This window comes from Rutidosis leptorrhynchoides, chromosome 3 (assembly GCF_046630445.1).
Source record: "Rutidosis leptorrhynchoides isolate AG116_Rl617_1_P2 chromosome 3, CSIRO_AGI_Rlap_v1, whole genome shotgun sequence".
NCBI lineage: Eukaryota > Viridiplantae > Streptophyta > Magnoliopsida > Asterales > Asteraceae > Rutidosis > Rutidosis leptorrhynchoides.
The window spans coordinates 621,341,329-621,413,417 of record NC_092335.1 but is presented as its reverse complement, the minus strand read 5'-3'; the positions used below and the strand labels follow the sequence as shown (position 1 = coordinate 621,413,417).

The following is a 72,089-nucleotide window of genomic DNA, read 5'->3' as shown; positions in this document are numbered from 1 at the left end:
CTTTTCTTTTAATGTCAGCGTAGCTCTTTTGTCAACTTTGGGCAGTTTTCAACCGTTGTTGAATTTGGATGATCTTCTCGGTAGTTTCTTGTATAATCTCCGGACCCGTAATCTGTCTATCCCCCACTTCACTCCAACAAATCGGAAACCTGCACTTTCTACCATAAAGTGCTTCAAATGGTGCCATCTCAATGCTTGAATGGTAGCTGTTGTTGTAGGAAAATTCTGCTAACGGTAGATGTCGATCCCAACTGTTTCTGAAATCAATAACACATGCTCGTAGCATGTCTTCAAGCGTTTGTATCGTCTTTTCGCTCTGCCCATCAGTTTGTGGATGATAGGCAGTACTCATGTCTAGACGAGTTCCTAATGCTTGCTGTAATGTCTGCCAGAATCTTGAAATAAATCTGCCATCCCTATCAGAGATAATAGAGATTGGTATTCCATGTCTGGAGATGACTTCCTTCAAATACAGTCGTGCTAACTTCTCCATCTTGTCATCTTCTCTTATTGGCAGGAAGTGTGCTGATTTGGTGAGACGATCAACTATTACCCAAATAGTATCAAAACCACTTGCAGTCCTTGGCAATTTAGTGATGAAATCCATGGTAATGTTTTCCCATTTCCATTCCGGGATTTCGGGTTGTTGAAGTAGACCTGATGGTTTCTGATGCTCAGCTTTGACCTTAGAACACGTCAAACATTCTCCTACGTATTTAGCAACATCGGCTTTCATACCCGGCCACCAAAAATATTTCCTGAGATCCTTGTACATCTTCCCCGTTCCAGGATGTATTGAGTATCTGGTTTTATGAGCTTCTCTAAGTACCATTTCTCTCATATCTCCAAATTTTGGTACCCAAATCCTTTCAGCCCTATACCGGATTCCGTCTTCCCGAATATTAAGATGCTTCTCCGATCCTTTGGGTATTTCATCCTTTAAATTTCCCTCTTTTAAAACTCCTTGTTGCGCCTCCTTTATTTGAGTAGTAAGGTTATTATGAATCATTATATTCATAGATTTTACTCGAATGGGTTCTCTGTCCTTCCTGCTCAAGGCATCGGCTACCACATTTGCCTTCCCCGGGTGGTAACGAATCTCAAAGTCGTAATCATTCAACAATTCAATCCACCTACGCTGCCTCATATTCAGTTGTTTTTGATTAAATATGTGTTGAAGACTTTTGTGGTCGGTATATATAATACTTTTGACCCCATATAAGTAGTGCCTCCAAGTCTTTAATGCAAAAACAACCGCGCCTAATTCCAAATCATGCGTCGTATAATTTTGTTCGTGAATCTTCAATTGTCTAGACGCATAAGCAATCACCTTCGTTCGTTGCATTAATACACAACCGAGACCTTGCTTTGATGCGTCACAATAAATCACAAAATCATCATTCCCTTCAGGCAATGACAATATAGGTGCCGTAGTTAGCTTTTTCTTCAATAACTGAAACGCTTTCTCTTGTTCATCATTCCATTCAAATTTCTTCCCTTTATGCGTTAATGCAGTTAAGGGTTTTGCTATTCTGGAAAAGTCTTGGATGAACCTTCTGTAGTAACCAGCTAGTCCTAAAAACTGGCGTATGTGTTTCGGAGTTTTCGGGGTTTCCCACTTTTTAACAGTTTCTATCTTTGCCGGATCCACCTTAATACCTTCTTTGTTCACTATGTGACCGAGGAATTGAACTTCTTCCAACCAAAATGCACACTTTGAAAACTTAGCGTACAATTCTTCCTTCCTCAATACTTCTAACACCTTTCTCAAATGTTCACCGTGTTCTTGGTCATTCTTTGAGTAAATAAGTATGTCATCAATGAAAACAATGACAAACTTGTCAAGGTATGGTCCACACACTCAGTTCATAAGGTCCATGAACACAGCTGGTGCATTAGTTAAACCAAACGGCATGACCATAAACTCGTAATGACCGTAACGTGTTCTGAAAGCAGTCTTTGGAATATCATCTTCTTTCACCCGCATTTGATGATACCCGGAACGTAAGTCAATCTTTGAATAAACAGACGAGCCTTGTAGTTGATCAAATAAGTCATCGATTCTCGGTAGTGGGTAGCGGTTCTTGATGGTAAGTTTGTTCAACTCTCGGTAGTCGATACACAACCTGAATGTACCATCTTTCTTCTTGACAAACAAAACAGGAGCTCCCCACGGTGATGTGCTTGGTCGAATGAAACCACGCTCTAAAAGTTCTTGTAATTGGCTTTGTAGTTCTTTCATCTCGCTGGGTGTGAGTCTGTAAGGAGCACGAGCTATTGGTGCAGCTCCTGGTACAAGATCTATTTGAAATTCAACGGATCGATGTGGGGGTAATCCCGGTAATTCTTTCAGAAATACATCAGGAAATTCTTTTGCGACGGGAACATCATTGATGCTCTTTTCTTCAGTTTGTACTTTCTCGACGTGTGCTAGAACAGCATAGCAACCTTTTCTTATTAGTTTTTGTGCCTTCAAATTACTAATAAGATGTAGCTTCGTGTTGCCCTTTTCTCCGTACACCATTAATGGTTTTCCTTTTTCTCGTATAATGCGAATTGCATTTTTGTAACAAACGATCTCCGCTTTCACTTCTTTCAACCAGTCCATACCGATTATCACATCAAAACTCCCTAACTCTACTGGTATCAAATCAATCTTAAATGTTTCGCTAACCAGTTTAATTTCTCGATTCCGACATATATTATCTGCTGAAATTAATTTACCATTTGCTAATTCGAGTAAAAATTTACTATCCAAAGGCGTCAATGGACAATTTAATTTAGCACAGAAATCTCTACTCATATAGCTTCTATCCGCACCCGAATCAAATAAAACGTAAGCAGATTTATTGTCAATAAGAAACGTACCCGTAACAAGCTCCGGGTCTTCCTGTGCCTCTGCCGCATTAATATTGAAAACTCTTCCACGGCCTTGTCCATTCGTGTTCTCCTGGTTCGGGCAATTTCTAATAATGTGGCCCGGTTTTCCACATTTATAACAAACTACATTGGCATAACTTGCTCCGACACTACTTGCTCCGCCATTACTCGTTCCGACACCATTTGTTCCTTTCGTTCTATTAACCCCTTGTCCGTAGACCTCACACTTCGCCGCGCTATGACCATTTCTTTTACACTTGTTGCAAAATTTGGTGCAGAATCCCGAGTGATTCTTTTCACACCTTTGGCATAGCTGCTTCTGATTGTTGTTGTTATTGCGGTTATTATTGTTGTTGGGATGATTATTGTAGTTGCTGTTGTTGTTGTTGTTGTTGGGCCGTTTGTTGTAGTTGCGATTGATGTTGTGATTGTTGGGATAATTGTTGCGATTATTGTTGTAATTGTTGTTGTTGTTGTATTGGTGATTCTTATCACCGTTTTCCTCCCACTTTCTTTTGACTTGCTTCACATTGGCCTCTTCAGCAGTCTGTTCTTTAATTCTTTCTTCAATTTGGTTCACGAGTTTGTGAGCCATTCTACATGCCTGTTGTATGGAGGCGGGCTAGTGTGAACTTATATCTTCTTGGATTCTTTCCGGTAATCCTTTCACAAACGCGTCGATCTTCTCTTCCTCATCTTCGAATGCTCCCGGACACAATAGGCATAATTCTGTGAATCGTCTTTCGTACGTGGTAATATCAAATCCTTGGGTTCGTAACCCTCTAAGTTCTGTCTTGAGCTTATTGACCTCGGTTCTGGGACGGTACTTCTCGTTCATCAAGTGCTTGAATGCTGACCACGGTAGTGCGTACGCATCGTCTTGTCCCACTTGCTCTAGATAGGTATTCCACCATGTTAACGCAGAACCTGTGAAGGTATGCGTAGCGTACTTTACTTTGTCCTCCTCAGTACACTTACTTATGGCAAACACTGATTCGACCTTCTCGATCCACCGTTTCAATCCGATCGGTCCTTCGGTTCCATCAAATTCCAAAGGTTTGCAGGCAGTGAATTCTTTGTAGGTGCATCCTACACGATTTCCTGTACTGCTAGATCCAAGGTTATTGTTGGTATGTAGCGCAGCCTGTACTGCGGCTATGTTTGAAGCTAGAAAAGTACGGAATTCCTCTTCATTCATATTCACGGTGTGTCGAGTAGTCGGTGCCATTTCCTTCAAAATAGTTAAATGGAACAAGTTAATCATACAGAATATTAAGAGTAGTTAATAGTATTTCGTAGCATAATATGAACTCATTTATAAAAGCTTTTTCTTCATATTAGCGTTTTATAAGTTTAAATTCGGGTAGTACCTACCCGTTAAGTTCATACTTAGTAGCTAATATACAATTCAACTACTACAATTCTATATGAAAAACTGATTATAATAATATTTCGCGTTCAAACTTTTATACAATATTTTACAAACTTACAATACCGCTTATTTTACATAAAGCATGAAATATAGCACACAATAACTTTGATACAAGATAGTTGTGAAGATAATTCTAGCTAGTACACAAGTCGTTCAGCAAAGGCAATAAAGACACGTAATTCATACGTCCAGAAACAAGTCATGCATTCTGGTTTTACTAGGACTACTTCCCATCCTTGGTCTTGTGCAACATAACCGTTATGGCCGTTGATAAGACATCGTGTTGTAACGTCGTCAAAGGGACGAGGGTTACGTAATGTCCAACAGTCCCGTAATAATCTAAAAACCTCATTTCTTACCCCAATTACCGACTCCGTCACTCGTGGAAACGTTTTGTTTAATAGTTGTAGCCCGATGTTCTTGTTCTCACTTTGGTGAGAAGCGAACATTACTAATCCGTAAGCATAACATGCTTCTTTATGTTGCATGTTAGCCGCTTTTTCTAAATCACGAAGTCCAATATTCGGATATATTGAGTCAAAATAATTTCTTAACCCGTTGCGTAAAATAGCATTTGGGTTCCCCGCAATATATGCGTCAAAGTAAACAAATCGTAACTTATGGGTTTCCCAATGTGATATCCCCCATCTTTCAAACGAAAGTCTCTTATAAACCAAGACATTCTTGGAACGTTCTTCGAATGTCTTACAAACTGATCTCGCCTTAAATAGTTGTGCCGAGGAATTCTGGCCGACTCTAGACAAGATTTCATCAATCATGTCTCCGGGTAGGTCTCTTAAAATATTGGGTTGTCTATCCATTTTGTGTTTTTAAACTGTAAAATAGACAAGAGTTAGATTCATAAAAAAATACTTATTAATACAAGCAATTTTTACATATATCATAAAGCATAAGAACACTATATTACATATATTACACCACACGAATACAACTATCTTATTCCGACTCGCTCGTTTCTTCTTCTTCGGTTTTGGTTCGTTTTGCCAAGTTTCTAGGGATATATGATGTTCCCCTAATACGAGCCGTCGTTGTCCACATTGGTTTAGAAAAACCTGGTGGTTTAGAGGTTCCTGGGTCATTGTTACAACTTAAGGACTTCGGGGGTTGACGATACATATAAAGTTCATCGGGGTTGGAATTAGATTTCTCTATTTTTATGCCCTTTCCCTTATTATTTTCTTTTTCCTTTTTAAATTCAGTTGGGGTAATTTCTATAACATCATCGGAATTCTCGTCGGAATCCGATTCATCGGAGAATTGGTAATCCTCCCAATATTTTGCTTCCTTGGCGGAAACACCATTGACCATAATTAACCTTGGTCGGTTGGTTGAGGATTTTCTTTTACTTAACCGTTTTATTATTTCCCCCACCGGTTCTACTTCTTCATCCGGTTCCGATTCTTCTTCCGGTTCCGATTCTTCTTCCGGTTCCGACTCTTCTTCCGGTTCCTCTTCGGGAACTTGTGAATCAGTCCACGAATCATTCCAATTTACATTTGACTCTTCATTATTATTAGGTGAGTCAATGGGACTTGTTCTAGAGGTAGACATCTATCACATAATATCAAACGCGTTAAGAGATTAATATATCACATAATATTCACATGTTAAAAATATATAGTTTCCAACAAAATTTGTTAAGCAATCATTTTTCAAGTAAACACGGTCGAAGTCCAGACTCACTAATGCATCCTAAAAAACTCGATAAGACACACTAATGCAAAATTCTGGTTCTCTAAGACCAACGCTCGGATACCAACTGAAATGTCCCGTTCTTATTGATTAAAAACGTTCCATATTAATTGATTTCGTTGCGAGGTTTTGACCTCTATATGAGACGTTTTTCAAAGACTGCATTCATTTTTAAAACAAACCATAACCTTTATTTCATAAATAAAGGTTTAAAAAGCTTTAAGTAGATTATCAAATAATGATAATCTAAAATATCCTGTTTACACACGACCATTACATAATGGTTTACAATACAAATATGTTACATCGAAATCAGTTTCTTGAATGCAGTTTTTACACAATATCATACAAACATGGACTCCAAATCTTGTCCTTATTTTAGTATGCAACAGCGGAAGCTCTTAATATTCACCTGAGAATAAACATGCTTAAAACGTCAACAAAAATGTTGGTGAGTTATAGGTTTAACCTATATATATCAAATCATAATAATAGACCACAAGATTTCATATTTCAATACACATCCCATACATAGAGATAAAAATCATTCATATGGTGAACACCTGGTAACCGACATTAACAAGATGCATATATAAGAATATCCCCATCATTCCGGGACACCCTTCGGATATGATATAAATTTCGAAGTACTAAAGCATCCGGTACTTTGGATGGGGCTTGTTGGGCCCGATAGATCTATCTTTAGGATTCACGTCAATTAGGGCGTCTGTTCCCTAATTCTTAGATTACCAGACTTAATATAAAGGGGCATATTCGATTTCGATAATTCAACCATAGAATGTAGTTTCACGTACTTGTGTCTATTTTGTAAATCATTTATAAAACCTGCATGTATTCTCATCCCAAAAATATTAGATTTTAAAAGTGGGACTATAACTCACTTTCACAGATTTTTACTTCGTCGGGAAGTAAGACTTGGCCACTGGTTGATTCACGAACCTATAACAATATATACATATATATCAAAGTATGTTCAAAATATATTTACAACACTTTTAATATATTTTGATGTTTTAAGTTTATTAAGTCAGCTGTCCTCGTTAGTAACCTACAACTAGTTGTCCACAGTTAGATGTACAGAAATAAATCGATAAATATTATCTTGAATCAATCCACGACCCAGTGTATACGTATCTCAGTATTGATCACAACTCAAACTATATATATTTTGGAATCAACCTCAACCCTGTATAGCTAACTCCAACATTCACATATAGAGTGTCTATGGTTGTTCCGAAATATATATAGATGTGTCGACATGATAGGTCGAAACATTGTATACGTGTCTATGGTATCTCAAGATTACATAATATACAATACAAGTTGATTAAGTTATGGTTGGAATAGATTTGTTACCAATTTTCACGTAGCTAAAATGAGAAAAATTATCCAATCTTGTTTTACCCATAACTTCTTCATTTTAAATCCGTTTTGAGTGAATCAAATTGCTATGGTTTCATATTGAACTCTATTTTATGAATCTAAACAGAAAAGTATAGGTTTATAGTCGGAAAAATAAGTTACAAGTCGTTTTTGTAAAGGTAGTCATTTCAGTCGAAAGAACGACGTCTAGATGACCATTTTAGAAAACATACTTCCACTTTGAGTTTAATCATAATTTTTGGATATAGTTTCATGTTCATAATAAAAATCATTTTCTCAGAATAACAACTTTAAAATCAAAGTTTATCATAGTTTTTAAATTAACTAACCCAAAACAGCCCGCGGTGTAACTACGACGGCGTAAATCCGGTTTTACGGTGTTTTTCGTGTTTCCAGGTTTTAAATCATTAAGTTAGCATATCATATAGATATAGAACATGTGTTTAGTTAATTTTAAAAGTCAAGTTAGAAGGATTAACTTTTGTTTGCGAACAAGTTTAGAATTAACTAAACTATGTTCTAGTGATTACAAGTTTAAACCTTCGAATAAGATAGCTTTATATGTATGAATCGAATGATGTTATGAACATCATTACTACCTTAAGTTCCTTGGATAAACCTACTGGAAAAGAGAAAAATGGATCTAGCTTCAACGGATCCTTGGATGGCTCGAAGTTCTTGAAGCAGAATCATGACGCGAAAACAAGTTCAAGTAAGATCATCACTTGAAATAAGATTGTTATAGTTATAGAAATTGAACCAAAGTTTGAATATGATTATTACCTTGTATTAGAATGATAACCTACTGTAAGAAACAAAGATTTCTTGAGGTTAGATGATCACCTTACAAGATTGGAAGTGAGCTAGCAAACTTGAAAGTATTCTTGATTTTATGAAACTAGAACTTTTGGAATTTATGAAGAACACTTAGAACTTGAAGATAGAACTTGAGAGAGATCAATTAGATGAAGAAAATTGAAGAATGAAAGTGTTTGTAGGTGTTTTTGGTCGTTGGTGTATGGATTAGATATAAAGGATATGTAATTTTGTTTTCATGTAAATAAGTCATGAATGATTACTCATATTTTTGTAATTTTATGAGATATTTCATGCTAGTTGCCAAATGATGGTTCCCACATGTGTTAGGTGACTCACATGGGCTGCTAAGAGCTGATCATTGGAGTGTATATACCAATAGTACATACATCTAAAAGCTGTGTATTGTACGAGTACGAATACGGGTGCATACGAGTAGAATTGTTGATGAAACTGAACGAGGATGTAATTGTAAGCATTTTTGTTAAGTATAAGTATTTTGATAAGTGTATTGAAGTCTTTCAAAAGTGTATAAATACATATTAAAACACTACATGTATATACATTTTAACTGAGTCGTTAAGTCATCGTTAGTCGTTACATGTAAGTGTTGTTTTGAAACCTTTAGGTTAACGATCTTGTTAAATGTTGTTAACCCAATGTTTATAATATCAAATGAGATTTTAAATTATTATATTATCATGATATTATCATGTATGAATATCTCTTAATATGATATATATACATTAAATGTCTTTACAACGATAATCGTTACATATATGTCTCGTTTAAAAATCATTAAGTTAGTAGTCTTGTTTTTACATATGTAGTTCATTGTTAATATACTTAATGATATGTTTACTTATCATAGTATCATGTTAACTATATATATATCCATATATATGTCATCATATAGTTTTTTACAAGTTTTAACGTTCGTGAATCACCGGTCAACTTGGGTGGTCAATTGTCTATATGAAACATATTTCAATTAATCAAGTCTTAACAAGTTTGATTGCTTAACATGTTGGAAACATTTAATCATGTAAATATCAATCTCAATTAATATATATAAACATGGAAAAGTTCGGGTCACTACATTGTCCCCATATAGCTAGTTTTTTTCCCAACCTACCCTCGCTTATCTTCTCCTTCGTTATTAAAAAACCCAGATGCCAAACTCATAATAAAATCAAACATAGGTTATCCATACTCTGATACATCTCAAAATCAAGCTCCTTTATATCACATTCATTCAATCATTCCCTCAGATCTGCATCGCCACCCATTTATTTTCCTTTTATTCTCAAAAATCTTTGAAATTTTGATCTCGCACAACTCTCTTTCATCAATAAGTGGTGGTTTTAAGTGAGTATAAAAAATTGATTCTTTTTCTCACGTCTTCATAAAATTTTCTCATTTAATTAGTTGTGGGTATTTAGGTTTATTTTGACATCTGTAGAAAAAGGGTTTATTTTGACATCTGGAACATATTGAGTTCTAAATGGTTTACGTTTTTCTAAAGAGACATTTTGAGTTAAATTAGAAAAATCCATTTTGACATAATTTTGATTTTATAAACTGTTCATATTATTTTGATGATAGGAGATAAGATTTGATTAATTATATTTATATCGTTGATTTATACTCCGTAATAGTTTTGATTTGTATTTTGATGGTGGAAAATAATTTTGTCTAAGGATAAAATTGTCATTTTCTTCATTCAGACTATTTATTCAGCACAACAAGTAAACAATATTTTTCACTCACTTATTACTCCATATAGTCATTCTATATCCATACTGCCATCTTTATCCATATGGAACTTAATAAGAAAAAAAATAAACAGGCCCTAACTGTATTTTCAAATATTTCCTCGGTATTATGGTGGCTTTTATTGGAAAATGAAGGGTCTACATTAAATTCGGGTTGGTTAACATTTACCTTGGAAAAATTGTTGTCGCCTAGGTCTGCTGACGTGGCAACATACCTGGACCCTTCATCTACTCCGACGTGAGGAGGCTGATTGGTTTCCGGGGTACTTCATCGTCGTCTTCTGAGGAGTTGTCGGAATGATCTGATTCATAATTATCGTCGTAGTTATTGTTGGATTCAGAATTATCTTCACTGGAATCTAATTCTTCCATTTCAATTTCCACGAGACTTTGAACATCTTCGATTATTTGAACATAGAAAATACCATCTTTAGTTTTCACTTGTACGATGGTGTTAATCAATTCGTTTCCTATAAGTTTTACTAACATTTTTCCGGCGACGAGGTTCTGGTTTCCGTTGAAGATAAACCAAAATATTATTTGGACATTTTGAAAGAAGAGGAAGTATTTAATAAGACATTATCTTTACCTTTTAGATAGTTTTTTATTAGTCGTGGTCTAATAAGATATTATCTTCACCTTTTAGATAGTTTTTTATTAGTTGTGGTTTAAAAAATCATATGAGTATTTGTTTTAGTACAATTAATTGATATGCATGTACGTGTGCAAAAAAAGGATATTATACTACTCATTGCTATGGAATGGTCATCTACGTGGTACAATTGACACTCTTGATCAAATGAGACTTTTACACGCTGGAAACATATGTTGGATGTAGACCAAAGATCACGATATTTCAACAGAAATTAATACTCGTATGAGTGTCTATTAATAATATATGTTATGTTATGTTATGTGGAAAAAAAAAAGTGACATGACATCTTTAATATACGACAAACCAAATAAAATATTTCTCACAGTTTGACTAGGCCTTCACTGAAAACATATAAAGTTCGGATATATCAATTTTAATGGTATTGTTATCTTCATACACTGTGTAATACTAAATTCGTAACATAACTATGGCCAGTGTCGTAAAAAAATTCGATTACTCGCCGATTAGTCTCCAATCAATCATTTTTAAGAGCAATCCATTCCAATTTTCAAAAATTCGTTTAATTAAACGGTCAACGTCAATTGATGAGTCAAAATTGAATTTGGTAACCAAAGTCCGCCAAAGTAAAAAATGATTCTAGAACTTTATAGTTTTGAAGCAAAATGAACAATTTTAGACAATTATGTTAAAACTTATTTTTATATTTATGATTTTTTTCTATGTTTACACATATAATTTTAAAAATTTAATATTTCAATGTATACAGTAGAATCCGATTAATCCGCGATTAATCCCCGAATTACCGATTAATCTTTCCAAAGTCCTGACTGATTAATCCCCGAAGAGCGAATTTTACAACCTTGACTATGGCCTTGACTTGGATAAATCTAGTAAGGGTGAGCATGCGACGGTTTGAAACAGTTATGTACGAAATCAACTCATAATCAATTGCTTTGTTAATGAAAAATTATAACCGTTCAGTTCGGTTAATAACGATTTGGTTAATTCGATTAAACTAGTTAACTACTAGATATAAAACTTTTAGTTTGATTAACCGTTTACAAGTAAAAAAAAAAGAAAAAAAGAAATTGTGTATAATAATATAGAAACATTTACAATATTTAAATAGAATTAATTTCAATGGTGACAATGGCGGAACGACCCCGTCGATAATCATTTCATAAAACAAAGTTTTAATTTATATAAGAATCAATAAATACACTAATACACATTATACAATATTGAATGAACAATGAATCATAAAATCATTCATACACTTTAAACATACACTTCATATGCAAAATACCATAAACACTAATTTATGAAACACAACTAAAACAAATTGACTCGGTTCATATTTTTCTACTAAAAGATAGGACTATGCCCTATTTATAAATACAAATTATTTAATAAACAAGTTATCTTGTATAAGATTAAATAAGTTAGCAATCAAATTACAATTCTAACGTAAGTGCATAAGTGTAATATATAATGGGTTATTTCATTATTTTTTATGTGATTAAAATGCGGCGGGTGCGGTCAGTGACGGAACTTGACTCCGACCCGAGATGAGGCGAAACTAATCGAAGGGGGTGAACACTAAAAAAAGCCTTATTTTTTCAAAAAAAAAATTTTACTGTAAAATCCCCCCCCCCCCCCCACCCCCTCGAAATCGAGTCTCGGTGGATACACCCTTTTGTCCTATATATGTTCCGCCTCTGGGTGCGGTTAAATTGGGGCGGACATTAATTATTTTCATAACCGACCAACAAATTCTTTAATCAAAAATCATTAACCAAAACCGCGGTTATGAGTTCGGTTTGATTTTATCGGCTAATACGATTACGATTTTGTTAATTTGATTTTTTTTCTCATCCCTAAAATCTAAAATCTAGTCTGTAGTATTTTTAAGTTTATCTACCTTGTTTGTTGGGTACTATAATAAAGAATGCAATTAAGCCCACAAAGAAACAATTAAGTGTGGTTAGTCTTTGACTAGTAACATAATGGGCTGATCTCCAATTTAAGGGTTTACAATTCACATAGACTAATGAGCTGCTTTTGAAAGCTCGACTACATCTCATGACATGTTTTTGTTAGGTATTAACATGACACGTTTTTATGATGGTAGTGATATTTTATCATTATTATTGACAAATTTATTATAATCACATTTTATATAGTTTGTATACTACAATTTTTTGATGCACATTTTTGTTGACTTTTATCAAAAGGAAAAAAAAAAACCTTATAGTTTATCATTCCCTTCTCGATAACTATGAAATGTAGTAGATTTATTTTAATTAAAGAATGATGAATTAAAATTGAGAGTCAATTATCATGTGTTAATCACATATCACATTGGTGGAAGGGTACCAAGCTATAATATGTGATGGTTAAGCAATATAAATATAACCATTCCATTCCATAGCAAGATAATAATATCACGTCATTACTTTACTAATATAACTAATAGACAAAATTTGTCTTATTAGTTATGAATAGTACTATTTAGTATTTCATTTTTTACACACCCAATCTCCTAACTTTCATTAAAATATAAATGGTACCCCCCATTTTATAGTACTATTTAATATTTCATTTTTCACACACCCAAACCCCTAACTTTCATTAAAATACAAATCGAACCCCCCATTTTATACCTATATTCTAAAATATTATTTATCCCATCACTAACACTAAAAATATTGAATAATAACACTCACCACGCTACTACTGGCTACTTTTTTTTTTGTCTCAAACGATAAAAAAACAATTTTCATAAAAGGAACAACCCTTCAATACTACCAAAAGATGTAGAAAAATATTTTTTTTTACAAAATAGATCAACTAACTTTAAAAAAAAAAACCCCGAACGCTAAAAGAAGCAACTTTCACAAAGGAACAACCCTTCAATGTTAGATGTCGAATTTTTTTTTTTTTACAAAATAGATCAACACTTTTTTTTAACTCGCATTCAAAACGGAGCCCCCGACGCGAAGCGAGGGCTCCACAACTAGTTATTTGTCTATTCATAAACAAACTAAGACTTAAACTTACTATATCATATCATATTGCTAATTAAACTCGGACTATAAACTACAAAGCGTCATGTCATTTCTTAAAACCAAGTCCTTGGTAAATTATATCACAATTCACAAGTTGTTAGCCATGGATCCAAAATACTTGCACTTCTAAACTAATTAAAGCAATTCAAGAATAGTTTTCAAAATCAGTTTTTCCAGATGAAATGATTTTGATGAAATTTGTTCTAAAATAGACAAATATTAGAAATAAATTGACAACGAGTATGCGCACTCGATTCCTTGCATATCACAAATTATCAAAAATGATAAATTTAACAAAACTATGAATTAATATGTTAATATGTTTTTGCATTTTACTGTGAACTTGTAAAAATATTACCATCCATTTGGTAATTGTGTTTACATTATAGTACGTCCTTGTTATCACAGTTTTTCCATTGCAAATACATCTTGTCACATAATTGACAAAAAAGAGATGCTTTTAAGTCCAAGTCATGCAAAGATGAAACAAATCACACCTAAAAGATAAGAATTAGTACTAAAATTAAATACCAAGCAAACATTTTAATTAATATGTGCTTATAAGTAATTATACTTTTAAGACTTGTTTGCTTTCATATAAATCTTTTGACTTAATTGTAGCATTCACCCTGAAGCAAGTAATCCAATCTTAAACTGGATTTATTGTTTTGATAGTATCTAACCTTTTTTTTTTTTTTTAATGTCAAATACAAACTATCAAAAAAAAATTTTAGTTCGTAAAGAAAACCTCCCTATCGACAACCACATTGAATCCCCGCTAGCGAATAAAAACACGGGGTGACGAGCCCCCGAGCCTCATGTAAAATAATACGGCAATCACTTGATATACCGCATGTAAAATGCATGTAAATGGATAAAAACGATTAAATCACATAGATATGTACATAACGATTCATCAAGAGTATCAAGTACAATTTCTTCATAAGTTCATAGATATGTACATAACATAAAAACCAAATAAGAAACACTATGACAATGAATAAAAACCTTTCACCATTTATTAGAAAATTCATGGCTTCTTTATACGACAAAATTATACTTAATTAACATTGAGTAAAGTTTTTCACACCTTTACAAAACCTAATCACCTAACTTACATTCCACAACAGAGCCTCTTTTGATGACTTAAACTTCATTGCAATGTTACATAAGGTGACCAAGATCAAAATAAAATTAAAAATAAAAAAAATTACAAAACGGGCAACCCATTCGTTTTTCTTGTCACATATCGTCGGGTTTTTGTTGCCTTGAGTATTCACACACACGACCTCCATATCCTTCCTTCGAGTGAAATAACAATAATCGAAACATCATCATGATAACGCCTTCGATCCCCTTGTGGTATTTCAAGCAACTCATGAAAATCTATGCCTACAAGTACAATTAATTTAAAATATCAAAATCATTTTGTAGAAACTACTGATTAATAATACAAAAGTCAAATGGGTGGGTCACACAAATTGGATTACCGGGCAAAAGAAACTATTTGGTATAAGTTGAATAGGTCAGGTCTGGTTGACCACTTGACCCAAAACACCTTTTGTCAATTGAATATACAATTCACACATATGGTAATAAAAATTAGGATTTTGCTTATGACAGCCATAAGGGCTGTAGTTAAAAAATTGGTATTTTGCTTACGACAGCCCTAAGGGCCGTCATTAAAACATTAGAATTTATTATATATGTTCACTTTAAAGTGACGGTTATTGAATTGTAGAACACCTTTATGCACGTTAATGACAGAAGGGCTGTCGTTAGCAAAATCCTATAAACTATAACATTTTTGAGATAATTTTAACTTCTTCTGAATTGTACAACACCTTTATGCGCGTTACCCGTTTGACCCGTTAAAAGATAAAAATGTTAATGTTAATTACCAGCTTTTTTGGCTGCACGAAACAAAACTTCTTCGATTAGATGCTGAGCGGGGTCGCCATCTGGTGACCATTGAAGAAAGAGCTCGACTTCAGAAACGGCCTCCTCGTTTGTGAAGTACTGATAAAGCCCGTCTGAAGATAATATCAAGAACCGATCTCTCGGCCCTAATCTGTGATGATAAAGACTCGGAAGACAGTTTATGTATGGCGAATTTCCCACATAATCGATCCTAAACATCTCTAACAGTGCATCGTTCCATTTAGGCTGAAGTAATTCAAGAAACAAATCATAATCAATTGCTATCAAAGAATAAAATTCAAAACAAAATTCGACTCATCTTTATTATCCTTCCTTATTGATAAGCGTACTTTTTAATCATTATGATGTTAACAACAAACATTAAAAAAAAAATTATTCAAGAGTTAACTTTGTTGGAATATTCAAACACCCAATTTTGGTTTCTTGAACCAAAAACAAAAATGACTTTATTTGGCACTCATAGGCCATAACGAATTGATATACATTACTTTATACTAAATACATATCAATATGTGAGACTGATTCAGATAGGTTACGTACAGAGTTAAAAATATTCGCCCACCCGGGTAGGCGCGGACATATGAAGGATCAACCCGGTCGGCCGACCCGACGACCCAATTTTTTATCAGTGTATTTATACGTTAAAGTTTGACATTTAGTGGATTTATATGTTAAAAGTCAACGTTCTGCCCCCGTTATTTTGTTTTTTCCAAAATTTTAATATTTTGCACCCGTCGAAAAAAATTCCTAGATCCGCTACTGCTCCCTGGTAACCCACACATGAAAACCTCATAACGTAACGCATATTAATTTTATCAACTACAAGAGAATGGTCAACTACCTGTTTGAGAAAGCCAGCGCCAAAAGCTCGAGTGACCTTAAGCGATCCTTTAACACGATCATTCATCACCGCACAAGAATCATCAGGGTGTTCACCCTTTATTCGTTTTACTTCCTACAAACAATCAAACGATTAAAACAACGAATTTAACGTCAAAAGAACAATAAAACAAGACTTAGGTTATGATGTATACCTCCTCAATGGAGGTACTATGATCCATTGTAAGTTGACAAGCAGTTAATGTAGGATTAGTGTTAACATCAGTATCAAAATCCTCAAGATCATATAATGTTTCCTCTTTTATTCTTTCAAGATCTTGTCTCCAAAGTTCGGGTTCAGGCTTTTGCGCTAAAACCGCTCTACTATCTCCAACATTCATGATATAAACATCTTCTTCTTTCATTAACATAACAAGAACACATGAACCCATTAAAGCAAGTTCTGGATTCTCATTAAGCATTTGATCCGCAACACCGAAATAAGATTCCTCTGTTTTCTTTAACCCTTGTGATAATGCTTTTAAAACATCCGAATGATTAATCGAATTCGACCCATTTGAATTCAATTGTTCCTTTAATCTCCTATCCAATTCTAATCTCTCTCGATCGAATTCGCACTTCCATCTCCTATGATTATCTTCCCATTTCTTTGACGCCAATCGACTCCTACCTCTCGAATTCTTACTCATTTTTTTATTTGAATTAGTCTCAAATTCGACAAGTCCACTAGGATAACTCTCTTGTAGATCAATACGCTTTTGTTTCTCATTTCGTTGAGGTTGATCATCAATACTCGATTCGATAACATCTAATTGTTTCACTAAAGAACTTGAATTTGTGGTATCAAGTTCTTTATCATCCCACAACAAACCTTTTAATTCTTTATGAACATTTGGATATAAATTTGATAACAAATAATCAGGTGCATCAGGACCATTAAACCCATCATAAATACCAACAAAAACCCATCCATGTTCCTCTGAAACAACCACGTGTACTCGATCTTCACCAGCTTTGCCCTGAGCCCATTGAAGATTTTGACTTTGAGTCAAACAATCATCATCATCAAGAAAACTATTTTCACTACTCAAATTAACACTACTAATCGTCAATTCATTGTTTTTCTCAGCTGATCGAACAACCCAATCTGGATCTTTTGAAGGCCCCATATTTTTAATTGGGGCGACAACCGAGTTTTGCCCACGGGTCACAAAAGTCCGAGAAATCGCTCTTTGTATGACCCGAATCAACGATCGCTTTCTTGATCTACGTTTGTACCCAAATCCCGCATGAGAATAGCTTCTGTGGAACTGATCTTGATTACCCTTTTCAATTGGACCCGAAAAAAGTGGACCCGATTGAAACCCACGTTCAATCGGACCAGAAAGAAACCCTCTTTCAATAGGACCCGAATAAGGAACCTGACCCGATTGTAATAAAGGACCTGAATTTATTGAATTTCGAGGCAGAGGTTGAAGTGGGATTGAAGCAAATGATGTGGTGCTTTCAAAAGCTGAAGCTTTATCTATTGAATTATATGAATAAAGATCAATTAAAGATGTTGAAAGTGGTGTTGATGTGTTTGCAGAAACTGATGCACCGGAAATTGATCGGAATGTTGTCGTTTCCTCTGAACAATAGACTTTTGATGAAGATAAATGATTCGGGTCGGGTCGTACGTAGCAAAAAGAATGACCCAAATCATCTAACGGGTCGGAAACCACCGCTGCCGTGTCTTTCCGGTTGTGAACAATATGATCTCCGCTGAAACACACCGTTAACTTCCCAACTCCGTTACCCATGGATAACCTTTTATTTTTATCCGAAAAAACAAGAATTAATTCATCAACCCAATAAAAAGATTTGATTTTTATTCTTGGGTTTTGTTTGAATCTTTGTAAAAAGGTCAACAGATTGAAAAAGATGGAATTTTGGTTTGAAGATATTGAAAGAAGAAAGTAGAAATGAAGAAGGTGGATGGATTAATGATAGAGAGAAGGCGTTGACTTTAGAGGTTTGAAGATGTTGAAATCATAAAAACAAAATTAAATTCTGTCATCTTTTTTCCTTTTCGTTCACTACTATACTATGTGTGTGTACGAGAGAGCGTTGACTAAAACCTACAGATGTGTATTGGTGTCATTTGTGAGTTTGAGTAATCCCATTTGCACATATGGAGCGTGTAGCTCACTTTCTATTCTAGAGTTTGACAAGTAGTTAGTTCATCACGTTTCAATTTCATATTAATCATCCCTTAAATAAAATTAATTGGGCGACCTGACTTTGCATCGATTCTTCACCTTTAATTAACATTAATTACATAGCTAATTATTGAAAAGTAATTATTTATCATTTTTTTATTTTTCGTTTTATCGAGGAAGGATCAAAAATAGTTATATGGTTGATTTGTAATAAGCGTTGAAGTAATTATTCATCATTTTTTGTTTTATTTTTCGTCTTGTCGAGAGAAAAGACACAAATGCTCAATCAATAAAGTGAGACGTACATCAACGATTGGTACAAACTATTTAATAAAATAGAAAAAACTATATATAATAACAATAAAACAGTTATTAAACAATGAGTTACGTAATTAATTTATAATAAAAAAAATTTAAACAATAATCAAGTAAAAAATTATGTGATTGATTTAATAATAATAATAATAATAATAATAATAATAATAATAATAATAATAATAACAATATGTAACGACCCAACCTGTTATCCAACCGAATACGCAAGATTTATTTTTATTTTTTTTTAAAGAAGGGGTGCGCGGCGCGCAGCCCCATAAGTGCGCGGCGCGCACAAGGCCTGACAGCTTGCTGTCCAAATTTTTCAATTTTCATTTAAAGATCTCCCACTTTCCGACATTTTTAGACGAAACGCTTTTCACAACATATAATATTAGATAAAACTAACACGTTCCAATAATAAAACGAGTTTTGCGACACCGGGCCACATCGGCCGTTTTACAACTTTCGTACAAAATACAAGATTACGACCACGTGAGTTTTAACACAAAATAAAGACCGAGCATGGTGATTTGGGATACGCTACCCAATCCTAATCAAATCCAAAAGCACGTCTTCCAAGCAACTACGCGATTCCACTAGTTCTCTCGCTTATCCGAGCCACCACATTCATGCAAATCTATAAAAATATAAACAACGAGAGGGTAAGTTAACGCTTAGTGAGTGAGAATATACTACATACATATATATGCATAAAATGGACACGCCAAACAATAATAATCAAATAACACATACCGGAATCCATGCATAAAGGCAAGCTAATCTAAGCATACCGTACAATCGCTATACAACAAGCTAACGATATCAACAATGTGAGTACACCAACGACGATATGTACCACGCCAATAAGCTACACCCGGAGGGTTAGCTACAACACAACAATACAACAATATCCATATATATAACAAAGCATAATACCGCCCAAGGTTAACCCCTTAACCCAATACCAAATGAAGATTGGCCGAACTACACGAGCCTTAGTAAATCCGCATCTACACGAGACCACTATCTTCAATAACACAACAACATCGAGGTTGGCCGAACTACACGAGCCTTAGTAAATCCGCAACCACACGAGATCACTACCTCAATAAGATGACCGAACTACACGCGTCATCGTGTAAATCCGCAACCACACGAGATCACTACCTCAATAAGATGACCGAACTACACGCGTCATCGTGAATCCGCATCCACACGTGATTCACTTTCCAAATCAAAATCCACGGTCCCGAGATTTATAAAAATCCACATCATCGGGGTTATCCAATTCACAACTCAATATCAACCCTTCGCCATTGGGGTTATATAATCCACATCACAAGCACATGTGATAACGTACACATAAAGTGTGCACCTCGCCAAAGGTGGTCAACCAAAACGCACAACCGTGCCAATTGGACCTATTACACAAGTCCATCAAATCCACATACATGTGAAGTGAGCTCTATAACCGAGAACCAATTCACCCGACCTGCACCCATCCTACACATACATATGTACATAGGATATTAACACTCACCTTGTCGTCTTGAAGAGTGCTACCGAATAATCCGTAACTCGCCAATGGAAAGTACCTATTCCATTATCACAATACAAACAACACACTTAGAGTGGATTTACAAACCAACTCAAATTGACACTTAGTGCAATTTCGACCCATCGCACTTCCAAGCACAAACCGCGCCCAAACTAACCAATAATCACTAACACTAGTGACAATGGTCCTAATATGTCAATTTAACTCAATCATAAGTGTTAAACACTTATCATTCTCAAAATCAACCATAAACCCTAATTTTGACTCATTTCAAAATTAGTCTTTCAAATACACTAAAATGGGTTCCAACACTTCCATAATCACCAAGCCTAGTGATTAAACCCAATTACAAGTCCTAATCATGGCCAAGTCGGTTTCCAACCCAAAACCCACCAACAACAATAATAAACCCGATTACTAGCACCAATAAACTCACTTCAAGAGTTTAAATGGGTTTCTTTACAATTCAAGTTCAAATCCTAACTTTGAATATCAAATCAAACATTGAAATTCGGAGTTAGAACTTACCACAACAACCAAAACGTAGCTAGGAACGCGGTGAACAACTTTAACACTCGAGCTTTTGATCGATTCAAGCTTCTTCTTCTCCAAAACCCCAAATCTCTCTCTAGAAATCTCTCTCCCTCTAAGAATGGATGAGAGTGTTGAGTGGATGTGAAAGTGATCCAAAATTGGATCCAAACCAGCTGATATGGCCTGAGATCCGTCCTCAAGTGAAAAGACCAAAATGCCCTTCATTTAACTCAAAATAGAAAAAGACATAAATCTGTCGTAGGCATGGTGCGCGGCGCGCACCCTTACCCTCTGCGGCACGCACAAGGGTTAGAATAGCCCGCTAGTTTGTAATTTGTTCCACGCTTCACACTTAATGTACACCATAAATACTCTATGTACAATAAATATTAGGGTCTTACAACTCTCCCTCACTTAGAATCGATCACGTCTTCGTGATCCTCGTCACTTAACCAACCGGACCCACACTCTATGGTCCTCAAATATGCGTTCCAATACGACTTCCGCCACATTTATCGTTAATCCGAAGATTATCCCATTTACCAAATACACACTTGCATGCATTAGGGGACATGCAATGTACACAACATTCGAAGTCTACTACAATCGCTTAGCATACATGGAATCATCACGTGTTCTTCCAACTCCTCTAGGCATTTCTTCCCAATGAATCGCCTTCAACACTAAATCGTCATTCGCGATTTATCAAATCCACACATCCGAGCACTAAAACTTGCTCAATCCCTCACATCGAGAAAAACTCAAACAATCTCGTACCGAGATATCAATCCCTTAGCGTACCCTTATCAAGTACAATGCTAAAAGCAACCAAGTCTCAACCTAAGGTCAACAACCCGAATGATGAAGACCTGAACAAAACGAATCCTTACGGATAACACTTATCACTAAACATCCCTTGAAGTCCGCAATACGACCAATACGCAACTATCGTACATCATAAGCAAACGGCTAAAACCAATAGTGCCCAAAAAGACTATGGCAACGCTAATCCCAAGGTGTACAAAATCAACTATTGTCACACCCGTAACAACATGTGAGCGAAACACGGCTATCGCATCACTAATCACACAACATGGTCCTCACGACCCCACCATTGGTGTATAAAAGAACCAATAGTTCTCAATACTAACCACATGAAGGTTGGCCGAAACTACACGTGTCTTAGTGAATCTGCACCACACGTGACTCACCACCTCCACCGCAACAACAATCGGGATTGGCCGAACTACACGCGCCCTAGTGAATCCGAACTACACGAGAGTCACTATCCCAATAGAATGACCGTATCCACACATGTCATTGTGAATCCGAACTACACGTGAGTCACTTCCCAAATCTCAACACAGGAATGGTACTCTCATTTCCCACCGGTACTCGCATTTCCCGATAATGTTATACCATGCCGATATAACACCACTCCCAACACATAACCAAAATCCAAAGGGAACGATTCTCGCGAATGAACCGTTAGCCACGCAGATGCCACTAGTACGCATCACTAGTCCCTTGGGTGGTATCAACGCCCGAACTTTAAACCCACCCATCACACACGCTCTTTTGGCCTCAAACGATGAGTAGTGTAACATCGCGCACTGCTACACCATAGTGAATCCTAACGGAATACACTAACCATCAACACACGCTCTTTTGGCCTCATACAACGAGTAGTGTAACATCGCGCACTGCTACACGATAGTGAATCCTAACGGAATACACTAACCATCCACCCCAAACAACAAGTATATACTCATACTTAGGAGCATTCCACTCACTTGGAAATCCTTGCACACGCATCACACGTACGTGTACACAACGCCACCACACTCCAGCAAGAACCACCTATATCACACATAGGCACAAAACAATAATTCTCTAGAAGAGAATCAGACACACACATGCCTTAACCGAGGGATCTCACCTTGCTCGTCAAACACGTCCATTATCTCTAAATGAGATTCACCACATTACCACCTCGGTGATAATTTAAATCTAAAATCATAAGTACAATTTATTCCAAATCGTACTTGTACCACAATCGACCAACGTAGGTCTCAACGCTAGCTCCAAATCCATACGAGCATCGTCTAATATCAAAACACTAGAACGTCTTCGTGCGAGAGTTCAAACTCCCCCACTTCCATAACCACATCACGTTACCTTGCTCCAACCTTGAGCACACGAAGGATTTTAATCTATCCTTAAACACTTCAAACGAAGAGTTTACCACAAATTACACAAATTTTAAATCTTGCAATCTTCCGGTTGCTCTAGCTTGTCAAATTTCCACCTAGTCACTCATGTACCTAAGGGTTTCTCTCCGGTACCCTAAGTACAATGTAACCGCAATATCGTCGGAGTCGAATACCACGCTAGTAGGTATGAAATAGGCACCTAACATCGCATCACGTAGACTCCATTACCAACACACATCGAGATCAAACACTCGGTCTTCAGGGTTCCATCCACTCGATGAACCACATGATTCACCATCCTCAACACAAAAGCGAACACGCGCTTAACAGTCGAACACCAAAGCCCATTCCCATGGCTTGGTAGAAACATTTCCCAAACACTAAGGAATTCTTGGTTGTACCAAGTCTTACGCCCCTCGCCCATTAATCAAAACGTCACCATAGGGTAATTCCATTAGGAACGTCACCCATAACAATATTATGCACAACAAAGGCATTTAACAAACCCGAACTCATCGGCACATAATAAATAATCAAAGGACATATACATTAAAATGAAAAGTACCTTAACGTCTTCTCGTCACACCCGTCCCTGCTAACTCGGGACACTTCGACTTACGATGTCCTTCTTCTTGGCAATTGAAGCACACCGTGCCATCACCCTTTGGCACCGAACATTCCCAAGACTTGTGACCCCCTCACGCCACAATTGTAACACCTAGACGCACTAGAATCCGATATACTCATCCGTATACCACCCGTGCTCACACTTGTACCCCTAGTCCTCTTACTTGGAGCACCATACGAAATAACCCTTCTCTTACTTGAAGGTTCACTAACAATCGATTGCAATTCGACTCAAATCCCCTAGCCACGGCGAATAACTCCTCGAACGAGTTCACTTAACCAAGGCTAATCTTGCTTCGCAAGTCGTCATTCAAAGTTCGATAGAAATCCCCCATCAACAAACTATCTCGTCCTTTATTCTCCGGGCAAAAACGAGCCTTCGCCATAAAGGTCGTCTTGAGAGTATTCAAATCCATAGAACCTTGTTGCAAATTTCGCAACTCATCACGCAAATCTGACAAATCGGCTTGTGTCCGGAACTCCTCGAAGAATTCCTTCTTAAAATCGTCCCATGATAACCATAAACGGTTCACCACCAACAATATCGATTTTACCATCTAACCAATCCTTCGCCCTACCCCGCAACAAACTAGTAGCGAGTCTTGTCCTCTTCTCAGGAGGGCATGCAATAGTGCGAAAACACCCTTCGACATCCGAGATCCATGTTATGCTAACCAAAGGATCCGGTTTCCCGTCATACATCGGGGGTTTAGTCCTCATGAAACTCTTATCACAACGCTCCATTTCACCACTACTTTGAAATTCGGAATAATTCCTATCCATTTCTTCTCGAAATGCACCCATTTGCTCCGCAACGGCGGCCGCAACTCTAGCGTTAAACTCATCATCATTCGTCTTGAATTTGTTTTTGCGTCGTCATTCTAAAGAATGCAAAACGATTAGACCACGAACTTATAAAATCACACACGCAACATCGCCCCATCTTGCTCAACAATCGTCTTACATCACTTGTTAGACACGAGTTGTACCCGTATTAATGATAGCTAGTCATTAACGCGAACACGTCGCATCCACTCGTTAGTACCACGACCATCTTGCTTGATGATATTCGCAAACGCAAACATAAACACAAACACAACGCAAAAGTATATTAATATAAACGTTAGTCCACCTACAATTAAGGCACTAACCAAATTCTCATTCCGACCCGTACTCCTACAAGTCCCGCAACAAATAAGCACACACAAAAGTCTAAGTCTAGGCACCTATCTCAAGTCGTCTAAATCCCTTAGACCATGCTCTGATACCACTTGTAACGACCCAACCCGTTATCCAACCGAATATGCAAGAAATATTTTTTTTAAAAAAAGAATGGGTGCGCGGCGCGCAGCCCCATAAGTGCGCGGCGCGCACAAGGCCTGACAGCTTGCTGTCCAAATTTTCCAATTTTCATTTAAAGATCTCTCACTTCCCGACACTTTTAGACGAAACGCTTTTCACAACATATAATATTAGATAAAACTAACACGTTCTAATAATAAAAAGAGTTTTACGACACCGGGCCCACATCGGCCATTTTATGACTTTCGTACAAAATACAAGATTATGACCACGTGAGTTTTAACACAAAATAAAGATCAAGCATGGTGATTGGGGATACGCTACCCAATCCTAATCAAATCCAAAAGCACGTCTTCCAAGCAACTACGCGAGTCCACTAGTTCCCACGCTTACCCGAGCCACCACATTCATGCAAATCTATAAAAATATAAACAACGAGAGGGTAAGCTAACACTTACTGAGAGAGAATATACTACATACATATATATGCATAAAATGGACACGCCACACAATAATAATCAAATAACACATACCGGAATCCATGCATAAAGGCAAGCTAATCTAAGCATACCGTACAATCTCTATACAACAAGCTAACGATATCAACAATGTGAGTACACCAACGACGATATGTACCACGCCAATAAGCTACACCCGGAGGGTTAGCTACAACACAACAATACAACAATATCCATATGTATAACAAAGCATAATACCGCCCAAGGTTAACCCCTTAACCCAATATCAAATGAAGATTGGCCGAACTACACGAGCCTTAGTAAATCCGCATCCACACGAGACTACTATCTTCAATAACACAACAACATCGAGGTTGGCCAAACTACACGAGCCTTAGTAAATCCGCAACCACACGAGATCATTACCTCAATAAGATGACCAAACTACACGCGTCATCGTGAATCCGCATCCACACGTGATTCACTTCCCGAATCAAAACCCAAGGTCCCGGGATTTATAAAAATCCACATCATTGGGGTTATCCAATTCACAACTTAATATCAACCCTTCGCCATTGGGGTTATATAATCCACATCACAAGCACATGTGATAACGTATACACAAAGTGTGCACCTCACTAAAGGTGGTCAATCAAAACGCACAACCATGTCAATTGGACCTATTACATAAGTCCATCAAATTCACCTACATGTGAAGTGAGCTCTATAACCGAGAACCACTTCACCCGACCCGCATCCATCCTACACATACATATGTACATAGGATATTAACACTCACCTTGTCGTCTTGAAGAGTGCTACCGAATAATCCACAACTCGCTAATGGAAAGTACCTATTCCATTATCACAATACAAACAGCACACTTAGAGTGGATTTACAAACCAACTCCAATCGACACTTAGTGCAATTTTAACCCATCGCAATTCCAAGCACAAACCGCGCCCAAACTAACCAATAATCACTAACACTAGTGACAATGGTCCTAATATGCCAATTTAACCCAATCATAAGTGTTAAACACTTATCATTCTCAAAATCAATCATAAACCCTAATTTTGACTCATTTCAAAATTAGTCTTTCAAATACACTAAAATGGGTTCCAACACTTCCATAATCACCAAGCCTAGTGATTAAACCCAATTACAAGTCCTAATCATGGTCAAGTCAGTTTCCAACCCAAAACCCACCAACAACAACAATTAACCCGATTACTATCACCAATGAACTCACTTCAAGATTTTAAATGGGTTTCTCTACAATTCAAGTTCAAACCCTAACTTTGAATATCAAATCAAACATTGAAATTTAGAGTTAGAACTTACCACAACAACCAAAACATACTTAGGAACGAGGTGAACAACTTTAACACTCGAGCTTTTGATCGATTCAAGCTTCTTCTTCTCCAAAACCCCAAACCTCTCTCTAGAAATCTCTCTCTCTCTAAGAATGGATGAGAGTGTTGAATGAATGTGAAAGTGATCCAAAATTGGATCCAAAACAGCTGATATGGCCTGAGATCCGTCCTCAAGTGAAAAGACCAAAATGCCCTTCATTTAACTCAAAATAGAAAAAGACAGAAATCTGTCGCAGGCATGGTGCGTGGCGCGCACCCTTACCCTGCGCGGATAGTATTATTTAATGGGTACGAGTTCAATATTATTGAATGGGTACGAGTTCAATATCGCGAAGGACACTGAATTTTCCCTGTCTGGAAAAGTGATCGTGGAAATTGTCAGTGGATTATTTCACTTTATGGAGGATTGTGAGGCGGGGAGTGTCAGTTCTGATTGTCTCACATTGAGGCACGCTGATGTTGTTTGTTTGCGAGGGTGCGTTCCCTGGTGATGTGACCCGTGGGTTGCATTAAAATGTCGTGACCATCCTTAACGGACGGTCTAGGCTGGAGGATTCACCCGGCATTGGTGAATATTTTGTAGGTCGTGTGGTGAATTGTGAATTTGTTGTGATGATAATTCACTATTGGCAGGATACTAGTACACGAATAGTTTCCATGCTAGTACTATGAAGCCGTCTTGTGTGGTTGTGTTGTAGGGTTTGGAGTAAAAACCCTATGTCGAGTGTTGATGATTTGTTTAGAACATGGTGTATTATTGTCATCCTGGATTAATCCAAAGACTGATGGTCGTGTGCGGATCGAATGATGCGAAAGTTTGTGTTCCTAGTGTGATTATTCAGTGATACCAAAATTTCTTCGTTGAAGTAATGACCCGGTGTTGGAGACGGGGGAAGTTGGTTCTTGTTTCAGATTGCATTCTCGATGGGCTGGTTTACTAGTCGTTGAAATACGAAGTTTTGATGCGGCATGAATCCTTCTCGATTTGGATTAATGGAAGACTTGGTTGTGTTTCGTGGGATCGTGAGGCGTGGTTCCTAGTTGTAGGTAAGTGAGAAGGCTTTGGAGTACTTACCTCTTGGTAAACGATGAGGATCACAGGGACGTGATTCAGGCTAAGTGGGGGAGAGTTGTAACATCCCGTTTTTCAGTTACACGTTATTGTGGACGTCATTTGAGTTACAAGGTATGTAATCGTATCTTTTGACCCCAAATAAAGTTTGAGTTAATGTTTTATAACCTTACCATTGGAAAGTAGACCTTATTACGTTTTCAACGATATTTGATTCATAAAAAACGGAGCTACGATTTAAAAGTTACGACCAAAACAAGTGTCAGAAAAAAATGCGAAAAATGGACCAGGCGCAAATTGCGGCTGGTAGGCGCAATTTTCGGCTGGCTGGGGTTCTTCAGCACCCAAATGGGCGTATTCTTGCGGCCACTTTTGTGGCCCGGCCGTAATTTGCGGCCAGGAGGCGCAAATTGCGGCTGGAACGTATTTTTGGAGATTTTCTTGATATTTTGAGTTTTAATGAGGGGTAGTTGAGTCTTTTCACTTGGGGGTCGGTTTTGAGCCGCTAAAACTGATCCAATCTCATTCTTATCCTCATTTCACCTTCTCAAACACTCTCATCCATTTCTAGAGAGAGGAACCCATTTTAGAGAGAGAGAGAGAGAGAGAGAGAGAGAGAGCTTAGTTTGAGGAAAAGAAGAGTGAATCGGGAGAAGTCGCGAGAGTTAAAGTTGTTCACCTTATTCACGGCTACATTGTGGTAGTGTTGGTAAGTTCTATCTCCGAATTTATTTATTTAAGGTTCTTGTTCATGTATGGGGGTTGAGCTAGTTAGGGTTATAAACCCCATTTCTCATGAAATTGGGGGTTTTATTGTATGTAATATGTAAGTAAACCCGATTATTGTGGGTTTAGGGTTTGATGACGAATTTAGAAGTATTTGTCATGGTTTTGGGTGTTAGTCACTAGTTTGTAAGTGTATTGGTGATTTTAGTGTTCTTAAGAACATGGTTGCTAGTCAAAATGGGTGTTGACTTTGGTTTGGTGTCAAAATGAGTTTTGAGTCAAGTTTTGATGAATCAAGTATGTAAATACTTGATTTAGGTATTAATTGGTGTTTTGGAAATATAATCACTAACCGTTAGTGATTATAGGCGTTTTTATGACTTTGGTCAAAATGGGTAAATTGAATTGGGTCAAACTTGATGATGACACTAATTTTGGATTAAATGGATGTTAAACACTTTTGTTAAGTGTTAAATGGCATTTTTGAATGAAAGTAATCGTAGGAAGTGATTTTGGGTTAAAATGACATTTTAACATAAGTCAAACGTGGTTAAAAGCGATATAGGTCAATATTGCACGCGTTGGTGTTTTTGGTGTAATTGGCGTTTGAAATAATTACTACCTAAGTATTAATTTAGTGTTAAGGCCTAAGTTGGTCTAATTGGTGTCAAGTATAATTTGGGTTAAGTTATACTTGTTTGAATGGGTCAGAATTACCACATGTAGTGGTAATTGGTGAAGTCCATTTTAGGTGTCTAAATGGGCGGGTTGTTGAGGTAGGTAGAAACACTTGCTTAAGAGTGTTGGAGTCAAATTCTCTTGTAGAGAATGTATGTTGGTTGTGTTATAAACCTATATGCGCATTATAGGTAAAAGCTTGCTCGGTTGCGTTTGGTGGAGATTTCGCGCATGGTTTGTAATGCTCAAGTTCACGAGGTGAGTGGAATAATTATATGTGTAGTATATAATGTATTTATTTGTGTAGCGTGAGATGTGAAGTTTCGAGGTGCTAAGACACCACGTTTCACGTGACGAGTGAAGTGTTGAGGTGCTAAGACACCACTCCGGGAATTATGAAGGAGTGAAGCATCAAGGTGTTAAGATGCCACTCTAAGAAATATGACGGGTGAAATGTCGAGGTGTTAAGACACCACCCGGGGTGAAGCATCGAGGTGTTAAGATGCCACTCTAAGAAATATGACGGGTGAAGTGTCGAGGTGTTAAGACACCATCCGGGGTGAAGTATCGAGGTGTTAAGATGCCACCCGGGGGTTAGTGATACGCGGTGTTAAGTACACTAATGGACGTTGTGAACTCTGATGGTCTTTCGCGAGCACCATTCCCTTGTACGATTGTGTGATGACCCGGAAATTTCTGACCAAATTTAAACTTAATCTTTGTATGATTAATATTTCTGACACGATAAGCAAAGTCTGTAAAACTGAATCTCAAAATTTTTGAACTACTTTCATATATTCAAATACCTTTCGGTTGTTCTTGACGATTCGCGAACAATTATATGTATATAGATACATATATATATATATACTATAACTTGAAAACGTAACAATGTATTAATTGTTTGATACCGTACATTAAACTTATTGGTTTAAATATTTATTTGAATATATATGAAAAGTTGGAATATTAATTGTATGAATAACTTGCGACGTATATTTAAAACGTGTTTAAGAATGTTGAAAATATATATTAACTTGTTCATAAAATGATTTGTTATTATATATATATATTAACAAATAGTGAGACAATGATTTATAGAAGTAAATGACCAAAACACTCGAAAGTTTAAGATACACTTAGAATGATATAGTTTATTGATAATTTAAGACTATATTTTGACAAAGGTACGAGTCACAAAACGTAAATTGCGAGTTTTCTAAGCGTACGAAAATGCGTTCGAGAAACCAGAACCGGGACATAAGTCGAGTGACAACGTACGAGTCATCGGAACGAAAATTACAAGTCAACTATGCACATGAATTTAATATAATATATAATTAATTATTTAAATTATATATATTATATTTAATTATGTCGACAAACAAGAAAACAAAAAATATGTGAGCTGGATCTGACGGCCATGCGATCGCATGAGAAATAGGCATAAAACCCATGCGATCGCATGGGCATCAGATTTCAAAAAGTTGCCTATAAAAGTCCAGTTTCTGCTCGAATTCTTTTACACCTATATTACTCTGTAAGTATTTAATTATAATAATTATAATTATTATTATTATTATTATTATTATTATTATTATTATTATTATTATTATTATATTATTATTAAGATTATTATTATTATTAATCTTAATATTTTTAGTAATATTATACATAAAATATTACGACGAGGTCATGAGCGTGTCACTTTCAAAACAAGCTTCAAACGGGATAGAACTAAGGAAATTATGGGTTATAGCTATGGAGGTTATGGGTAATGTTCATGGGTATTGTTCGCAAGTCAAACCTAGTATTTATCATCTCTGTTGCGTCTACGTACTTTCCTGCAATATTGAATCTCAATATTGATACGTGAGCATTCATATCTTATCTTTTATATATTAATAGTGTATACATGTCTAGTGCTCGAGTATATATTTATACATGCTTGTATGCTAAATTTCGTCGTTAAATAGTTTATAATGAATCACGAATTAAATACATATATTACTGGTAAAAGGTATATGATATACATGTTTTCGGAAAGCTGGTGAAAAATCAATAACTTTTCATTTAGAAATCGCGTAATTTCGATGAACGAATCAAAAGATATGGCCAACTGAATTATAATTGACGTTAATTGAAATTGCTTTTAAATCTGTAATTAATATTTAAACAACCTGTTTATGAGATTGATAAAATACTACTAGCCAAGTAAATGAATCCTTATATAAGGCACGTATCGTTTTGTTGAACAATTGTCAAAATTGACTTTTTGAAATGACTTTTGATAACTTTTGTATGTCGATCTCGAGCATTAGGATTGTGATACACTATAACCCAACCTAGTTTATTAGACATGTATTGACCAACATATGTTCTCTAGGTTGAGATCTACGGTTAATCTTGCATTTCGAGTTACGGTCACTTTTTGATGAATGACCTTATGTGCTGCTAAGGTGAGTTTCATTTGCTCCCTTTTTAATTGCTTTTGCAATCTATATTTTTGGACTGAGAATACATGCACTTTATTTTAAACGCAATGGATACAAGTACGTATTAAATTCTACACTGAGTTTGAACCGTAAATCCCTTAGCTTTGGTAACTAGTAACTGTCGGTTATAAGAACTGGTGGGCGCGAGTAGTAGTATATGGATCCATAGGGCTTGATATCCCCGTCCGGGCTAGAGCACTAGCCTTTTAATGGACGTATGCTATTTGAGAAGTGTACACGTTGGTTTGCGTGTATTATTAAGATGATTATACAAAGGGTACAAATTATATATACTTTAAGTTTAGTTACCAGGGTGCTCAATCTTGTAGAATATTTTGATAAATGTTTCTGGATGAAACAACTGAAAACTTGTGATTCACCTTTATATACAGATTATGCGCAACATTAAAACTATGAACTCACCAACCTTTGTGTTGACACTTTTAAGCATGTTTATTCTCAGGTTTCTAGAAGTCTTCCGCTGTTTGCTTATATGTGATACAAGCTATGTGCATGGAGTCATACATGCTTTATTCAAGAAAACTTTACATTCACAAAATCATCACCGTGTATCTTATTTTGACTTCATTGTCAACGGATGTATTATGGTAAACTATTATTTATGGTGATTGTCTATATGTAGAAATCATCAAACGTTAAAAACCTTAGAAATTGATATTCATTTATTGTGTACCTTTTGAAAAGAATGCAATGTTTACAAAACGTATCATATAGAGGTCAAATACCTCGCAATGAAATCAATGAATGACGTGTTCGTCCATATGGATTTGGAGCGATCGTCACAGTTGGTATCAGATCGTTGGTCCTAGTGAACCAGGTCTTGCATAAGTGTGTCTAACTGATAGTTGTTAGGATGCATTAGTAAGTCTGGACTTCGACTGTGTCTGCATGTCAAAAGTTTTTCTTATCATTTCTTGTCAGAAATTACCTGTCTATCATCTTAAGTCTAAACGCGTCTTATTGCATTGATTGCATAGATAGTGTATAGACAAAATTCATATCTTGGCATATCTATTACAGTAAACTTTGACTGCCATCTTTCAAAAATTTCTCCGTAATTTACGGGATTTTGGTATTATATATACATATGTAAATTATGTATTGAAGAGTACCAATCAAATTCTATAATCTATTTCATATCAAAAATCATCCCTCTAATTATACAAGATGGATCACGTATCTAGTTCAAATTCCTTAAATTCTGACAGCTATTCCGATATGGATATTCACCTGAACTCTGAAGAAAGTGTAACCGGAATGGATCAACCAATCAGCCATCACCTATTCTGGATGAATTGGGGATGGGTTCATAGCCTACTTAATCATTGAAGAGAAGAAGAAGGTGATCCCTTCCATCCACCACATTCACCTCTTGGCGAAGAACCGGAAGCACTTACCGGCGAACCTATTCGTAATACTATTTTCTCTCTCATTTCTAGAGTATCTCATCATGATTATATACTATCCCATATTATAAATCTTATTTATCCGATCGTTCAAACCACCGATCATCTCGGTATAATAGAAGAAGTCAACGAGCTTCGTGCTCGGGTAGTGGCTTTGGAGAATATGGTGCAAGGGTTACGAACACCCGCAACAGCACCCGCAGCATAACCAGTACCACCATCATCCACTCCAACAGGATCATTACCACCACCAACAACCACATCCGCATCACACGCCTCAACATCACAATCTGTACCTCGGATATCAACATCATACGCACCATAGGTACCAAGAAGTACCAGCAACGACAAACGATGAAGTATGGATTCATAATTTCATCGAAGAAACATTCTACGGTGATTATGTAATTTCTAAAGTTTAGAGATTATCTATTCTAGGCTTAACCCTAAATCAGATAGAGTAGAAACCCTTATCCGAATGGTGTAAGATACAAGCTAGACTTGTTTTACCAACAACATCAATAGTACCCTTAGCCTCACCAGCACAGTCAGTGCTATCAACATCGTCAGAATCAGCAGCACCTCTAACATCACAAGCTTCGTCAGTTCAAGAAAGCACCGTGGACATCATTACGAGTCAACAACGAGTATATTGTATCAATGAGTTATGAAGTAATAACTCAATTCATCTAAAGAATTTATATGTATATCTTATATATATAAATTTTAAAATCATCATGAATCTTTTCGTACTAAGCTATTACGTGTGAATTTTATGGGGTAGATACTACTCGGTTAATTCATATTACTAATATGCTATGATGTACATCCTTCGTTAATAACTTAACCATCGTTAACTACAAATATCTGTTTCAACTCAATGAATTCCGTTTCATAATGAACTTAGCGTATTAATCAATTACATGTTTGATTTTACACTTTTATCTTCGATGTACTCGAAACTTTCTAGAAAACATCATTTATATCTTATGAAGTTCATAAGATTTCCACGAGCATCAACATCCTTCACCGAGGAATAAGAATAAATAATGAAGTATTGATTTCATTAGTGAAATACTCCTCGAAGATTATGTAATCCTTAATATTTTAGAGATTATTCATTCAATTCAAAAATCAAATGAGCTTAATATGATATTAACTCATCAAATCTGTATTACATCTGAAGAAGATATACATACATATATTTTCATAAAGACGGTAATAAAAAAAAAAATCTTTTGTACAAAGTATTAATTGTGAAATCTTTAACGGGTAGGTAATACTCGGGAAATATATAAGTTTACAATTAATATGTTATACTGTACATTCTTCAACTTTGATTCAAAAATTATTAACTATGCTCACAGCGATATACAATCGTTTTCATACAAATTCAATTACATATTCTGATTTTGAAAAATCAGAATCCAAGCCAAGATTTATCAGAAAACATCACTCTTAGATTCTTACATCTTTCAAATGCTATACTTTGACTTCAAAACTGTGCTAGAACATCACTTCTATTCATAAACCCAGGAAAAAAAAGAAAAAAAAATTGTATTGTTCAAAATTCTAGAACATCATATGTATCTTGACAATTACAATCTTCATGCAAACCCTTCAAACTTTTGAAAACACCTCGGATTGATAACCAACGATTCGGTTATGATAACTTTGAATGCTGATGAAGCAGCAAAAACTGTAAACGACCTTAACAGCCAAAAGTTTGATGATAAAGAATAGTGTGTTGGCAAAGCTCAGAAAAAGAGAAGGTTTGGAACTGGAAAACAGATTGAGCAAAGTATGAAGGAGGCTGTGGATAAATCACAAACACTAAACCCGCCTTCAAAGAATTCAAATTATTCAGTATCTGCTGAAGCCATTAACGAATATCTTGCTTCCGAATCTAAACCCCAGTGGACAATATTCTTCATCATCCTCTGATATTAGAAATTCTAAGATATCATCATATCTTTCATTATAAATATCCTCCATATTTCTGGAGATAATTCTATAATCATTCTCATCGAAAATCAATTTTCTCCTTGCGATATCTGTGTAACATCATAAAAGAAACTATTTTAGTTTCTAAATTCTGAAACCTTCGAGTTTAAAATATAAATATTTTTGAAGTGGTGTTGGGAACTGAAGCATGAGTTAGTAAAATATAATGACACTTGATCAACGTGATTATATTACAGTAAGTCATGCTGAGTTTCTAATGGAATGTGATAAAGGTTCACAAATCATACCCTCATTATAAACCATGTTACATAACTCTTTCATTCTATTTAACCTCTAAACTATCAAGAAAATATTTTCTTAATGATTCGGTCTTTTTCAAGGTATTCTGGTAATTTGACAAGTCAGATTGTGCTATTACCATTTTTTTTAACATTAATTATGTTCATTCCGAAATTCATACCTACGAATTCTGGACCATTATTCGCTTGATTTAAAGTCGGGAAGATAAAACAAAAGCATGAAGCTTCAAAATATCAATGGGAGTATATAAATCACAGTAAATTGGAGAGAGTATTAACTGTGGATGTCAATGATTATGGAAAGACAGAAGCAGAGACATCGAAATATAAGGGAAGATATAAAACCCAACAACCACCCAGCAATTACAAACCGTGTATATCAATGCGTATAGCAATATAAAGACACGGGAGAATAAAAAACACTATAACCCCAAGGTAATGGTAGAAGAAAATAACTTCCTCCAGTGGTAGATGAAAAAGAAGAATGACAGATATGAAAGTTAGGAGTATATCAAGAATCAGAACTGGATGAAGAATTTTTCACAATCTTTTGAAAATAGGAAATGAGGAAGAAGATGTAAGAGTGATGAAAATAATGAAACGGAAGTGGTCAATTTATAGCGAAATATCAAACATAGCAATCGCGGCAAATTACGCATTTAATCAAAAGAAATCTTAATTTCCTTAAATTCCGAAGAATCAAATCTTATTTAGATTATGAAGATTTTCTATTCCTTAAATTACGGAAATCAATCGTTAATATGTCAAGAGTTAAGACGAATCTCTATTCTTCATTTCACTCTTTTACGATAACTTCTCTCATACGCTTCGAATAATCGGATTGTTTTATCCATATTATTCAACGGTGATAAAACTCTATTTATCAACAAATATTCGTCATGAAAACATTTTTATTGTTAGTCATAACGACCTTACTCAAATTTCGGGACGAAATTTCTTTAACGGGTAGGTACTGTGATGACCCGGAAATTTCTGACCAAATTTAAACTTAATCTTTGTATGATTAATATTTCTGACACGATAAGCAAAGTCTGTAAAACTGAATCTCAAAATTTTTGAACTACTTTCATATATTCAAATACCTTTCGGTTGTTCTTGACGATTCGCGAACAATTATATGTATATAGATACATATATATATATATATATATACTATAACTTGAAAACGTAACAATGTATTAATTGTTTGATACCGTACATTAAACTTATTGGTTTAAATATTTATTTGAATATATATGAAAAGTTGGAATATTAATTGTATGAATAACTTGCGACGTATATTTAAAACGTGTTTATGAATGTTGAAAATATATATTAACTTGGTCATAAAACGATTTGTTATTATATATATATTAACAAATAGTGAGACAATGATTTATAGAAGTAAATGACCAAAACACTCGAAAGTTTAAGATACACTTAGAATGATATAGTTTATTGATAATTTAAGACTATATTTTGACAAAGGTACGAGTCACAAAACGTAAATTGCGAGTTTTCTAAGCGTACGAAAATGCGTTCGAGAAACCGGAACCGGGACATAAGTCGAGTGACAACGTACGAGTCATCGGAACGAAAATTACAAGTCAACTATGCACATGAATTTAATATAATATATAATTAATTATTTAAATTATATATATTATATTTAATTATGTCGACAAAAAGGAAAACAAAAAATATGTGAGCTGGATCTGACGGCCATGCAATCGCATGAGAAATAGGCATAAAACCCATGCGATCGCATGGGCATCAGATTTCAAAAAGTTGCCTATAAAAGTCCAGTTTCTGCTCGAATTCTTTTACACCTATATTACTCTGTAAGTATTTAATTATAATAATTATAATAATAATAATAATTATTATTATTATTATTATATTATTAAGATTATTATTATTATTAATCTTAGTATTTTTAGTAATATTTTACATAAAATATTACGACGAGGTCATGAGCGTGTCACTTTCAAAACAAGCTTCAAACGGGATAGAACTAAGGAAATTATGGGTTATAGCTATGGAGGTTATGGGTAATGTTCATGGGTATTGTTCGCAAGTCAAACCTAGTATTTATCATCTCTGTTGCGTCTACGTACTTTCCTGCAATATTGAATCTCAATATTGATACGTGAGCATTCATATCTTATCTTTTATATATTAATAGTGTATACATGTCTAGTGCTTGAGTATATATTTATACATGCTTGTATGCTAAATTTCGTCGTTAAATAGTTTATAATGAATCACGAATTAAATACATATATTACTGGTAAAAGGTATATGATATACATGTTTTCGGAAAGCTGGTGAAAAATCAATAACTTTTCATTTAGAAATCGCGTAATTTCGATGAACGAATCAAAAGATATGGTCAACTGAATTATAATTGACGTTAATTGAAATTGCTTTTAAATCTGCAATTAATATTTAAACAACCTGTTTATGAGATTGATAAAATACTACTAGCCAAGTAAATGAATCCTTATATAAGGCACGTATCGTTTTGTTGAACAATTGTCAAAATTGACTTTTTGAAATGACTTTTGATAACTTTTGTATGTCGATCTCGAGCATTAGGATTGTGATACACTATAACCCAACCTAGTTTATTAGACATGTATTGACCAACATATGTTCTCTAGGTTGAGATCTACGGTTAATCTTGCATTCCGAGTTACGGTCACTTTTTGATGAATGACCTTATGTGTTGCTAAGGTGAGTTTCATTTGCTCCCTTTTTAATTGCTTTTGCAATCTATATTTTTGGGCTGAGAATACATGCACTTTATTTTAAACGCAATGGATACAAGTACATACTAAATTCTACACTGAGTTTGAACCGAAAATCCCTTAGCTTTGGTAACTAGTAACTGTCGGTTATAAGAACTGGTGGGCGCGAGTAGTAGTATATGGATCCATAGGGCTTGATATCCCCATCCGGGCTAGAGCACTAGCCTTTTAACGGACATATGCTATTTGAGAAGCGTACACGTTGGTTTGCATGTATTATTAAGATGATTATACAAAGGGTACAAATTATATATACTTTAAGTTTAGTTACCAGGGTGCTCAATCTTGTAGAATATTTTGATAAACGTTTCTGGATGAAACAACTGAAAACTTGTGATTCACCTTTATATACAGATTATGCGCAACATTAAAACTATGAACTCACCAACCTTTGTGTTGACACTTTTAAGCATGTTTATTATCAGGTTTCTAGAAGTCTTCCGCTGTTTGCTGATATGTGATACAAGCTATGTGCATGGAGTCATACATGCTTTATTCAAGAAAACTTTGCATTCACAAAATCATCACCGTGTATCTTATTTTGACTTCATTGTCAACGGATGTATTATGTTAAACTATTATTTATGGTGATTGTCTATATGTAGAAATCATCAAACGTTAAAAACCTTAGAAATTGATATTCATTTATTGTGTACCTTTTGAAAAGAATGCAATGTTTACAAAACGTATCATATAGAGGTCAAATACCTCGCAATGAAATCAATGAATGACGTGTTCGTCCATATGGATTTGGAGCGATCGTCACAGATTGGTTAACCATGGTTGTGTGTTGTAGTTTTAGCATATTAAATTGTGAATTATATGCTATTGGCGATGCTAGCTTATTGTGAATTGCGGATATTTAGTTTTGCATTGTGATTGCATGGTTGTTGAGTTGCTAGCTCGTATGCGGTATTTGTGTAAGTGTTTGCAAGTAAGTAGATTATATATGTATATGTATAATTATTGCATTCATTAAACTTTATGCTTACCCCTCTCGTTGTTTACCTTTTTATAGGTATCGATGATGCGGAGTTATCTAGTTGCTAGACTAGGGTTGATAGACGTTGCTTAAGCTTGGAGGATTAGCTTTTGGATATTTGGACGCGAATTGGGGATTGGTAGTCCTCGGAATTATACTCTTGATATCAGGTTGGGTTATTGTGTATTAACCCGTATTTCGTGTGATTGAGTCATTTTTACAAATGATTTTGTAATGTATAATTTGTGTACCAAGGGTCATTATAAATTGTTAAACGTATCAAAATGTTATGTATTATGAACGGTATATTGGGACCTAACTTATAAAAAAGTGCTTCATTTTTGGTAAACGGATTTGGGGTCGTTACATTTTTTGAGAGTTGTCGATGTAGTGATGTGTTGATTGATCATCAGAGTGACCAACACTGTGGTCAAAATCACGACCGGACTGAAAAATCGACCGTGATTCAACTGACGAACATATGGTCCCAAATTTAATTGTTTATTGTCGCTTTTTAACTAACCTCGTTCATCAAAATTCTCTCACGATCGAAGAACAAACAACCGTGCGCTCGAACATCTCTTCCACGAACGAATGATAAGTTATTATCTATGTTCCTAACATGCTTGATAATCTTCATAATCGTTTGTAATCTATGTTCATGAAAACCCTAATTTGAGATATATATAGCAAATACTCATCAATTAGCATAAAAACAACTTGTTATACATGATAATACAATGTTTTAATGATTACTCTGCCAGAGAAACCTCTAATATTTCACAATTCTTAAAAGAAACTGGATTTAGAGTTTGCATATTTCAAATGACAACTTACGGTTCTTCTATCTCACTTGAAGAATGCGATACATGAACTTCTCTAGGTATAAGTCAACACTGTAATTAAAAATGTTTGATTATTACAACAATCATAGATAAGTTTCAAGGATTTAAGTGATAATCCATTATTTAAACTGTTACATCATGGTCGAACCATAACATAGCTGCAGAGCCGACCGTGGAATGACTGTCAAATTATTATCGTGGATCTCTTGACCATAATTTGTGTTGATTTCCATTATGCGCACTCTTTGCCTTGACAAAACGTGCTAAATCTATGTATGAAGTACATTAGACTGATCGTTACAAATTAATCATTACGAGAAATCTGATTAAAGAATAAATCGGCCGTTTTTAAATGTGATCAAAACAACATAATCACAAAACCATGCGAAGAAAGGATATAATGTTCTGCCTAACTTAGAATGAGGGCATAATCTGATCAAGATCATATATCCAATTTCATTGTTTTTGCAAGAATTTAAATAGGAAGTGCAATTCTCGATGTTTTTCTTATTTAAGTGTTATGTAATAAATGTCTTATCTTGCTATGTGGATCATGGAACACGGGTCCTCATCCACTCGGCGATCTACAAGAGAGAATACAGATCGTCATCGTACACAAGCGAACCTTCGCAAAATCATTTATGGGAGAGAAGTAAACTTCATGGACTAACCCAGATTCAAACAAATATTCAACAGAGATGGATGTTTCTCATTCTTGATGATTCATGGGGAAAGATATCCCTCAATCATCAGGAGAATTCTATGCTAACTTTCGCCTTACAGATAACAACACAGTAACCTTCAAGTTATTCGAAAACACCTATGACTGGACATTGCTCTTGGGAAAGCTCTAAATGTTCATGCCACATGATTCACCTTCTATTCAACGAAACACTCTCTAAGCTTTACCTGCCTATCTTCCTTGTTAACAAATAGGAGATTGCATAAAAACATTTATTCAAGACTACCCAATCCTTCGTCCACCTAGTCGAGCTCTACTTGGGAAGAGTTAAAAAGGTTCGTGTCCATCCGAAGGTAATTCCACACATTATTCGGTCGATAACGTCCTAACTCAACTTTTGTGAAACACAACCATTTGCAAAAGATGAATCTAGACATGAACAGGGACACATGCGATGACTAATCTTTTATTTTAATTTTAGTATTTATTTATTTATTTTTTTTGAAAGGTAAGGAAAATTTCATTAAAGCACGAAAAGAAACAACGGTTGGGAATGTGTACCCAACAAAAACACGAAGAAACCGCACGAAACTAACCTATCCTACTAATATTACAAGTTGCAAAGATCGCAACACAAATCTAAAGAGACAAATACACACTTGGGTTATTTAACCAATCGAGCCACTCGATCTTCTTCCTTTTTCTCGTTCTATTTGAGATCTATTCGAAGGATTTGGTTTGAATCTCGTTTAGAGCGACCGGAGGGTTCCACATTTTACCATGAAACACCAAATTATTCCGGTTTTTCCAAAGGAGATAAACACAAACCCAACTAGTTGCTTTCCAAATTTTGTGCCAGAAAGGAGACATTTGAGCAGAAGAGTTACCACTAATGATTTCATGGAGGCTTAAATTTGTAAAGCTTCCAAGCCCCCACCAATTAAAAACCCGAGTCCAAATATCCAAAGAATGCTTGCAAAATATGAAGATGTGATCAATTGTCTTGATCCCGTCGTCACATAGGGGGCACCGAATACTATGTTGATCAATGGCCCTTTTGTCAAGTTCCACTCTTACCGGTAATCTTTTTTTCATAATACGCCAAGCAAGAATCTCGACTTTTTTCGGGATTAAATTGTTTCGGTTTGTTTCGTAGTTACCACTCCCGATCGCTAATAACTTTTCGTCCAAAAGAGAAGAAATACATTTAATAGTGAACACATTATTTGAAGAAAGTGTCCATGCCCAGCCATCTCGATTCTGAGCTGAAACCTCCACGTTCGATAGCAGCTCCGAAATACCTTCGAGATCCCCAGCCGTTCGACCTGTCGGCTGCCAAGTCTACGACCAATTTACAGAAACAGAATCACCATCCCTGCTGAACATCGAAGCAACCGAAGCTAATGGGTCAGTTGCAAGCCTGAATAAGCGAGGAAATTGGTCCCGAAGAGGTGCGTTGCCAATCCATATGTCATCCTAAAATAAAGTATCTGACCCATTCCCCAATACTTTGGAAAATGAGTTACTGAATGGTATACCACTATCATCGATTGCCTTTCCTGCCAAAACAATATTAGACCACGTGCCAATCACCGAGGGGCGGGTTAAGACACCCCCCAACGATAAGCCCCCACACGAACCATAAATGCTTCTAATGATTGAAACCTAAAGTGAATTGGTTTTGGTTTTGAACCTCCACCACCATTTTCCGAGTAAAGAAAGATTTTTGCTATTTAAAGACCCGATGTTTAACCCCCCGTTTTCAAAAGATGTAATCACATTATCCCATTTAACCCAATTTATTATGGAACCCGTACCCGACCCACCCCAAAAAAAGGAACGTCTTACTTGCTCAAGGATTTTTAGAACACACGACGGGGCACGAAAGAGTGAAAAGTAATACAACGGGAGACTCGAAAGAACTGATTTAATTAGAGTTAATCGTCCTCCGAATGACATCATACGCATCTTCCAACTTGCAAGTTTGCATTGGAATTTCTCGATAACTATTTTCCAATCTTTTAATTTTTTCATATTCGACCCAATTGGCAACCCGAGATAAGTAAAAGGAAATTGCCCGACTAGACAACCAAGGATATTTGCTACGTTTTCGACTTCAATACCCGAAGTTCCAATACCATACAAGCAACTCTTCTGAAAGTTAATTTTCAACCTGGAAGCAAGTTTAAAGCAATGTAATAAGTATCGGAGACTAAGAATATTCTCACGACTCCACTCCCCAATAAAGATAGTGTCATCCGCGTATTGTAAATGGGAGAGAAGAACATTATCATTACCAATCCGGACACCCATGAAAAGACCCCGATCAATTGCCGCCTTTGTCATGATATTTAAACCTTCTGTCGCGAGAATGAAAAGAAACGGAGAAAGTGGGTTACCTTGTCTAACTCCTCTTTGTAAATAAAATTCGTTTGTGGGTGAACCATTAGTAAGCACAGATATCGAAGCCGTTTGAAGACATGAGAGAATCCATTTTCGCCATTATTCACGAAATCCCATAGACTTCATTACTTCCATGAGAAAATCCCAATTTAGGCTATCAAAAGCCTTTTCAAAGTCGACCTTAAACAAGAGCCCTTTTTGACACGACTTCCTTAAAAAATCAATACTCTTGTTAACAATTAACGCCCCGTCTAAAATAAAACGATCACGAAGGAAAGCGCTTTGTTCTGGACCAACAAGGGATGGTATGACTTTCCTAAGACGATTGGAAAGAATCTTGGAAATTATTTTATAATAACTACCAATTAGGCTAATTGGGCGGTACTCATTCAAACCAAGCGGATCTTTCTTCTTCGGGATTAACGTGATAAAGGAAGCGTTGCACCCTTTTGAAAAACTTGCATATTCCCAAAACCAATGAATAGCATCAACGAGTTCCACTTTAATAATTTCCCAAAATTTTTTGAAAAATCTTAAATTGAACCAGTCCGGCCCCGGCGCTTTCGAGCTACCACACTCAAGTATTGCTTCATGAATTTCCTTTTCATCAATAAATCTTTCGAGAGCTTCGGCATCCTCAGATGAGAGAGAATGATATCTAAGGTCTTCAAAGCTCGGTCTCTCAATGTCGATCTCCTCAAATCTACGCTTAAAGTGGTTGTATATTTCGGTTTTGATATCGAACGGGTTGACATTCCAAATACCATCAATCATGAGCCCCCGAATGTTATTGAAATTATTTCTTCTACGATTTGATGAGTGAAAATATTTCGAATTCTCATCCCCGTCTACCACCCATTTGACGTGCGCTTTTTGTTTTAACATATTAACTTTAACCTGTTCTTTTTCCAACCACTCCTTGCGATGCTTCTGCCACTCCTCGAGTTCCTCGCTAGTCAGCCGCCTACATTCGGCTTGAAGTTCAAGTTGATTGGCTTTTAATTTTGCTTGTTCAATCTCTACATCAATTGCATTATATTTGTCACGACTCCAAGATTTAAGCGCATTTTTAACATTTTTCAACTTATTTCTAAAAATACAATCCTTTCTATTTGTGCTCGACACCTCTAGGGCCCATGCTTCTTTAATAATTTCGGCACAATCATCCTCCTCAAACCAAACATCGAAAATCTTAAATGGCTTTGGCCCGAAATTTCTTTCCTCGTCTTTAAGAACAATGGGACAATGATCCGAGAGATCCCTATCAAGAATAACCACAGATAGATCCTTCCAGAGTTGGTAGAATTTATCGGTAACAAGGAATCTATCGAGCTTGCTATATTTTACCACGTCATCACTAACCCTTGTGAAATTTCTTCCACCCAATGGGATGTCAATCAACCTTGAGTTAGCAATAAAATCGTTGAACCTTTTTGCTCTATATTCAATAAATTCACAATTGAACCTCTCTGATTCGTCACGGACCTCGTTAAAGTCTCCACATAGAACCCACTCTTCATCACCATCAATAAGATCATAGAGGTCATTCCAAAGCTTTTGTTTCCTCGAATCATCATGCGGACTATAAACATTCACAATGTTAGAATTACAACCCGAACATTTCCATTTACCCTTAATACCAATTACACAATCGAAACTAATGTCCATTTCAGCCTCGAAGACATTTGTATCCCAAACCAAAAGCTCCCCCCCCCCCCCCCCCCCCCCCCGATTTACCAACCATTTCCTTTTGAATGAAGTCACAATCACTAGAACCCCATAAAAGCTCGATCCAATTTCTATCAATGGTATTTAGTTTTGTTTCTTGAAGAGCCAAACACGACGGTTTTTCCTTTTGAATTAATCTTTTAACATCACCAAATTTATTTTTACGACTCCCAATCCCGTGCCCCCTCAAATTTAAAGAAACAATCTTCATAAATAACAAACAAAAACGAAGAAGAAAGATGAAGTGGACTTAACTATTGAGGGGGAATCCTCATCTTCCATTTGAGGCCAAGCTTGTTCCCTTAATCTCGAACACCAGCACTATTGAGTGAATTATTCGAGCAACAATTGTTCTTGCCTTTTGCTGCTTCTCTGTTTGAGACAGAATTCGAAGTGGATTGAGAACATTTCTGAGCACACGAGGTGCAGGAAGATCGAATAGGATGGGCATCAGGTTTCCGAGCAACATTCTTGGCGTTTAGCATTCTGGAAGAAGTTTTCCATTTACGAATGGAAGACAAGCAGCAATCTTTTTTACCTTGATGCAATTGAGATTTAGGTCTCTGCTTAACTTTCTTATTCGGCGATCTAACTCCAGCATCGTTCCCCTGGCACTGTTGAGCAGGCCCATCAATTTTTTTATTTTTTTTTGGATTATTACAATGTAACATACTTTTTTAATTGATTTAATTTTCACGTTAATTTTGATAATGGTTTAATTAATATTATTATATTGACAAAATAATATATTTGTGTTAAAATAAATTATAAAATTATATTAATGATTACGTGACATTAAGTTGATCAATCTCAGTCACTATATATTTACCATTTACCATTATAACGTGACAATAAAGTGATAGTTAAAACTAAGTCACAATAATCTCAGTTATGGTTTGTTTTTGTATCAGCGGCGGAACATATATAGGACAAAAGGAGCTATCCGCCCCGGCTCGATTTTAGGAAAAAAAAATTTTACACTAAAAAAAATATATATACGAAGAAATAAGATTTTTTTAGTGTTTACCCCTCTTCGATTTATTTCGCCCCATCTCGGGTCAGGGTCAAGTTCCGCCACTGTTTTAAATACATCATTTTTGTAGCTTGTGTTTTGAGTTGATTTTCTTCCTATCCGTTGTACTTGTTTAATTTTTAAATTCGTTCAATATTATTGATACTTTTGTTTAAAAAAAAAAAAGAGTTTCAAAAACAATGATTAGAAACCTCATATTGTACTCGGCGTGATAGCTATTCGCCTATTCTGTTTACCGCGTGAACGGCGAGTTGAGAATGAAGAATGCAGTGGTTTTATTTATTTATTTATTTATTTTAATTTCAATCAAATATCAATATTTAATTTTAGTAACCTCATAATAAAAATTACATTTGATTGGTGTAAGAAATACGAAACAATTATATAAAAGGGAAGCCCAAGTCAACTAATACGTGTGACTGTCCTATTACCTCCTTGTTCCTATTTTTCTCATTATATTATATCATATCTCTATATTTAAATTACACTTAACTCAATTTGGTGACTTATACTCTAGAGCACGCATTTAGTCAAGATTTAACACCTCTACATGTATCGACTTCCAACCATAACTACATTTAAACGACTTTGACCTGTGAATAAAAATGAGAGTAAATTATGCCTCTAGTTTACTTTGAAATTACATTAGCCATCTTTATCTTTAAAAATCACAACGATAATCTCTATAATTTTCATAAAATTACAATATATTTATCTTTTAACAATTACACCGAACTCATTTTTCTTGAAACTACACCAATTAGCCTTATATTTTCTAAATTACACCGATAGTCTCTAACTTACATAAGTGTACGTTGATGGTCCCTGATTTATATAAAATGTGCGTTGATCGCCTCTTATTTTATCGTGCATTTTAATAAGTCATGGATCATCAGTGTACAATTTTATGTAATTCAATGATTATTGGTTCAGTCTTTAAATTATAAGGACGGTTGATAGAATTTCAAGAAATCATATTGATGATAGACGTGCAATACCAAATCAATTAGGAACAGTCAGTGTAGTTTGAAATAGATATGACGAAAGAATTTTTTGCAGCTCTATTTTTGAGTTAACAGCAAGCGTCGGTTTATTGGCGTCTTGAGTGTCGTTTAGAGCCTAAATTGAATTTCAGGCATGATTTAAAACCCATTGAAATTTGATTCTACAATTTTCATGGCGTCTCAATTTTATTTTACTATTTTTTTTAAACAAAATTTTCTACTTATTGGCCGAAGGTTCACTCGAAAGCAATCTCTTTATCCGTCGAATAGAGAGAAGGATGACTTTCTCTACTTTGAGAGTGTTTCACTCTGGGTGAAGAAATGACTTGTTTTTATTGTGAGATAGGGGAATGATTGTCTACATCTCATATCCCCCACACACCACTCATGTGGTATTGAGTTTTTTTGTTGTTGTTATCGCTATATTTTATTCTAAAAATTCTTTGTTGAAAGTAACGATATATAATACTTACTACATAAAAGAGGACGAATTTCGGGAATGTTTTTTCCTTTAAGTATATATTCAACATACTAACTTTATTACTCGAAAATATCTAATGTGTGCTCTAATGGCACATGATAAGACCATTATTATATATGAAATTTATATTCCGACATTGATTTCTAATGTTTCGGCGTGTTGTTTTTCATGATTTTTCATAGTTGCCCTTAAATTCGATTTATTAAAAGTGATAAGATGGAAGATTAATTTCAGAAAAAGAATATGTAATAAATAATTGTATATGTAATAGTGCTCTTATTGTATCCAAAGTGATCAGGATATATTTTACTTTTTCACTATCTACTTAGTATTTTTTGTATTTTCTATTTATTTTGTCTTAATGGTAATAAAACATAATTTTGTCTTGTTATTAATATAATTCAATTTTTATTCTTATACATATTTATCATTCTGTAAATTTATAGACGTTGTTCGTTTTCTTCTTCGCTTGAATTGAATAGGTTAAGACATCACCTATGAATACGATAACGGATTTATTTAGATAAGTTTACATACGCGATTTATAAGGCCCATGAATACGGACGAAGCCTTAGTTAAACTGAACGATACTAAAAGAAATTCATAACTATCGTAACGAGTTTGGGAAGCGGTTTTGGAGACATCTTCTCCCTTAACCCTCAATTGATGGTAACCGGAATGGAGGTCGATTTTGGGATACACACGGAATCCTTGTAATTGATCATGAGGTCATTGGTACGGGAAAAAGGATATCGGTTCTTAACCGAAAATTATTTAGTTCACGCTAATCTATACACATGAAAGGAAAACACTTTCTTCTTAACGACTAGGTTTCGACCTTCCTAGTTCTATTCCTAGGTATCAAGTCAATTTCGAATTCTTAACCCAAAAAGTTTAATGTACACCCTCCGATAAAATTTGTCGGCACGCAATAGTTTTCCGTTGGTCACTTGAATGGCATAAGTAGTATTTAAGGAAAATGGTGGAGTGCAAGGAGTAGGAGTCAAAGCCTTGGATACAAAACATTCATCGGCACCCGAATCGAATAAACAAGAAATATAAGAGTTGTTGAGAAGAAACGTACCCATGACTAGTTCATTGTCATCTCGGGCATCCTTGGCGTTAGTGTTGAAAGCTCAACGGCGTGCGTTGGTTTTAACTTTATTCTTCGGGCATGCATTTCTAAAATGACCCGGTTGGCCAGATTCGAAACAAACACCCGCTTTTAGCGCATTGGGCCCCTTTTGAGCGACGGGGACGGTACTTTTACAATCGCTGGCCACATGGCCACTTCTTTGACACTTGTTGCAAAGTGGTTTGCCACATTCACCCAAATGATGTTTGCGGCACTTGTTACAATAAGGTAGGTTTCCGGCATACCCCTTCTTGCCGCCGGGGGCGAAAGGCTTCTTGGTGAAGTCATTGCGGTTGAGGTTGCTTGATTGAGAGGCTTCCCTTTTTCTTTTGTTGCTACACGATCGATCCTCGGTCGTTGCTGCCGGCGCTTCAAATTCATCCACCGTTTCTATAAATTGGCGGGCCATCGTTAAAGCCTCTTGTAGGTTAGCGGGTCTTGATGACATTACCCCGTGTTGAATGCTCTTAGGGAGGCCATCCATGTAAAGTTCAACTCTTAGGGACTCGGGAGTCATGAGGGTTGGACACATTAAAGCTAGTTAGACAAACCGTTGATTATAAGCTTCGAGATCATCCCTGACTGTTTTTAAATTTCTTAGCCCCTGTTCGAGCCTTCGAGCCTCGTCACGCAGGAAGTATTCGATGATCATTCTTTCTCTTAGTTCGGTCCAAGAGAGTGTGTGGGCTTCATCGGTACCCACCAATTGTACATACGTGTTCCACCATGAGAGAGCAATATCGGTGAAAGTGAGGGTGGAAAACTTGACCTTATCTTGGTCCTGACAGCCGCTTATTCTAAAAATGACTTCCGTTTGTTCGAGCCATCGGGTGGGAGCAACCGGTCCCCCGGTTCCATCGAAAGTGGGAGGTTTGCACCCCATGAAGTTCTTGTAGGAGCACCCCTCATTTGAATTACCGGCTCCATGACTGTTGTTGTTGTTGAAGGAGTGACCGGCCATGACCGCATCTACGGCGGTGGCTATCATTCATTGAAAAGCTTGTTCGAGAGTTTCGGGAGGAGTGTTGTGTTGACCTCGGTGAGCCATTGTTCCTTCATGACACAAGAATATCGTTGATTAGTATTATCAATAATACTAATCGTGATATGGAATAATGATGAAGAGAAAATTTTCCTTGACCCGTCTTAAATTCTTTATGTCATAATGTCAGAACGTCCATATGATTCAACGTCATATAATCACGACAATTATATTACCCTAATTCATATGTGCATTCGACATTATTTCACAAATTCAAGGTGACGTGTCAATCAAATTAAATAACGTGAGATTAAGATAGAATAAGAGTTAGGTATGAATAAAAGAGTTCGAGTATAAATGCACAAGTAGTCAAGTAATTCCTCCTTCAAGTCTATATGCCGGTTGTAGTCTAGACTCACTAATGTACCCTATGACTCGGGGTTGACACCAATGAACTCTAAATCCCTACAACCAACGCTCTGATACCATCTGTAGCGACCCAACAAAATCGTCATTGACGGTGCTGTCTACTTAGGTCCCGTTACGTGGTTATAAGTCTTTAAAACAACGTTTGACCAAAAATATGTCGCATTCATTTCAAATGTAAAGATTGTTTCAAAGTTTACAAGAATAGTTCAACCACAAGTTACGTTATAAGTACAAATGAAACCTATGCGACACAATTTAAAAGTAGCCAAAAGACGCTCCATGTATGCATATATACTCGACATCCAATGCAAGTATCAAAATAATGAGTGGAAGCATGTATCACAAAATGTTCAAGGACCGGAGAAAAACATAGAAATCTGTCGACGAAAACGTTGGTGAAATCATAGGTTTAAGTAAGTAAGTAAGTAAGTACAAATGAACCACAAGATTTATAACATTGAAAATAATAGTAAACCATTCTAAAATTTGTTATCACGAGTACCCAATTATCAAGGCTTAACTTTCCATCCATAGAAACCCATCACAATAGTGTTAGAACATACACTGTTTCTCGAAAATATATTTCATCCAATAACGGTAGCAAACCGTCCGAATGAGGGTTTGTCAAACCCGTATGGCCATACAACATAAGTTCTCGCTTACACCCGGCAAGTGTAACTAATGATAATCGAATTGAGGATTTTGTTCTAACTCGTATGTAGAATGTTTGTTTTCGTACTTGTGTTCACTTTGTAAAACGAAACGTTTATGTTTTCTCATCCCAAATGTAAGTTTAAAAGAGTAAAAGTGGGACTATGATCTCACCTTGAGTGCACGAGTAATAAAGTACTTCACAAGTAAACGTGTGCAAGGACAATTGCTAGTCTTGACCTAAACAAGTAGGTTGTATCAATAACGGTAAACACGATGGGTCAAAGTTGTTCAATTAGTCATATGGCTCGTTACGACTCGATTACATATAGCATGTGAATCACGTTGCCAAGTTTCATGCATGATACAAATATAAAAGCATGTTAGGATGATTGCATAAGTATTTGGTTAGGTTTAAACTAAAGTCAACTTTGGTCAAGTCAAAGTCAACAAAAAAGTCAACACATTCTGATCGGGTTCCGAACTATTTTTCTGAGGTTTTTAATCATATATAAGCATGTTAGAACAAGTTACATGTGAATCGGCGGTGCGTAGCATATCAAACATTTTTTGTAAAAGTGACAAGGTAGGTCAGTCCCTGAATGCGGCTATTGCCGCACCGCGACACAGAAAGGCCGCGCCGCGACACTGTGCGGGAGCTGGTACCTGGGCTGTTTCAATTGTTCAAGTCTCATCCAAACTTCAATTTATCATAACTCATGAACCGTAAATACCTAAAACGCATACCATACATCGTTGGAAAGGTAATTTAACGAGGAACACAACTAAACAGCTTTTATCAAATAAAAACATCATTTACAAAAATCAAAATCCAAGTTGAATGCTCATTTAATGTTCATCATAAATACTTTCAAGTTCATAAATGCACATTTATGATTCGGGAATTAAATGCACACATATAATACGCCGTTTTATAGGTAATTACGCATACAATACTACTAAACACTTACAAACAACATTGCAAGGCTTTTAATGCATCAAAGATCACATTTATGGCCACCAAACCCTAACTAACAATCATAAAATCCTTAATCATGTTAATGAGGCTTTTCCAAGTCAACTTACATACCAAATTGAAGCTAGTGATGCTAGTAACACATATAATACATGCACTTTTAACATCTAACAACATATGATCAACCAAAACTCAAGATCAAACACACCCATTTCAAGTTTAAGCTAGTTACATCAAAATGACAAGAACAAGCATACAAATCATATATTCATGTTAGACTTGAGCCATAGATACTAATTAACACTTTAATAAGTTAAAAACATCAAGAACAAAGAATCTAGTGATTTTAGAAAGTTACCCAAACTTGATGAAATCGGTATAGAATTGAAGAGGAAGATGCAAGGATTCCAAATATGTAATTTGTTTTAATGTTTGATTGCTAACTTGAAAATGGATGATGAATCTTTGAATTGGAGTTTGAAAGAAAAAGTTGAAGTATTGAAAGAGAGGAGGAGGTGAATGAATGGATGAGAGTTCATGGTTGACTAGTTGACCTAGTCAAGAGTTTGGTCTCTTGGCAAGTTTAGTCCCTCAAGTTTCAAAGCGGGTGCATGAATTAACCGAACGAATTAATTTAAATACGCGAGAGTAAACGGGAGATGTTAAAATCCAATAATGGAAATATTAAGAACATTAGCTAATGGAGGATACGAATCTAGATACGAAAGATATTAATAAAATAAAAAGACGGGCGTTAAAATAATTTTAACGAAAAAATACGGGATGTTACAAAGTATAAAACCGAGGCCCAATATACTTGCATAGACATCAAGACAGAAATGATTAGTTGAACCCTCCCTGTAAACAACAAAAAACTATTTCTCCAATCATTTATCTTGTTCTTAACTCTTTCAACCAAAACTTTATAATCCCTATAACGAAGTCGAGATGACACCAAAGGAACACCCAAGTAATGAATAGGAAGAGTACCTTCTTCAAAGGGCAGGATCGATAAACGATAAAATCATGTTCTTTGTCGTTGTTGGCACACCCGCAAAGAAAGCCGTACTTTTAGTAAGACTTAACGAGAGCCCTGAACATCTTTTGGAACTCATCAAGAGCATTCTTAATGACAAGAACTGAAGTTGTGTCCGCATGAGCAAAGATGAACAAATCGTCAGTAAAACTTAAGTTAACGATTTTGAGTTCGTCACATTTCGAGCGGAATTGAAAACTTGACTGTCGAATATTTCTATTTAACATCGGGTCAACACTTCCATACATGGACGAAGCTTGGATACTAAAATAAGGGGTGCCAAAGTCTCTCTTATAGGTTATTCAAATAATCTCCGGTGAAATAAAACTTTAGTGAAAAATATTCAATACAAGATGTGATTTATAGTGCTTGATTTATACATATTTTACCTCGCAGTATCGGTTCGTTTTATTATTGTTTCGAGTTATTATTGAAGATAAAGTTTTAATGTTTGATGAAAGATTAGAGTTTATGGTTCGAGGAAGTTTGTTAATGTTTTTATAGTGGTTTTCGGGTGTTTCGAGGCTAAAATATAAATTATAAAGTATCAAGTTTGAACCGGGGTTAACACCAAAAGTTATAATCAATTTTCGAGCTTAAAATGGAGTTTTGGCCTCGTTATCACGAGGATATGGCTCGCTATCGCAAAAATCATGTCGAACCCTTTTCGGTTACCGAGATCTTTACTCTGGAACAAATATTAATGTGCATTAACATTTCGCGAACACGACTTTTGTTGAGGTATAATTTTAGCCAACGCGAGGGAAGAATATGTTGGGCCAGATTGTTCCATTTGGGCCCGTGCGAGTTTAGTATCCAATTCATAAGCAGTCGACAAAATAAGAGGAGAAGGGCTAAGGATAACTTGATATTATGAGAATACATATTACTATGTATCACGTTTTGCAGGTGAACAAGAAAGATTGAAGACTGCGTAATTAAGTTAGGCCAAGACTTTAAATTAGATCAAGCAAAGTGGTTATTTTATTTTGGAGCCCATGCGATATTTTGGTAGCCAACATCACTCAATTTGGGGAGTATATATATCTTAAATCTTGATCTCTGTACGAAAGGGGGGAGAGAACAATTTAGATTAGGTTTATATATTTATTTGTTAGGCAGCGCCCCACTTTTGGGTTGGTGTGAGGTCACGACAAACACCAAGCAAGCAAGCAAGGAGGAGACAAATAAATTAATTTTTGAGCAGTTGGTGAGTTTGTGGCATTCGACTAGAAGAAAAAAAAGGGGCCACCCTTTTGGTTTGAAGTCACGACCACAAAAGCAAGAAAGGGGTATATGATCTTTAATTTTTATTCACAATTACTTCATGATTTAGTTTCTTTGTCCAACAATAAACAATTGATATTTATTATTTTAATTCTTGTTTAATATAATGATTAATAATTTGTGTTCGATTGTTTTAATTGTTTGTCTAGTTCTGATTATGAGTAGCTAATTTCCCTTGTATCCATCTAGATGATTGAACCTAGGTGATAGATTGCTTATTTTTATGACTTCTACATATTTGTAATTGTTCTTGATTGTTGGTTTTTATTACTCCCATTGATTAATCCCTCAATTGTATGTTTTATTGATTAATTAATGATAGTTAAGTGATTGATAGACTTGCTAGGTTATGGACACATGATTTAGTATTCGTTGAATTGTATAAGGGACCCTAAACTACAAGAAAACGATAACAATTGACCCATTAATCGAGTAGGTAATAGTGAAGCTAAAAAGAGACACTAATTTATCCTTCACTAACTGACATCATGAATGATTATTATTTAGTTGATTGTGTGCTTGGTTGAAAGATCCATTGTTGGTTGAATTATTCGAATTGAACCCGTCACATAGGTTATTTATTAGTTAATGATAGTTAATTGACGATTAATAACTTATGTTTCAACACCTTGTGTGATCTAGACAATTGTGTGAATAAATAGGGACACCGAAGTAGGAACATAATTGGTGATTGGTTTGCGTTTAGTTCTTTCAATCGTGAGGTTACATAGGGACACTGAAGTAGCCTAGGTTTTATGAAAATAAAACTGGACTGAGTCACATGATTTATCTGTGTTAATTGAAGCAATCCGGATCCTAGGGAATTGATTCTAGGTGGATACTCTTCTCTCATCTGAATTCTTGTTTATTTACTTTGCGTTAATTAGTTTTAAATCAAAACCCACATTTTTACAACTTAATCTTTAGAATAATTATTAGTCTTAAAATCTTAAACACTGCTCTCTGTGGACGAATTCGTAATCATATTACAATAAGATTAGGTGTGTTTCAAGCATATCAACGCCGCTATCGGGGAGCGGTGTATCTTAGGATTTTACAAGCTTTTAGTTATTTGATCCTTTCGTGGGAACTTGTTTTCGCGAAAGTTACTTTTCTGTTATTTTTATTATCAATTTTACACTTTGGTTTTGTGGTTGTGTGAGCGCAGGTTAGGTACTAATGACTCTGGAACCGTCTAGAGTTTATCATACACGCAGCAAAGCGAAAGTTGAGCAAGAAATCGCCGAAGGTTTCTTAGAGTTACCTTTTTATATTCCGGACTTTGAATATATTAAGAAGGAAGATGATACAATGGGTGAACCAGCGTGAGGTCAATCCATGAAAGCTTTAATGAAAGCCACGAGGGCTGGTAATGGACTTGCCATTAGACAACCGGCAGTCAACACAGATTTTGAGGTCAAGGGGCAGATTCTTAACATGATAACTCATCAGTGTCAGTTCAGGGGTACACCGAAAGAGGAAGCATTCGAGCACCTTCGAAATTTTAAGAGTATTTGTAATTTGTTCAAGATTGCTCTGGTTGAAGATACTGTTATTTATTTGAGGGTTTTTCCTTGGTCTTTGAAAGACGACGCCAAGGACTGGTTAGAATCATTGCCTGAAGGTGATATTGATAGTTGGACTACGATGGAAGATAAGTTTCTGTTGCTTTTCTTTCCAGCTTCTAAGGCTGCTCAATTGCAAAGTGACATTAATCACTTCACTCAAAAGCCACATGAGACACTTTATGATGCATGAACACAGTTTGGTAAGATGTTACGTAATTGTCCTCAACACGGGTTGAACAACTTCAATAAGGTCCAGATCTTCTATAAAGGTGTTAATGTGGCGACGAGGAAAGAAATAGATATTGTTGCAGGTGGTTCTTTGATGAAAAAGACTCCGGATGAATCTTATAACATCATCTCCGAAACAGCTATGCATTCTTATGATTGGCATCAAGAGATGGATATTTCTCGCTCTTCTCATGTCGCTAGTACCGAAACTAGTGATGAGCTCGCATCGGTTAGAGCACAACTAGCAACTGTTAAAAGACAAATGGAATCGATGACTAAAGAGATGCGTGCTATGAAAGTTGGTTGTGAGTTATGTCAAGGGCCACATCTCACAAAGGATTGTAATCAGGCATCTATGGAAGAGCAGGTGAACTACTTGGGTAATCAATACAATAATCAGCACCAAGGAGGTAGTTCGGGTTATCAAAGGAACGGACCACCGGGGTTCGTTAAGCGAAATCAAAATCAGTCATATGTGGATAAGGGTCCTTCATTAGAGGAGTTGTTGCGGGGTTTTTATTATGAATACAGATGAAAGCATCACGGCGTTGAGGCAAGATAGTGAATCAACAAAACAGCAAGTGCGAAGTCAGCAGGCCCCAATTCAGAATTTAGAACGGGATGTGGGGCGTATAGCTCAGTCGCTCACGAAGAGACCATCGGGTGCTCTCCCTTCGAATACGCAAGCCAATCCGAATGTCAATGGGCCACCCCGAACAATCTTGACTAATAATAACCTAAGTGATGCGAAGAATAAAGAGCCTCAGGTTCCTACCTATTCGCAAGTTAACGCTATTTCTGGTGTTGAGGGTTATGATTCTGATGAGGTTATACCGACTTATACTAATAATGGTATAGACGGTTGGATTAGAGTTAGTGATATAACTCCCGCGTATGGTAATTACTTAATGAGTTTGATGACGGGGAGTTCTTCTAGTTCGGGTAATGAAGCGTCAGAAGTAAAGAGTGTTGAGACTACCGAGTCTCCTGAGTTCAATGTTGATGAGATTAAAGTGGAAGAAGAGGTGAAACCCTCACCTGAATTGAAAGTTTACAAGCCACCCATTCCATATCCAAGAGCTATTCAATCCGAGCAACCAAAGGTCACTGTTTGTAAGTCTATTAATAATAATGATAATATTTATGTGAATGTACCTCTGGTTGATGTTCTTGCAGGTATGCCCAATTATGGGAAATTTTTAAAGGATTTAATGGCGAAGAAGGGTGAGCATGAGCAGGCATCCTCCGCATTTCTTGAAGCAGAATGTGCTGCTATTTTGGAAAAGAGTGATATGCCACCAAAGTTAGGTGATCCCGGGCCATTCATAGTGCCCTGTAGGATTGGTGACTCTGAAATTTTTAGGTGTTTAACTGATTCAGGTGCGAGTATCAATCTTATGCCCTTGTCTGTTTATTCACGTTTGGGTTTGAGTGAGCTTAAGTCGACTAGTACTGGAGTTAGATTGGTTAACCAGTCAATTAGTAAACCCATAGGGATTGCTAAAAATTTGGTGGTTAGAATAGGTGAATTACAGTTTCCAGCTGACTTTGTGGTTGTTGATATGCCAGAGGATAAAGTTGTACCCATTGTTTTAGGTAGACCATTTTTAGCAACTGCAGGTGCATTAACTAACTGGAGGACTTGTAAGTTGATTTTGAGAGCTAGAGGTAAAACTTTGAGTTTTCAGACAAAGTTTAGTGTTAAACCACCACCCACACCCATTGATTCTGTGAATGTGCTGACTAGTGAAACTGATAATGTTAAAACTAAGACTAGTAGAAAGCTTAAGTGTGGGGGTGGAGTTGTTAAAGAAAAACCCGTGGTTAAACCACCCGATGATATTGTGGTTGATAGGTCTATGAGAAGGTTATTAGAGTGGGTTAAGAAAGCGATGAATGAGAAAGATGAGCAGTTAAGACTCCGATTAGTTTCTAATTTATCTAAAAAAGAGAAACAAAAGATTAGGGTGTTGACCAAGGAGTCAAAGATGGCAGATGTTTGGTTATTAAACGCAATTGGGTATAAAGATTCGATTAAAGGTTCCGATGGGTTGAAGGATGGAACCGCGTATCATTCGGGTATCAGTTGAGAAGGAGGTAGAGTCTAGTGCGAGACTCATTAATAAACTTGCACAATGTAAAATTTGTATAATGCGTGTGTTTTTAAAACTAAAAACCCTAAAAATTTGAAAAACCCAAAAATTCAAAAATATTTTTCTTTTTGTGTTTTGTTTTGTATAATCATTGCAGGTACCATAATGTGATGACAATCGAGGAATGGCCGTCAGTGCAGAGCTGTCTGTCACTCCGTTTCGCGAGTATATTGCTCTACATCCGGTTATGTTTTTCCCATTCACTCTATTGTCCTCTCGAATTTATACTTTATATTTCTGATATCATGTAAATGAGGGCTTACATGATCTTAAGTGTGGGGGGAGAGATATAAATTCTCGCGGATGTAATACACTTGGCTTGAGTCTTATTTTTGATTGAATTGTTGAAAAATTTGGGAAATTTTAAAATTTTTGACTCATTCAAAAAGCCAAGTGTAGTTGTTTTGTGAAGCAAATGTTATCACTTTTGTAAGTTAAATTGTGCAGGTACCTCTATGATTTTGGTGAATTTGGTGTTTTGTATTGTCTTTTGCGTGAGTTGTCTGTAATAAGGAAGCAAAGTCTTCCAGGGTTTTAAAAACCAAAATTGTAGGATGATTCAAGTGCATCCATAAAGGAAGTCAAGTCTTTCGAATGCCCGTCTTACTTGGTGTAGGAGACTTCCTAATCTGCATCATTTCATACTGACATTGATTAATACTTCATTTCACGATGTATTACACCGATGTATCGTACTGTGGGAAGAAGAGCCTTGAGCTTCAACCGTGCTGTCTTTTTATGTAAGAGCAATGGCTTCGTGCTAGCGTTTGCTTAGACAATGTACGCCATGGCCAAAAGCCATGGTAACCTTTAAAATATGGGAATGTATTATCTGCTTCCTACATTTTCTTAAAATTAGCATAAAAGCTAAGATGTGTAGGAAGTGGGGTCCAAGGACCTTAAATAAAACTTTAAACAAGTGTTTAAACACTTCCGGGAGAATCGAGTCCTCCCATATTGTTCTTAGGAAGTAAAGTCTTCCGAACTTGTAAGTAAAGTCTTACAAGTAAACATAGTTCCAAAAGACCATTGCTTGAAAGTAAAGTCTTTCAGGTATCGTGCACTAGACCCCCCGAAACAATTACACCCAAGGTATTTGCTTCCCCATCGCTATTGACACCGAATAGTATGTTTACGGGGGGAGTAGCCACCCGTGCGGCTATCCCACAACCGGGAAGGCTTGTATGCACATAGCTTTTTAAACCCAAGACAGTTGTTATCTCATCGCCTTCGAACCAGAAGGTAGTTCATCTTTGATGATATACCAGGGTGATAATTGTCCGTGCGGCTGTCTCAAAACAGGGATGGCTTTGAAAGCACATAGCCTTTAAAACCTTAAATTTCCGGAAAACTTGTTTTGTGTAAAAACTTAACTAGTTTTCCCGTTCTTAAAATATAAAAATGGCTTTTTAAAGGTCTTGTTTTCTGTAAGGCCAAATTTTTCTTGGTTCCGTACGTGGTGTTCTTGATTCGGGGTATTGAAGCTTTTGGGTAATCACAAGTTTGTTTGTGGAAGATTTAGTTTGATTGAAGGCTTGAACCTTCCATTTGTTTTGAAGACTACATGTTACGGATTTATTGCTTATGAAGATGATATCATTACGTTTTAATTCTATGATTGTTGAAGACTTGTTCGAGTATGTTTATCTTTGTAATAGTTGATATTATTTAAAGATAGACTTGCTTGAGGACAAGCAAGGTTCAAGTGTGGGCGAGTTTGATAGTGCTCGATTTATACATATTTTACCTCGCACTATCGGTTTGTTTTATTATTGTTTCGAGTTATTATTGAAGATAAAGTTTTCATGTTTGATGAAAGATTAGAGTTTATGGTTCGAGGAAGTTTGTTAATATTTTTATAGTGGTTTTCGGGTGTTTCGAGGCTAAAATATAAATTATAAAGTATCAAGTTTGAACCGGGGTTAACACCAAAAGTTATAATCAATTTTCGAGCTTAAAATGGAGTTTTGCCCTCGTTATCACGAGGATATGGCTCGCTATTGCGAAAATCATGTCGAGCCCTTTTCGGTTACCGAGATCTTTACTCTGGAACAAGTATTAATGTGCATTAACATTTCGCGAACACGACTTTTGTTGAGGTATAATTTTAGCCAACGCGTGGGAAGAATATGTTGGGCCAGATTGTTCCATTTGGGCCCGTGCGAGTTTAGTATTCAATTCATAAGCAGTTGACAAAATAAGAGGAGAAGGGCCAAGGATAACTTGATATTATGAGAATACATATTACTATGTATCACGTTTTGTAGGTGAACAAGAAAGATTGAAGACTGCGTAATTAAGTTGGGCCAAGACTTTAAATTAGATCAAGCAAAGTGGTTATTTTATTTTGGAGCCCATGCGATATTTTGGTAGCCGACATCACTCAATTTGGGGAGTATATATATCTTAAATCTTGATCTCTGTACGAAAGGGGGGAGAGAACAATTTAGATTAGGTTTATATCTTTATTTGTTAGGCAACGCCCCACTTTTGGGGTGGTGTGAGGTCACGACAAACACCAAGCAAGCAAGCAAGGAGGAGACAAATAAATTATTTTTTGAGCAGTTGGTGAGTTTGTGGCATTAGACTAGAAGAAAAAAAGGGGCCACCCTTTTGGTTTGGATTCACGACCACAAAAGCAAGAAAGGGGTATATGAACTTTAATTTTATTCACAGTTACTTCATGATTTAGTTTCTTTGTCCAACAATAAACAATTGATATTTATTATTTTAATTCTTGTTTAATATAATGATTAATAATTTGTGTTCGATTGTTTTAATTGTTTGTCTAGTTCTGATTATGAGTAGCTAATTTCCCTTGTATCCATCTAGATGATTGAACCTAGGTGATAGATTGATTATTTTTATGACTTCTACATATTTGTAATTTTTCTTGATTGTTAGTTTTTATTACTCCCATTGATTAATCTCTCAATTGTATATTTTATTGATTAATTAACGACAGTTAAGTGATTGATAGACTTGCTAGGTTATGGACACATGATTTAGTATTCGTTGAATTGTATAAGGGACCCCAAACTACAAGAAAACGATAACAATTGACCCATTAATCGAGTAGGTAATAGTGAAGCTAAAAAGGGACACTAATTTATCCTTCACTAACTGACATCTTGAATGATTATTATTTAGTTGATTGTGTGCTTGGTTGAAAGATCCATTGTTGGTTGAATTATTCGAATTGAACCCGTCACATAGGTTATTTATTAGTTAACGACAGTTAATTGACGATTAATAACTTATGTTTCAACACCTTGTGTGATCTAGACAATTGTGTGAATATATAGGGACACCGAAGTAGGAACATAATTGGTGATTGGTTTGCGTTTAGTTCTTTCAATCGTGAGGTTACATAGGAACGCTGAAGTAGCCTAGGTTTTATGAAAATAAAACTGGACAGAGTCACATGATTTATCTGTTTTAATTGAAGCAATCCGGATCCTAGGGAATTAATTCTAGGTGGATACCCTTCTCTCATCTGAATTCTTGTTTATTTACTTTGCGTTAATTAGTTTTAAATCAAAACCCACATTTTTACAACTTAATCTTTAGAATAATTATTAGTCTTAAAATCTTAAACACTACTCTCTGTGGACGAATTCGTAATCATATTACAATAAGATTAGGTGTGTTTCAAGCATATCAGTGATACACATAACTTAATCGATTATCCCATTTGTCCCAAAACTATTGTCCCGTTACAAACAACACATAGTTTAAAAGAATGTATCTGTCACATGTACCTTTTTTGTTAACTTTTCAGTCTTACCCATTACTTTTTACCTATCTTTTTGTCCTACGTGAATATAGTAGAGGTAAAAAAGACTTTTATTACATTATTCTTCTTCATTTGTCTTACGTGAATAAAGTAGAGGTAAAAAAGACTTTTATTACATTATTATCTATAGATTCATTTAGAAATCACAAAAAGTCAAAAAATCCGCCACTGTTCATTTCTCCTAAAATTGTAATTAAATTGACTTTGAGGCCTAAAGTGCCACCCACCAAATTTGACCAACTTTGTGATTTTAATTTTTGATCTTTTTAGATAATAAATAGATAACGATCTACTTTTCACACATAAGTTCTCTTGCTTGAGTGGTTGTATGTGCGTTTGTTAACCTAGAGATTTGGTGATCGAACCCTACCGTCGGCATTTATTTATTTTTTTTGTTTCTTTTCTCTTGCAAATTTGTATTGGGCTTTAGAAGTACATTTGGGCTTACGAAAATAGTCCAATCGTATTGTTTTAAAAAATGTCATGAGATCATTGCATGTTATAATGTCAAAGTATTTTACGTGGTAATCTAATTTCAAATTTTAAGTAATAAATCATATTATGTGAGTTTTGTGGAAGTTAGACTCACATCTACATTGAAAACTTTAAAATGATCCACTCTCTTACCACATTAAAAATTTTCTATTTAAACCCTCTTATTTTTTTTTATTTTCTTCCTAAACCTTTTTTAGAAATTTTTTATACTTTTCTTAAAACTTTTTTAAATTCTTTTTGCATTTTCTCAATTTTTTACAATCTTTTTATGGAACTTTTGACTTAGCGTTTCTTTGTAAGATATGTATAAAATTATTCGGTCAACTGTTTTTCTTAATTTTTTTCTTTTCCAAATATTCTCCAGGGAGATATTGTAAATTGGGTTGTGCCACTTTGAAATTCGATATGAGAATATAAGTAACGTTAACGAACTACTAAATAGATATCAATGTATAACATGTTTGGTAGAACCATCCACTCTTATTGTACAATGTCTATAACGTAGTAGAAACAATGAAGAATGAACAACGAACATAGAACTATGTACGCATGAAATTTTATGTATATAATGAATATATCATGTAACACGTCAGTTGAAAAAAAAAAAATTCATGATTGGTTAACCGCGCTTTAGCCGCAGCGAAGCGCGGCTAACCACAAAACTTGTTCTTCTTCATTTATGGAAGTGGATAATTATTTTGAAACATCCCAAATAGAATAATGGACTATAAATTTAGGACGGAGGGTAAACTAAAGTAAGATAAAGTAAAAGTTAAATTTGTGTTATGTTGATAACATCATTTAAAGTTTTTTAACTAATAAAACTAATTATAAAGATTAGAAGTAATATTTTCACAAATTAAATTTGATGAATACATCAATTGTGATTAGAAGTTTAAAGCTTGTGAACATGTTACGTTATTAAAAAGATAGAATTTAACCATATCCATAAATCAGAAGTTATAATTTAATAATTGAATGACATAGTATACTAAATTGAACAAATTCACAAAGATATAATCTTCCAATCATATAAAGCAAATTTTCCAATCACAGAAACCAAAAAATACAATAAACTAAAAAACGAATTACAATCAAAGATTGTAATTCAATACAGTTCACACAGTCACTCATCAACAAGTTCAACAGATTTGAACTTGTTTACACTCACAATAGTAGTAATTGAATCAATACAAGATCAAACCCTAATAGGGAAAGAGAGAATAATCGAACAAAAAAAGATACAGAGATGATGAAAAATATAATAAATTAAATAAATAAAAATCTATTTATAATAACTTATGTTTCATTTCAGCCCCTCGGGTTCATTCTTCAGTTCAGCAACCAAGTTCTTTTAATTCCACTTTGACTACCAAACTTAACTTTCAGAAATGACTCCAAGGACCCTGCAATTACACTTAACCCAGAAATAAATAACCATTACCACAAAATATATCCATGTTTAGATTATAATGTGTAAATTTAATACCCTCCCTTAATCTAAACATGGAATGCATCTAACAAAGTAAGTTTTTTACATAACACATTGTGTTGTGAACCAGTGAGCCCTTTTGTAAAAACATCATAAATATTATCACTTGAAGAAATTTGATGTGTTTCAATTACACCAGAAGAAATTTTCTCTCTAACAAAATGTAAATCTACTTTAAAATGTTTAGTTCTTTCATGAAAAACTGAATTTTTAGCAATTTGTGATGCAGACTTACTCTCATAAAAAACTTTAACAGGTAAAACAGTCTCAATATTTAAGTCTGTAACAATCTTTAAAATCTAAACAATTTCACAAGTCACTGAAGCAAGAGCTCTATACTCTGCTTCAGCAGAAGATCTTGATCCAGTAGATTGTTTCTTGCTTTTCAAAGAAATTAAAGAATTTCCAAGAAAAACACAAAAACCAGTTACAGACTTTTTTTGCATACAAGATTTTGCATAATCAGAATCAACATAAGCAGATAAAGAAAAATTATCACACTTTGAAATAGTAATGCCAGTACCTGGTGATCCTTTTAAATTCCTCAAAACTCTAAAAGCACTTTTCAAATGTGAATTCAAAGGAGCATGCATATATTGACTTAAACAATGGAAAACATAAGCAATATCAGGTGTGGTTAAAGTAATGTATATCAGTTTTCCAATAAGCCTTTGATACACGCTAATATCAGTCAAGGGAAAGTCAGAGGAGGATTAATTATCAAAAGTAGACATAACAATCCAAGTTTTAATAAGAGTAACAACATGTTTGCTTGCTAGCAAACCAAACTCAGAAATAACCTCAAGACAGTACTTTCTTTGAGATAAAATAAACTAACTATTTTCTTCAATTAATTCAATTCCACGAAAATACTTAAGTTTACTCAAATCTTTTATTTTGAATTTAGTTTTCAAAAAAGTTTTACAGTTTTCAATATCTTCTGGATTACTACCAGTTAAAATGTGATGCCCCGTCCAAAACCTCTATGGTACGGATCATCAACAACAGGTCCATTACACGGTATAACACTATATGCTATTTTAAAACAAGGTTTTGCATTCATAAAAAGATAATTTTTTTTCCAACGACAAATGTTTTACAAAAGTAACGTGTTTCTACAGATAGAAAGCATTAACAATAGTACGTGACACTTAGGTCATTACAAAACCATGGTTTGAATATAACATAAGTAGTGAATGAAAATAAAAAGGTCCATGCTTAGGAGACATCTCTAACAATGCAGAGTACAGCGGATGCATAATCGTCTTAGTTACCTGAGAATAAAACATGCTAAAAAGGTCAACACGAATGTTGGTGAGCTATAGTTTTATTGTAAACAATAAGATAATGTAGACCACGAGATTTTTGTATTCAAAACATTATGAAAAGTATATGCTTAACCGTGGGCGCTTGGTAACTAACTTAACAAAGATATATATATATATATATATATATATATATATATATATATATATATATATATATATATATATATATATATATATATATATATATATATATATATATCACCCCCTAAAACTACACTTGGCGAGTGCATTAAAATAGACGAAGTATTAAACACCCGTTGAATTCTAGCGCGACTAGCTCGAGTGGGGATGTCAAACCCTATGGATCCATATCTAAGATTCGCGTATACCGGTTCATAAACTAATAGTTAAACATTACCGAGCTAAGGGAAAAATTTGTGCCGTTATGTCACCCACACATATATAAAGTTTAAGTACTCGTGTCTAGTATGTAAAACATAAAAAGCGCATGTATTTTCATTCCCAAAAATAGTTAAAGTAAAAAGGGAGCTATAACTCATAGTAGATTTATGGTAAAGTCGATACGAAAGTGTAAGCAAGTAGTAAGTCGGTCCAAAAGGTCCTCAACCTAAGTCAATGGTTACTAAGTCAGTAAATTGTTCCAAAAAGTTTAAAAGTAAGTAAGTTAAGTCTTAAGTATCATCATTATCATCATATGTAAAAGATAAAGTAAGTTTTCAACAAGAATAGAGGTCGAAACGAAGAGCTAAATTCGAACAGCCGCCACGACCTCTACACAAACTAAAACGACGCGCGGTCAGTGGCCAAGGCTCCGTTTGTGAGTTCTCTTAACGCTTTCCGAAGCTCAGATCCTAACTCGATGTCGTTTGACCGTGGCGATGGTCAAAGCACGAGTAGGTCAGAAAATTCAGCACGTCGTTATGAAGGCGTAGTGAACTTCGGAAGACTATAAATCCTAAACCGTATATCGGATTTAGGCGAGTCTTAAACGAAAAGTCATCTACACATCCCGAACTTGATGGAAATCAATTTTCCAGAAGCTCCAGGAGTCAGATCAGACCAAGAAAAACAGATTTAAGTGCTCCGGTGGGTTTCTTGGTGTTTGATGCTTATCACGGTTCTCGTCCTTGATGCGTATAAGCCTCAAGTGTACAACTCTTGATGTTTTAGCATCATTTTGACCAAGTTTTAACCATCAACACACAATCTAAAGACTAAGAAAAGAAGTACAACTCATTTAAGAGTTTTAGAAGGATGATGAACCAAAGTTACATCAGGTTCTTAGTTTCGACACAAGTATAAGTTCTATTTGAAATTTTAAGCTATAAACTTGGATTCAAACCAAACAAGCAAGACCTTAAGTTATAGAACTTAAATCTTAGCTAAATATTGAAGACCTTAGACTAGAAAGTCTAGATCTTGTGTTATAGGGGAAACCCTAAGTTATAGAACTTAGACTTTCAACTTTTACAAAACCTTAAGTTATAAAACTTAGATTTTTACAATGTAGAATGAATATAAGCTACTGAGCTTTTGCTTTAACAAGTTGGATGACCATAAGTTACATAACTTAGATCAATCAAAATAATGAAACCCTAAGCTAGAAAGCTTGGATCTCTTAACAATACTTATAAGACTTCAAGCTAGAAAGCTTGTATCCTTATTTAATGAAAACTCAAGTTACAAAATTGAAGTAAAACAACTTAAAGAAGATCATAAGTTAATACACTTGATCTTTTAATAAACTTTTTGTAGAAACCTCAAGCTACAAAGCTTGGATTTCTTGTTCTTGCATGTTCTTCAAACCAAGGCTTGAAGTTACAAGATGTATGAAGATTTAAGCTACAAAACTTGAATCTTATAACATGATGATGATGATTTCGATTTTGAAAGGAAAAAAAGAAGAAGAATTTCAAGAAAACTTACAAGTTTTCTTAAGTTCTTAGAGTGAGAAACTAGAGTGAGAAACTAGAGAGAATTGTATGTGTTTTAGTTTGAAAATGAGAATGAAGTTTGAAAAAAAAATGAAGATGGTGGTGAGGGATATAGTGGCCGACGGTTTCAAAGGGGGGGGGGGACCATTGTGGCTTAACATGGTGTGGTGGTGCAAGGTGATGTAGGCATGTTGGCTAGCAAGTTGCATGGGGTTAAAATTTGTAAGAAAGGTACATAAGCATGCATGAAGTTTGTCTTAACTCTTAATGGACTTTGTCTTATATCTTAATGGGTTCATAAGTCCATTAATATGGGCTCACTTTGTAACGTCCTCCCAATAGGTTCTGGAAGGAACGTCACTAATATCAAAACATACCAACATATTATAATAAACGAGAACAATACTAAATGATGAATTTAACTTTAATGAGTACGCAGCGGAAAATGAAATGTCATTACAATGACAGGAATAACAATATCGTAAATGTTCACATGAAGAAGTAATAAATGCGATATCTCTTGATCCTATGTCCAAGTAGCATCACATAAGCGGTAAGTATAAGAGCTTGAATCAAACAGCACCTGAGACAAAACATGCTAAAGTGTCAACCAAAAAGGTTGAGTGAAGTTCATAGGTTTAACAAAAAGTTTGTCGTTGTTTTAGACCACAAGATTTAGTTTGTAAAGTTGATCTCCCGCAGGATCAAAAAGTTATGCCAATGCGTAATATTTAGACTAAACGTTCAAGTTTTGCCCCATGACAAGTTGTGTCTGTCCTTGTCGGTTTAATTTCATTATTAAGTAATACAATGACTTGGTCAAATGTATCGGGGACGTTACTCCCGATAATTAAGCATGCTGCAGTAATTAAAAATATCACTGTAGGGACTTAGTCAGACATAGCTGGGTATAGCATAGTTTAACAGTTTGGTACTTGTGTCTAAAGTGTAAAAATTAAAAACAGCATGTGTCTCACCCCAAGTAAAAGTAAATAAGTTTGCTAGCAATAAAGAGGGGCTATGAATTCACCTTAGTAAGTAGAGAGAGAGTTATTCCTCGGAATAAAGAGTTGAACAAGTGAGCAGGAAAGTCAACCTATTGACATTTAAGAGTAGTTAAGTGTTTTGCCCATGTTTAAGTTTAAGTATGTGTTTGTTTTACTAAGTTTCTATTCCTAGTAAGTTACTATTTTTATAAAGTTTTCATTTTTAGAAAGTTTCTTATTTTACTAAGTTTCTATGACTAGAGAGTTTCTACTTTTATCAATGTTTTCCATTTTAGGATACTTGCCGTACTAAATAAGCTTCCAATCACCCCTTTCTCTTCGAATGGCTAATTTAGATCTAGGGGCTTGAGTCATAGGACCCTTTAAATCAGAAATCCAAACCCTCTGCCTAGAATCTCATAGAAACCATTCGTCAAGAAAGTTCGAAGATCTATACATCTCTAATACATATCTCAAAATGTTTTTATGTTACAATATAAGTAGTAGGTTATAGGTGCTAGTAATAGTAATAGTGTATACATGTTATTTATTTTATTTTTAATTGCATATAATTTATAACATTATTTACATGTTTCGGTAAAAATAATAACCGAAGTAAAAAGTAAAAAGTAAAAAGTAAAAAGTAAAAAAAATAAAAAGTAAGAAAAGAATACTTACTAGTAGTAATTCTTCAAAGAAAGAATGAGAGAAATTTTGGTGTGAGTTTGAATGAGAAATGAGGGGTATTTATACTTGAAAAAATTAGGTAAAAAGAATAAAATAATTAAAAGAAAAAGAAATATTTTAATTCTTAATGGGATTTTAAAATTAAAAAGTATTAAATGTTAGGTCATGGGATAATGCACAAAATAAAATAATAAAAGTAGTTTTCCATTACAATTTTTAATTAAAAAGTAATTTATTTATTTATTTATTTATTTTTTCATTTATTTTAAGATTTTTTTTATATAAATAAACAAATTGATTTAATGCTTTTCCAAGAATATTTGTCAATAATATTTTATTTTATTTTTTTATTTAATTAATAAATACAAATTTTGCATAAAAATAATAAATAATTCGATATTTTGTATTTTTAATAATAATTATGATTTTAATTATTAAACTATAGCTTTAGTAAGTTTGTAAATATTATTACATTTATATATAATTGGATTTATTATATAGTTAAATATATAATACATTAACTAAATAATAAAAGTGATACAAAGTTTATATACTTAGTTAAATTATTTCAAATTATATAAATTAATAATATATTATTTATTTAAGCGTACATTGTTGACTAAAAGTTACTATTCGGTCAATATTTAATTGTATATAACAACCCTTAATACATATAGTCAGACATATAACCCTAGGGTTAATTCAGTAATTTAGAAGTCGAAAAGTGAGGGTTGTTACAGTACCTCCCCGTTAATAAAAACTTTGTCCCGAAGTTTTAGGTAGACTTCTCGGATGCATCAGCGGTTGAGAAGAGATGGGGATATTTCTGTTTCATTTGGTCTTCACGTTCCCAGGTATACTCGGGGCCACGTCGTGAATTCCAACGGATCTTAACAATAGGTATGTTGCTTTGTTTTAAGCGTTTAGCAGATCGGTCCATGACTTCTACGGGTTCCTCTATGAAGTGCATTTTATCATCAATGCGAATGTCATCTAAAGGAATAACGAGAGTGTCATCAGCGAGACACTTTTTAAGATTCGAGACATGAAATACATCGTGTACGCTGCTAAGTTCAGCAGGTAATTCTAATCGATAAGCCACGGGTCCGATCCTTTCAATAATCTTGAAGGGTCCAACAAAATGAGGACTTAGTTTGCTTCATTTACCAAAACGAACGACGCCTTTCCAAGGGGATACTTTCAACATGACTTTGTCACTAACTTGGAATTCCAAATCTTTTCGACCTTTATTAGCATAGCTCTTCTGTTGGCTGCGGGCAGTTTCTATTCGTTTCTTAATCTGAACTATCTTTTCGGTTGTCTCGTGTATAATTTCAGGACCAGTTAACTGTCTGTCCTCTAATTCATCCCAGCACAGTGGGGATCTACATTTTCGTCCGTATAAGGCCTCAAAAGGTGCAGCCTTAATACTTGAGTGGTAACTATTATTGTAAGAGAATTCAACCAAAGGCAAATGTCTATCCCAGCCTTTGCCAAGTCGATAACACAAGCGCGAAGCATATCTTCCAATGTTTGAATGGTTCGTTCACTTTGACCATCGGTTTGCGGATGATAAGCAGTACTCATGTCGAGTTGAGTTCCAAGAGCAGTTTGTAAGGATTTCCAGAATCTGGAAGTGAATCTACAGTCGCGATCAGATATGATTGATATAGGAACACCATGACGAGAGACAATTTCTTTGATATACAGTTGTGACAATCTCTCCATCTTGTCGGTCTCCTTGATCGGTAAGAAATGAGCAGATTTAGTAAGACGATCTACTATGACCCATATAGTATCATTGCCACTAGAAGTCTTGGGCAATTTAGTAATATAGTCCATAGCGATACATTCCCACTTCCACTGCGGAATATCGGGTTGTGTCAACAGACCAGAAGGCTTTTGATGTTCAGCCTTGACTTTCAAACAAGTGAGACACTTACTAACATAAGTAGCAATGTCAGCTTTCATATTAGGCCACCAGTAGAATTCCTTCACATCGTGGTACATCTTACTCGAACCCGGATGAATAGAATACCTAGTCTTCTGCGCTTCATCCAAGACTAGTTCACGGAGATTACCGAAGCGAGGAACCCAAATTCTGTTGCCAAAGTAACGTGTACCATTAGCTTTCACTTGGAGTTGGTTCTCGAAACCGATAGGTCCTTCACCTTCGATAAGTGTTGGTTTAATAGCTTCCAGTTGAGCTTCGCAGATTCGTGATATAAGATTTGATTTGATTTTCAGGTTTAAGGCACGAACACGTTTAACATCGTCTTTTCAACCGAGGGCATCGGCAACTACGTTTGCCTTGCCAGGATGATATTCCATCTTACAGTCATAATCGTTCAATAACTCGAGACATATGCTTTGCCTCATATTCAGCTGTTTTTGATCAAAGATGTGTCGAAGACTTTTATGGTCAGTGTATACCGTAAACTGGGTACCATATAGATAATGTCTCCATATCTTTAATGCAAATACCACGGCACCTAACTCAAGGTCGTGTGTGGTATAGTTCTCCTCGTGTTTCTTCAACTGTCTAGATGCGTAGGCAATAACCTTTTCACGTTGCATTAAAACACAACCAAAGCCTTGCTTTGAGGCATCGCAGAAAACAACAAAATCGTCAGTACCTTCAGGTAAAGATAGAATCAGGGATGTGGTCAACTTCTCTTTCAGAATCTTGAAAGCAGATTCCTGTTCTTCGGACCACTCAAACTTCTTCCCTTTTTGAGTTAGCTTCGTAAGAGGTTTGGCAAGAAGGGAAAAATCCTTTATGAATCTCCGATAGTAACTGGAAAGTCCTAAAAATTGACGAATATGCTTCGCAGTCTTTGGTATCTACTAATATCAAGATGATTTTTTTTTCTTCTCACATTTGGGTTTTTGAACAGATAGCTTGAGAGTTTTCTTTGAATCACTTTCTATTCCATACGTCATGATATTGGAATTTTTCTATGAATTACCGTAATATAATCACGTTGGCCACCGTCATTATATTTCACTAATTCATATTTTCATTCCAAGGTCACTCCATAAGGTCAGGATATGATAAATGATGATTTCTAATATAGTGTATTAAGGATAGCAGTAATCTTAGCTGGATCGACAACATGTCGGTTTTAAGCCAAAACTTTCACTTGAAAAAGTTTGCGTAGAGTTGTTCTTCTTCTTAAGAATGAATTTGCAAATATTGCTCATGTTCTTTCTCACTCTTGGAGCAGATCAAAACGTCATCCATGAAAATAGTTACAAACTT

At 35.4% G+C, this 72,089-nt stretch overlaps 3 protein-coding genes across 3 annotated transcripts; 1 reads left to right on the top strand and 2 right to left on the bottom strand.

Moving 5' to 3' along the window:
* Positions 1–14,701: 14,701 nt before the first annotated feature.
* On the bottom strand, positions 14,702–18,498 carry LOC139898950 (probable protein phosphatase 2C 23). Its single transcript, XM_071881755.1, has 4 exons — positions 16,680–18,498; positions 16,487–16,600; positions 15,606–15,870; positions 14,702–15,096 (listed from the first exon to the last, which is right to left on the bottom strand). The coding sequence occupies exons 1-4, from the start codon at positions 18,285–18,287 to the stop codon at positions 14,981–14,983; spliced, it is 2,103 nt and encodes a 700-aa protein (XP_071737856.1). The 5' UTR covers positions 18,288–18,498; the 3' UTR covers positions 14,702–14,980.
* A 23,276-nt stretch (positions 18,499–41,774) lies between these two features.
* On the bottom strand, positions 41,775–43,400 carry LOC139902293 (uncharacterized). The gene is made up of 2 exons (XM_071884932.1): positions 42,903–43,400; positions 41,775–42,395 (listed from the first exon to the last, which is right to left on the bottom strand). The coding sequence occupies exons 1-2, from the start codon at positions 43,398–43,400 to the stop codon at positions 41,775–41,777; spliced, it is 1,119 nt and encodes a 372-aa protein (XP_071741033.1).
* A 12,137-nt stretch (positions 43,401–55,537) lies between these two features.
* On the top strand, positions 55,538–58,085 carry LOC139902292 (uncharacterized). The gene is made up of 2 exons (XM_071884931.1): positions 55,538–55,904; positions 56,527–58,085. Exons 1-2 carry the CDS (start codon positions 55,538–55,540, stop codon positions 58,083–58,085), a joined length of 1,926 nt encoding a protein of 641 aa, XP_071741032.1.
* The last annotated feature ends 14,004 nt before the right edge of the window (positions 58,086–72,089 follow it).

What these genes read in the sequence shown, in the direction of transcription:
- LOC139902292 (XM_071884931.1), top strand. Translation starts at nt 55,538, where the DNA reads ATGAAAGCTTTAATGAAAGCCACGAGGGCTGGTAATGGACTTGCCATT. An exon ending in TAAGGCTGCTCAATTGCAAA is followed by an intron (nt 55,905 to 56,526) that starts GTGACATTAATC and finishes TTATGAATACAG; the next exon opens with ATGAAAGCATCACGGCGTTG.
- LOC139898950 (XM_071881755.1), bottom strand. Translation starts at nt 18,287, where the DNA reads ATGGGTAACGGAGTTGGGAAGTTAACGGTGTGTTTCAGCGGAGATCAT. An exon ending in ATAGTACCTCCATTGAGGAG is followed by an intron (nt 16,601 to 16,679) that starts GTATACATCATA and finishes GATTGTTTGTAG; the next exon opens with GAAGTAAAACGAATAAAGGG. An exon ending in TCGTGCAGCCAAAAAAGCTG is followed by an intron (nt 15,097 to 15,605) that starts GTAATTAACATT and finishes TTGTACTTGTAG; the next exon opens with GCATAGATTTTCATGAGTTG.
- LOC139902293 (XM_071884932.1), bottom strand. Translation starts at nt 43,400, where the DNA reads ATGACAAAGGCGGCAATTGATCGGGGTCTTTTCATGGGTGTCCGGATT. An exon ending in TTCTAAAAATCCTTGAGCAA is followed by an intron (nt 42,396 to 42,902) that starts GTAAGACGTTCC and finishes AATTGGTCGTAG; the next exon opens with ACTTGGCAGCCGACAGGTCG.